Genomic DNA, 71,388 nt, shown 5'->3' with positions numbered 1-71,388 from the left:
GTCAGAGAAAAAACATGTATAATAATTGTGTAAAAATAAAGCTGACTACCTTGCGGATTTTGCCTATTGCGGGTTATTTTTAGAACGTAACCCCCGCGATAAACGAGGGACTACTGTACCAGATTTTGACCCGTGAGCGATGCTGCTGTAGTAATGAAATCTTTGAGAGACAAATCCTGATTGCAAACTTCAGCTACTGTATAGAAAAGAGTGGTTGTGTTCTGTTGATGGAGGAGGATAAAAAAACCACAAGCTTCATTTAGCTCAAGAAAAAGCATTATCTCAATTAAGATATTGTTTTACAATAAAATGTCTTTTCTGCAAAATGTCTTACTTCCTTTCTGAGCCTTGTTTCATCTACTCAGTAACCACTTTTATGATCAAAACCATGAAGAACTGCAGTTTTCCTCAAAGAGTAACTAAACTCCAAAGCTACTTTTTCTACTGAGTATAAAGCAGTGCTGTTGATTGGTTCTTGTTCATCTCGACATTTCAATTTAGCACATTTAGTTGTAAAAATGTGGGTTGAAACGCAACTACCACAATTGAATAATGCTATTGGCTGAGAATGGTGGTTTGTGACGTTTTGGTGGCTTCTTAAATCATGAACTACCACTGTTGGCCCCGCCCCTCCTATAAAAAAAAGAACCTGTAGACTGTGGATTGAGAGAATTGTCAGCCAAATCTCTGGGTTTAGTTATTCTTATATTATTATTATATATACATAATTCCTAGTTTTATAGCCAACTTCAAAATTGAGTAATCTTCTTTACTCTTTTGTTCAGTTTACCTTTGTTAGCCTAACAATGCTTTGCAATCGCTCAATTGATAGTTTTTGACCTAAAATTAAATGCAGAAGATTGTAAAATAATGGAACCATGAGACATAAGACATGAAGCCACAGGAAGAACTGGAAGTTACTTACTATTACTTACTGAACTCTAATATAAAGACATCAACAACTTTTGATCCTTCATGTTCTGATGCAAAAAGAAATTCATTATATTCAAACTTTTTACTACCAATGTTCCTGCTTTAAATCATCATCTTCTTTATCGTTGAATCATAATGGATTTAGTGTGCTCATTACTTCTGTTTTTTTTAAGCGACAATACTTTGATAGCACCAATGCTTGAATTTCAGATGCAACTGTTATTATGTTTTTCTAATACCTTGACTCAATAGAATGATTATTACAAAAGGCTTTCAGGACATGACTGATATCTGAGTGATACTAACAATGACTGCAGCAATTTCAAACGCCGCTAAATAAGGATGAATTTGATGAGGTGCAGCAGGAGAGGAAAACAATAAGTAGTTATAAAGAACGCCTTCGTCACAAATCAATGAAAATAACATTTCTTTGATAATCTTTAATTAAATACAAGAAAATTCATACAAAAACCATAAACTGTGCCCTTCCTTCTGCTTCATACGGCTTGCCATCTGTTGTTTCTACAACTGAATTGTCGTTTAATGTTGCACTTCTATCTTGTAGTGGCCAAGAATGTCTCGCTTAACCTGGCTGAGATTTCAACTTTCATCCTGAGAAGAAGATTAAAAAAAATGAAGTTACTGCACGGACAAAAAAAAAAAAAAATGAACAAAAGGCTTGTTTCTACACAGGCATCTGTCGCCTAAGTCCAGAATTGAAAAAATCTATCTGAGGCAATAACAAAAAATAAAAAAATGTAATCAAACTTCAAATAAAAAGTCTAATGTTTGCCTGAGGGGATAAAAAAATAGAAATATTAAACTGCAAAACTCTTAAAAACATGAAGCTTGCCAGTCTGCAGCTAGTTTCTATCTTGCTTCTTCTGAGGCCGTTTTTATGGTTAAATACATTTTACTAGAATACAATTAAATCTAAATTACTAAACTCACTTGTGGATACTAAGCGAATCCTTGGCCTACAACTCCATGACACATTCTCTCGTGGGAAAGTCTGTGAGGAAATAGGACTTTTGATTGACTGAAGGGAGATGCTGCCAAACCAATGCACAGATGTTTGCGTGAACTGGCAGATGACGATAGAAAGAAGGGCGTGTGGCACGTGTTACGACTTTGGCACATAGAGCACAGCTGGCACCAGTTGCACCGAATGCAATGCACGTTCCATCATTGGCGCCACCAGCCCTCATCATCACTGGTGACTTTCCATTTCACCACTTCCATGTTTGGTTTATCTCACCACCCACAGTAGAGGACAGAACAATAAGACTGGAAAAGTCCAATGTCTGCGTTTTCTCTTTCCCAATGCTGCTGCCATTGCGTAGTGAATGCACATGGCTAAATGCTTTGGTGTAATCGTAAATCCCATCCCAGACCTGATGCACACAGGCCTTTAGAGGAGATTCTTGTTGCAGTTAATGAGAACCTTAAATAAGACACAGGTTGATAAAGTGTGAACTACCTGATGGTACAGCTTGGTCTTACAATAACGATGCTATAATTGTTAATACAAATGAGTTTTTCCTAGAGTATAAGTTGGGAAACGGCTCATTACAGGCTTCTGAAACAATCTGTAGGTGGAATTTGCAGGTCTCCTCTGTGCTTATGTGGGTTTCTTTTTTCTTTCTAGATGTGCTTGTTTCAAATCCTGTTTTACCAACACTGTTGTATCAAGAAATTGTTTAAGGTTGCTCAAATGTGAAGCCGAATGCATTTCAGGGGCTCCGGAAGAACCCTCTATTTGCAGTTCTTGTTAAATGACAAAAAAAAGCGATGTGTTTCAATTATTTTCACATTATTTTAAATACATTTAAAAGTAAATAAGTCAATTTGCAGCCAAAAGGCAGTGGAAAAACTTTAGAAAAGTCCATGAAAATATGGATAAAATATTGTATTGCCGTTGATACAAGAGTTTGCCGACACATTCAACCAGCATGCAACAGAAATAAAGGTGTATACAAAGACTGTGGAAGTAAACAAACCAAACGACCAAGTTAAGACATTGCTATCTGCAAAACAGAAAACAAATTATCAATCCATCCATTTTCAGTTTTAAAATGTCAATTACATGCTTATTAGCAGCTGCCAAAGAAAAACGTACAAATATACTGGTCAATATCTTTGTATTATATTTGTACATTTGTATTATATTGAGTGAATTGTGAATAGATAAATATCTCTATTTATACTGTAAAAAAGCCATTTCTGATTCTGATAACCAATGTGCATAGTGTCCCTTCACTAATGATAATGTTTTTTCTTCCCAGATATAACTTTCATATTTGCACACATTTTATTAATGATTTTAAACTAATTAAACTATTTGTGAAGAGATTTGTGCATTACCACAATCACTTGATGGAGATGTAGCTTATTCACAACCTCCAAATGCAGAACAGTAATGCATTAAAGACGCTGACAGAAGACACAATGAAACCTTATCTACCCTGGCAAGCAAACACTTGCACACAAAGCACAGGCAGAACATGACAACTGACAAATCTATTTTGCACATCACACACTTTTGCAGAGTCTTAGATTAAAACTACTGGAGGTACAACTGTGTTACACTCGACTGTTAGGGTGTTTATTAGCTCTGCAGTGATTTAAGCAGTGACCAGAGAGCATTGCACACAAAGATCTTAATTCTGAACAGTCAAACATTCAATACAGAATCCAAGTGTTGACTTTTAAATGATTCCAGTTAGAAGAAAATGTAACATTCATCATTAACAAGCGCTAAGATTCTGCCTTTTCTCTATGATGAGTTTACAATGTACGCTGATTAACAAGATGAGTGAACCCAAGCACTGTTCATATGTTTGTAATAACACAACAGATGTACATATGACATGCTTACACGTGTACACACGAGGCTGCCAGAGTCAGGATTCTACTGTTGTACATTACCGCTTTGTGATGCAATTACTTCCAGTATCGTAAAAGATAATCTTGGGTTATTCATTTTATAACCGTTTCCTCTGCATAGTATCTCGACAAAACACAGTGACCTTTCCTCACCTTGAATTTAGAAATCATCAGCCATTAGTGCTCCAAAACCGGCAGCACTCCTCTCTAGGGCAATATTCCTATTTGTCGTACAATTCCTGGAGGAAAAACAGGAAATCTGAAAAGGAAATGGGATGTTCAATGACGCGCAGCAAAGTTTTGCTGTTGTTTTCCCATTTCTCTTCTGACAATTTTTCTATTTTGCCACTTTACTCACTCATATACGAGGATTTTGTTGAGCATTTATAGATTATTTACTTTAAAACTCATGGTATTTCAAAGTAAAGGAGAGTAACAAAACTAAAGCAGGGTGCAGCTTGTTATTAGTGTAAAAAAACATAGAATCAGCCAGCATTGCAGCTAAAACCCAGCTAATAAAAACATAACAGAGGTTCTTTTCCAGTGCAATGCTTGCACTTTTTGCAATTCTTGGGAACATTAGCTTGAAACATGTCCTTGTAATGCTGAAGACATGCTGGGAACCAAAGCTGCAAAACAAACAAAGTAGCACATATACTGTAATACTTGAATCAGCAGCAGCAGTCAGTTCCAACTCTTGTTAGTGTGATGGCAAAGCGAATACACAATCTATGTCAGTTATTGTGCAAGGTAAATACAGTAGCTATGCTATGCTAACTTATCTGGTTATTTCAGATAATTTGGCTAAAAAGCTTAAATGTTGTCGCCATCCATTGTGCTTCTGGATGTTAAGCAGCTTGGTTTGTGATGGAAAATGGAATAAACCTAAACCGGCGGTTATTGGTAAATAAGGTACAGTATTTATTAGTTCATCCTTCAATCGGATATTTTTACAAAAACATGTGAGGCAGACAAGTAACGATCAGATGCATTTTTCCAAATCTAAGAAATAAGTATAACTAAAGGAGGCCTAAACTAGAGCAGGCAGAATCTCAGGTTAAATAATTGGCATAACAAACACTTAACTAAAGGGCTATAGGCCTAAAACTAAACCAATACACCAGGCAGGCAACACCGTGCCTAAAAGGCCAGAGAAGAATGTGGATACTAATGGTTATATGTAATCTGATGGCTGGCAGAGTGTAAATTCTCATTGAAATGGGTGTGATTTCTCCTCAGTGTGTTTCCCCCTTTGAGAAACTAGTGACAGATCTTCAATTTACACCCTAAGAAGGATAAAATAGGCTGTGTGAGTGAGCCACAACCCTGGGATAGACGGATAATAAGATTATCTTCTGCTTTAAACTACTTGTATATTGAGGAAAACATGTATTTGCATCACTACATAGCATTATCAACATGCCCATCTTGCATGCGTCACTCAATCTAAATCAAAGAGCCAAGGGCTTATTCACAATGTCACATTTCAGCACTGAGCTTTAGGGCTGAGGTCATCAAATACCTCATTTACAAAAAATAATCCTTGAATTCTGTCAATAACTTTTACTTTTTTCATTAAATTCATTTTTATGTATTGTTCTTTTAACCATACATGCAGCTGTTGCTTTTAGTCAATACACACAATAAATAAATGTCTTATTTTTCCTAAAATTGAGCCGTTATTAAATCAAAAATATTAGATCACGCAAATAATGAACAGAATACACAATTTAAGCCTAAGGGCTCAATTAAAGGCAGGTGAGGAGTTCAAATTCTGCAGAGCTGTTGACTTGCAAGTTTCTGACATTTCTGGTGGTCGGTTCCTTGTATGCGTGTCCAAAAAAAAACAATGTGTGTGCTTCAGTGTCAGGAAATTGTATGTGACCTTTAAAAGTGTGTACATGGATGACTGGTGTGTTTATCTAAATATATACAGGGAGGGGTGCGATTTGTACACAAAACCACGTTAGAGCTGTCACAAGCTTAGCTGAAATTGGATTAGTGTCACCCATGATAAGGCGACGGGGTAAGGGAGGGAAAGGGAGAAAATTGGAAGAAAAGAAATGGCGATTTCACCACCCCACTCTACCTCCACCTCCTCAATAATTTCATTTCAAATCCCAGGCTCTGAATGCATAACTGCACTGCCATCCCGTTATGGACCTGGCTGAAGTTAATAGAATATTTATATGCAGACTGTGGAAGCCTGAATTTCCTTTCTTTGCCTAACAGCTTCCAGATGTGTGTTTTTCACACACACACACACTCTCTCACACACACACAAACTTGTTATCAGTTGAAAAATATAACGTGGAATGCTTGTTTTTCTTTGCATTCGTTATTTCATGGGGTTTTCCACTTGGTGGTTGTTGTTAGTTTTTGATGAAGTAGAGTTTGAACAAACTGACTTTAATGTGATTAGTTGCTTTACCTCTCAGATGGAAGATATAGATTTGAATCCACATCCTGGTCTTTTGCTGTAGTACTATGGCATAATAATCTACGAGTTATTCACTCGGGGACTCAGCCGCAAAATTAGATTTCAGTTGAGCAACATTGAGTTTAACCACTGAAAGTGACAAATAGGATATAGAGCATATTGACTTGTATTTGTAAAAAAAAAATAATGCAACAATAGTCATTCTACAGTGTGTCTGCATGTGTCCCAGTACAGTACAGAACACAGTCAATTACAACTTGAACATTTGTCACCTTTTGTATCCTCTTTGTCATGTCTTGCGAGGAGGCCATTTTGTGCATTTGTTTGGATATTTAATTATTCTGTTTATTACAAAATAAACAGAACTCAGAGAGCGCAAACTTCTGCCAAGCGCCAAAAATCCTCTTTGCATCAGTGATCCCGATCATCGTACCATGATCATTCACACTTCAAAGGCTTGAAATAAATTTCTATCCCTTTTAATAACAATACAGTGGACACCTCATTTTTTATTTTTTTTACAAAAATCTAATTCAAATACGCAATTTGAATCTGACCCGGATGAGACTCGGTGGGGTAATTGAATAACCAAACTCGATATAACTTTCATAATGATCAGTCAATGACGAACCAAGATATAATTATTTTTTTTAATTTTGCCAATGATGAGAAAGTGATTTTTCAATTTTTGAAACTAATCCAGAATTTGTATATTGATCCGGATCCCCTTTAATGGAATCCTCCATGGCATACATACTTTTGACATAATTCTGCCAAGAAAAAAACAAATGCCTGTGAAAATATTATCTCCTTGGCAGAGGAAGTAAAAACTGAGTTCTTTTAAGGAACTTTGGAAAGCTGTGTGTGTGTGTGTGGCTTTCTCCATATGATGAGCCAAGGAAAGGCATTTTTGCATTTTTATTTTTTGAGAACTTAGGACTGGAAGAAGTCAGCATTAAACAAGACTGGGAGGAAGTCTGCAGCATGAAAAAGTGACGAAGAAAAGCTGTGGGTGAGGAGATGGAGACTGAGGGATGATAGAGATGCTGACAGGTAAAACTAGAAAGAAAATAAAAGGGGGCGAGGAAAGCAGTGTGGGGAAAGAAACTCACAGAGGAGCTATAAATACGACAATGGAAGGGCCTCGATTGCAGCACACAGCCACATAATGAAGCTTTGACATTGTTAGCAGTCAGCTATCGTAGCATTATGGCCGAGCTCCTGCAGGGTCTACAATAAAACCAATAAGAAGAGGGTATCATGGGATTTAGCAAGAAAAATATGCCACAATCTTCCACGGTTATAAGGGTGGGTGGGGGTGTGGGGATGGGGGGGGAGGGTTGGTGGGTGCTAAAATAGCTAGTGGGAGAGAGGATGGCAGGGATTACAGAGAGACTCCCATTAGGTATTTAACCGCAGGGTCAGGGCTGTTACAGCTCTTCCGCAGAGACTGAGATTTCCATTTCCCCACATCCAGGGATTCATACATACATTTATGCTTTAGTGGATTTAGTGCAGTTAAAAAGTTGCTGTGGTGGACAAATGTACCAGCAGCATATCTTCAGATTGTAAACAACATATAAAGATGCTGAATCTCTCTCAAAAACATTTTTTAATTAACTTGTTTGAGACACTCAACCAATACTTTACCAAATGCAACTTATAACTGACCAGGCAGTGAGGATGATCCAAAAGCTCACAATCAGCAGTTTCATTCATTTCTGTTTTGTCCTTGGGCAAGGCACTTTGTTTGTGTAAAGACCATTTCTGTTTCTTTTAAACTTTTAATTTATTTATATAAATGCCGTCTGGTGTGCATATTATTTCTAGTTTTGACATAGTGGCAGAGGTGAAAGTAACAGATTACAAGTACTCATGTTACTGTAATTCAGCTGCTTTTATGGGTACCTGTACTTTTTTGAGTATATTTTTAAATCAGTCATTTTACTTGTACTTAAAGCTGATATCCAGAGTTTCTGAGAAACGTTTTGATGTCCCGCCCTCAACAGCTCCACTTCCTCCCACTGCCTCTGCAATCTACCAGAAGCCACACCTCTACTTTTCGGCACGCGCGTCGCAGAACATAACAAGGTCACATTGTTATAGGTCTATGGGTCAGGTAAGAGCCGAAATCATATTTACCTGTGTGCTGTTGTGACGTGTAGCCTTGTTTCCGTGCACAGTTCCACATTCACTTTGATTGACAGTCTCGAAAACACAAAGTCAAAGCCTATTGGCTGGGTGCAGGCGGCAATTGTTTCCATTTGTATAGGGGTCTATATGACGAAGGCGGGACTTATATACTGTAAATTAATGTCTATGAATGATCACTGGCAGTAGACCATAGTAAAAGACTAGTTAAGTATTTTTTTCGCATTTCAAAAGAATTATACAAAAACAGATTTTTCAGAAACTCCTGTTTTCAGCTTTAAGTACATTTTAAATAAAGCAAAGTAAAGTTGTAACATTCCTACACCCAACCATTACTGAGTGAATTATTATTATTTGTTTTAAAATGATCAATGGACATTGTGAAACTACATGAAAAATTAAATAACCAAACAACAATCAAATGCATCACATCATAGCCAACCAATCAGATTAAACGTAATGCACGGCACCAAAACAACATTGGATGCTGGTTATTTTCTCAGCTTTAGAGTTCATAGATTGAATTAATTGTTGTTATTTTATTTAAAAAATAATTTTGCATTCTGACAAACCTTTTATTTTACATTGATTCTTTTGTGGAAAATCATTTAGTTCCAATTGTGCAAGATTTGGTCTCTTACTTTTTGAAGTTTATACTTGAGATGTTTACTGTATGCAAGGGAACCATGGCAAGATTTATTACCAACAATAAACATGAGGGGTGTAAGTAACTAGTAACTTTTACTTCACGTACTATTTATTTGAGCTACCTTTTACTTGTACTTGAGTATCTTATGTATGACTTACTTGTACTTGAGCACAGTTTCAATCAAGTAACAATACTTCTACTGCAGTAAGGCAAGGCAAGGCAAATTTATTTGTAAAGCGCATTTCATACTCAAGGCAACTCAATGTGCTTTACATGATAAAACATTCAATTGTTTAAAATCAATAAGAACATTTAAAAACATCAGTAAAATCAATTAAAATCATCAGTAAAATCATCATGACATCAACAACATGACTATAAATCTCCCTCTCAATCATATGCAGTAGAGAAAAAAAGTGCCTTTAACTTTGATTTAAAAATGTTCACATTGGATGCTGACTTCAGCTCTGCTGGCAGTTTGTTCCACTTCTTTGCAGCATAACAACTAAAAGCAGTATCACTATGTTTACTGTGAGCTCTGGGCTCAACTATCTGACCTGTGTCCATGGATCTGAGAGACCTGCTGGGTTCATACCAGACTAACATGTCACTGATGTATTCTGGACCAAACCCATTCACAGATTTATACACCAGCAGCAGAACTTTAAAGTCTATTCTGAGGCTGACTGGGAGCCAGTGTAAAGACTTTAAAACTGGAGTAATGTGCTCTGACCTCTTTGTTCTGGTTAAGACCCGAGCTGCAGCGTTCTGAACCAGCTGTAGCTGTTTGATGCTCTTTTGGGGGATTCCTGTCAGAAAACCATTACAATAGTCCAGTCTGCTAGATATAAAAGCATGGACCAGTTTCTCCTGATCTTTCTGAGCCATTAAACCTTTCACTCTGGAGATGTTCTTTAGGTGGTGGAAGGCTGTTTTTGTGATAGATTTGATCTGACTGCTGAATGTAAGATCTGAGTCAATCAAGAACACCAAGGTTTTTGACTTGGTCTTTAGCTTTTTACAGCAGTCCTCTTTTCCTTGTTACCAAAGACAATCACTTCCATCTTGTCATGATTTAGTTGAAGGAAGTTTTCACTCATCCAGCAGTTTACTTTTTCTAAACAGTCACACAACACCTCAATGGGACCATAGTCATCTGGGTTCAGTGATAGATATAGTTGTGTGTCATCTGCGTAGCTCTGATAATCAACCTTACAGTTCTGTAAAATTTGTCCTAAAGGAAGCATATAAAGGCTAAACAGAAGAGGTCCAAGAACAGAGCCCTGAGGAACCACACAGGACATTAGTAATCTGTCAGATTCAAAGTTTCCAATGCTTACAAAATAGCTTCGCTCCTCCAAGTAGGACTTAAACCATTGCATTACTTTTCCATTTAGTCCAACCCATGTTTGCAATCTGTGCAACAAAATTGTATGATCTACAGTGTCAAATGCAGCACTTAGATCCAATAGAATGAGAACAGATACTTTTCCTGAATCAGTGTTCAACCTTATGTCATTGATCACTTTGATAAGAGCAGTTTCTGTGCTGTGATGAGAACGAAAACCTGACTGAAATTTATCAAATATTTTGATGAATGTTAGGAATTGACTCAGTTGGTTGAAGACCACCTTCTCAATGATCTTGGCCATGAATGGAAGGTTGCTGATTGGTCTATAGTTTTGATGGTTTGTTCTGATGTTTGACCTTATTGATTGTATTTTTTCATTGAAATATACAGCAAATTCATTGCATTTTCCAGCTGACAGTAATTCAGGGGCTATCTGATCTGGGGGGGTTGTGAGCTTTTCAATTACAGAAAACAACGTGCGAGAGTTGTTGACATTTTTGGCAATAATTTCAGAAAAGTATTGCTGCCTTGCTTTGAACAAGCCATCATTGAATTTTCGCAGACTTATTTTGTACAGTTCTAGATGAATTTGGAGTTTTATTGATCTCCATTTACGCTCAGCTCTTCTACAGTCAGATTTCAAATTCTGCATTATCTCAGTCCTCCTCCAAGGTGTTTTCTGTGTGTTTGGTTTTCTCTTAGTTTTGATTGGAGCCACCACATCTATGACATTACAGACTTTTCTATTATACTCATCCAGAAGATCATCAACTGTCTCAGCACTCAATGTTGGTGTCATTGCTATGGCTTCCATAAACTGTGCACTTGTGTTCTCATTTATGTACCTTTTCTTTAAACACACATAACTAGGGGGAACAGATTTTACAGTCTCTAGGTCAAAAAAGACACAGAAATGATCAGATAGAGCTAAGTCTCTTACATCAACAGCAGAGATATCAACACCTTTAGAGATAACCAGATCCAAAGTGTGACCTTGAGTGTGTGTCGGACCAGTCACATGTTGTGTAAGACCAAAAGTATCCATTAAAGCATACAGTTCTTTGGCAGTATTGTCCATGTTATTGTCTACATGAATATTTAAGTCACCTGTTATTATTAAAAAGTTGTATTCAGTGCATACAACTGACAGCAGTTCAGCAAACTCATCCATGAATTCTCCAGAATATTTTGGGGGTTTATAAACGACTAAAAACAGAACTCTTGAATCACCCTTCAGTAAGAATGACATATATTCAAAGGAGATAAAATCCCCAAATATTATTTCTTTGCACTGAAATATTGATTTAAAAATGGCAGCAACTCCACCACCTTTCCTGCAAGTACGACACTTATTTAAATAAATAAAGTCTTGTGGTGCACTTTCATTGAGAATAGTATTACTGATACCATCATTCAACCACGTTTCATTAAGAAATAAAAAGTCCAAGTGATGTGTCAAAATAATATCATTAATTAGTAGTGACTTGTTAACAAGAGATCTAACATTAAGAAGAGCTAATTTTAAAGACTTTACTGGAGATACTGGTGGACTTTTTGAATGACATGTTATAGGAGTCAAATTTTTATCTCTATAAAGCTTTTTGCTTTTCTTTAATTTCACAATTTTACCTGTCTTACCTGTCACCACAGGAATTAAAGAAGCTGAATTAACTCCATAGGGCCCTGACTTTTTCTGGTTGTTCCTAAAAATAGAGCTATTGCAGTCTGGACCCAGCACACATCAGACCTGTGTCGCTCTAAGATGAACACAGCTGGCCTGAGGAGAAGAGTGACCCTGGGCCTGGTATCGTCGAGGAGGGATGGGTGGTGCAGATTGGTTCTTTAGAGGAGATAAGATGGGACCATGGTGGGGTAAAGGGTGGGGTGTCAGTCTTGTGCAGCCAGAACCAGCTTGTTCATCTGGGCAGTTAAATCCAAGAAGGCAGGGGTAGGAGAGAAGCTGGGTGAGGTGGAAGTAGGTGAATTTTGGGGTGAAGCAGGTGGGTCCTGAGATGTGGGGGTTGGGTTGACCTCTTCATTTTGGCGATTTTTATTTCTTGCTGGAAGCTCATCGACTCCATGTTCTTTCCTTGTTGTTTTGTTCTCCGATGGTACATGTTGTCCTCTGTCTTTATCAGAACTGATAGCAGTGGGATATATCAGTACTCTTTACACCTCTGCATGTTGGTTAAATAGGTTGTTTACAGCAGCTGAGATGAGGCTACGTAGCAGATATTGCAATGTACGTCACTTATCCGGTTTAACAAATAACTGGGTTTTTAACTAGCAACCCTTGATGCTTTCCTCTTACATCCATGATTCTCCCCAAGAGATTGGATCATTGATCGTCCTTGCATTAGGCTGGCTCAGCCCAATAACTCATCTGACAAATAACAAGCTAGGACAGAGAGAAAACAGTAACAGATACTCTCTGTATGTGTTGAGAAGAAATAAGGGTTTAAAAGGAAGCCGTGTCTAGATTTGTGAAAGTGGGTTCCATATTGTTTGTATTGCTCATGTCAGCCAATGGGAAGGAGATGTTCCTTGGCTTCATGTTGGAGAAAAGACAAGAGGGAGCTCCTTTTCAAGCAAGCAGCACCTCTCCTCGTTGGAAAGGAAGGAAAGCAGGGTGTAACATTGGCAAAGCTGAAGAAGATGGGTCATGTCACCTTTAATGAAAGGAGCATCCGTGCTGTTGGAGTAGACGCCATCAGCACATTGTTATCTCCCACTTTTGCCTGGCTGAGAAACAGCAGCAGACCTCACAAGCCACAGGATGGCAAAGTCACACCAGAGACCATTACAAGCAGACAGCAGCACCTGGGAAATAGGAGCATGCTTTGAGGGCTGATGAAAAAAAAGTAGGAATAAAGAAAGCACTGAAACCAAAAGTGTCTCATTGTTTTGTGCAGGTTAGCTCTTATTATCTCTTTGTTTCCTGAGTGGAGAGCAGCAAAGGAAGAAAAGCCAGGGGCAGTGAAGTTGTGGGAATGTTTTTAACTGAATGTTCACATCACAAGAGTGATCAAAACTGATCAACAACATCTAAAATGTCATATTACTTCACTGTCGAATTATGTAAAACTCACATTTTTTATTCTAATCCAGTTCATATTCCCACAAAAGCCATTCAGGCTCACCAATAGGGCAAGAACCATCTTCTTTGTTCTGTTCCTCTTGTTTTTCTCATTGGAAAAGCTGGATTAACCAATAGTGTTGGAACATTGCCCCCTAGTGGATATAGGCTGGAATATTGTTGGTGCAACTAGTGACAATATCTTCCTTATTATCTACCATCTGTTCTTCTGTGTTGTTTTTATGTTTAATTTGAAACAAAAAGATTGAAAAATACAATCAAAGTTAAATAAATGTCATTAATCGCTGTCTTGGACTTAACAGTAGAGACTTTTTGGGGTGGAACTGTTTGTTTTGAATAATCTCCCTCAGTCTTCCTATTACAGACACTTAATGTTTCCCAATAGTTTTACCATAAAGAATGTTAGTTTAAAAAGCACCTGATTATCCGTGCAAATAAGAGATAAGAAGCCTTAAGAGTTATTTTTGATAAATGCAAATTTTGGATAAATAGCCCAAGCAATTTAACTCATTTTAGGAGATCTCCTTGGACTGTCAGAAGCCACCAGATTACTAAAAGAAAGCCACCGCACCGAGGTTGAGAACATTCAAACTCTGAGTCAGGTCTGAGTGAAATCAAACCAGTCTTAGCTAAATGACCTTACAATTTTCTGACAAATTGGAACAACATTATGTGCGTCAGCCCACGCAACAAAGACTCTGACACATTATTTATTTCCCCCCCTACCTGCCACAAACATGCCCTGCTGCTGCTATTTTGGCCATGGTCACCTGTTAACGTGACAAGTAAGTACCGAGGGGGAGCATACATGTCAGCTGCAGGTGGAAACTCTCAACAGGGAACAATACTGTGATCCCGGCTGGCACAGTCGGGACCTACAATAACACAGCGCAGTGCGACTGCAGGTAAGGAGGCCTCTCTTTTCAGCTTTACGTGATTTTGGAGAATTTCAGGCTTTGTTGTTGATATATTTCCTGGAGGGAACTGGGAGTTTGAGGACATCCTGTTTTGAAAGATTTCAAAGCATTTCGCTTTTTTTAAAAATTTTATTTTATTTTCCATTTACCACAGTTAAAATCGTCAGAGAAGAAGAAAACAGTAGAAGTAGAAGACACAAGATTGCCGTTATTTTCACTGCTTTTCGTGATAGTCTTGCTTTCTTTGTAGATGTAGCTGGTGCCTGAAGAGGTTACCTCGGGTTTCATGAAGTTGTGTGTGACGCAGGTAATCAAATGCCTTTTCAGAGTGAATGAAAAAGCTGTGCAACTTCAGTTTATAAACTCTTAAAAATAATGAAAGGACACCTACTCTCCTAAAGGACAGGTTGTTGCTGGGTTTTTTTTCATTTTTTGTCAATTATTGTGATGTTTGACGCTCTTTATAAAGAAGACTTAGTTTCCTTTCAGCTGAGCCGTTTATCAGGGCAGCAGTCTGGAGGTGTCCTAACCCTCTCAAGATGTACGGCCTCTATTTGGAAGCAGTGAACGACTACATCAATGAATCCTACGGAGAGGATGTGTGGAGACTGATTGAGAACCGGGCGGAGATACCCCACTTAAAATTTGTTAGACATCAGATGTACAAGTAAGTTGGCTGCAGAAAACTCAAATTGTCTGTGTTTGAATTGCTTCAACATCAAATGGACACAATATTTAGAAGATTCTCCCATAAAAAGAGAAAGAACACAAACATGAACTTCCTCAGGGCTTTAAAGAATAAATGATAACAGTTTGCCTAAAATACAACACATGGGAACAAATATCTGAAATTTCAATTATTTGAATGTTTTTAAAGCAGTTGGAGAAATATTGGTCTTGTGTCATCCCTTGTATTTCAGTTTTTTTTACATTATATCCAGATTTTTCTGCTGAAGATTTAAAACAGTAGAACGTTGTGCACTACGAGACATATTTCAGTAATGTTCATCCATTTCATATTTGTTATTTACCTTAGCCGTTGATTTCACTTCATCATCAAGTTATATTTTTAAGGCAAATTTATTTGTATAGTGCATTTCATACACAAGGCAATTCAATGTGTTTTACATGATTAAAAAGTGCAACAGAAAACATTTAGCAGTTTAAAAATCAATAAGAACATTAAAAGCAGCAATAAAAACATGAAATCAACAATAATAGGATTAAAAATATCCCTCTCATTCATACACAGTAAGAATAAAGTCACATTGCTCAATGGCTTAGAATAGATGGGCTTCTTAATTTAACTGTAGATATTTTTCTTTAATAAAGCAAATGCAGAGATTTTCTCCTCCATTGCAGTGACAACCTGATCTTGCGGTTGGCCAAGGCAGCAGGCGAGGTTTTAGGGAAGACCCATGATGAGCTCATGTATGCTTTTGGGGTTTATATGGTCAAAAGGATTGGAAACTATGGATATGAACGTATTCTTAAGGTGAGCATTCTCTACTTGGATTTTTTTTTTATTTTCAAACATACTGAATACAAAACTAAAGTCAATTAGAAGAATTATTTGAATACAACCTCAATTAGATAAGTTCTGAACTTACCAGTTAAAACATAGTTCATAATAGAGTTTGGTTGGTATTAATTATTGTCTACAGTTTATCAGTGGCAAAGTATTAATTGATAAATCATGGATCTGTCTCTTCTACATTCTCATCAGGTGTTGGGTCGAAACGTACGCGACTTTATTAATGAGTTGGACAACCTGCACGAGTACTTTCGTTTCTCCTTCCCCAAAGTTCAGCCACCCAGTTTCTGCGTTGAAGAGGAGTGCGAGACGAGCCTTACGCTGCACTACCGCAGCACGCGCAAAGGCTTCACACAGTTTGTCAAAGGTAATAGAGTTCATGGCAGCTTTTAAAAAAAAAAAAAGAGTGAACAGTGTAACCTAAGGACAAACTGATTCAGAGAGGACTGAGTATAGCCTTTGAAATAGTAAGGTTAAAGAGGCATGTGCTTCTACGGTCTTTTGAATCATTCACATTAAATAGAACTATGATTTATCTCTTAAATACTTTCAAAAACAAAAAAACATTGGAGAAAACTAAAGATAAAGAAGGATGACTTAATGTGCATTACCATGATTCTATGAAAGTGGCTTATTAGTGTATATAAAGAGCAGTTGTGATAGTAATAGTGGAGCAGAATCCTTTTAGACGCAGTCTCACAGTGTAACCATTTATCAGCAACCTTACAATAACAACTCCATCATAACCAAAATTGACCTCTATTAAGAGCAACTGTAATTGACTCGCACAGGGCAGCTCTCTCAAGTGGGCCGGCAATTCTACAACACAGACATCGAAGTGGAAATTCTGTCCAAAGAGGAAACGGAGAAAATGACATACGTGGTATGTACTAATCAAACATTTGTCAACTCACTGAAAAGTTCATCTTGACCCTTGGTTTGATTCGTAGTACTGAATAGAAGCAAATCCATCCACATCTGTAAGAAGCCAGGCAAGAATCTTGTTTGCACTCGAACTGCAAGTGTTTATTGAATTTGGATAAGTGCTATTGGTCTGGAACTTTGAGTGAGTTTGTTTGAGAACAAATATGAAACATACAGCTTGAAGTGGCAGAACTCAGACAGTCAAACATCTGCAAACATCTTTGTCACCTGAGCTGCTCCTGAGATGTGCATTGAGAAAAATATTGACAGTTTATTTATGCCTGGAACTGTTGTAACTTACTATCTATTAAAAAAAAACATGTCATTATTGATATTGTAAGTACAATATCAAGGAAATAGAGTACAGAGTAATTTCATATGTCTGCATGCACTCAAACAAAGACAAAGACAAAGCCAGGGAACTTGAATAAATCTTAGAAACAATACATTTGAATAAAAAATGTATGATCCTCACTATCGATTTTACTATAAAAAGTTGACTATGTTCAGAAAACTTTTATGAATATGCCTTAAAAGGCATATTTATTGATGTAAAAAGCTCCAGCACTTCATTCATCACTGATCAGGTTAAGTGGGGTGCTGGAGCCAATCCCAGCTCACTCACGATATGGAACAGGGCACAATCCCCTGGCAAGGCCGCTGTTATATGACAAGGCTAACAGGCTGATACAAAAGTAGGAGTACACATTCATTGCCACGGTCAAGACTCTTATCAAACACGCATGTTTTGAAAAGAAAACATAAGTTACCAGATGAAATGGAAGCATTTTAAGCAACAGTCTCCAAATGAAACCCCTCAACTTCTGGCTGAGATACAGCATTCCTAACAGCATTAGCACTTGATGGCCAAACCTCCATGTTACCTAGTAAAGCAAAAAGATATGTTTGGTCACCAAGTGCTAAAAGCATAATAATTTGGATAAGTATGAAACCTTAAATCTCACAACAATCTCTGCATAAAAAAGATATACTGTATAACCCACTTGCCATAAGAATTTGACAGCAACTTAAAAATGTATTTAATTACTGTGCATCATTGACTTTAAAAACATCTAATTTCTTTCTCTGTTCCTGTTCAGGTTTATAAGATGAACTTTGACAATGCTGCCTTCAAACACCGCATGCCCCAGCAGAAAACAGCACCAAGCTACGAAAAGCTCCCAATGAAGCGAGGCATCTTCTTCGATATGTTCCCTTTCAGCGTCATCTTCCGCCGTGACATGACGATGTACCGCATCGGTGACGGCCTCAAAGAGGTCTTCTCTGACCTCCAGGGAAAGAAAGTGGATGAAGAGTTTGCCCTAGTTAGACCCATGCTGGAGTTCAGCTGGGATAATGTAGGTTTGAATTTGAAATGTCCATAATGATTGGGTTAATGTTGCACATGAATTAAATAATATTGTCCTCACTTTCAACTTAAAGATCTACACCCACTTGAACAATGTGTTTGAGTTGATGTCTAAAGCTGTGGTGGAAAGCAAACAGAAGGTCAATATTCCCAAACTGAATAAAGAAGAGCCAGATGAAAAAGAGGAAAGTGAGAAAGCAAAAAGAGAAGAAGAAAGAGGTAAGATAGAGTTGTTTTTTGCTATTTAAAATCCTCAATAGAGTGGAATAGCTTATTTCACAGATTGAGAGAATCAAATCACTCCTGAGCAGAGAAGCATCTAACTAATCTTATTTCTCAGGGTGGTGCCATAAAAATAATCCAGCAGGTAATTACGATGTGATAGCAAAAGTTGTTGTGTAATGGTTGCTAACCAGCAGCAAATGAGCAATGGTGGCTGTTCCTGCAACAATAGCTTTCTTCATGATAATGCTTAGAAATTACTAATAATCTATTGTAATTCCATTACTAGCTGCTAGCAGTTTTTGACAAGAATATCAATTTGATCAATTATCCATGATCATAAGAAAGTAATAGAATAAAAGCTATATTCATATAAAGGACCAAAATATTCAAAATGAAAGAAAGACATTTTACAGTGCTATATATATATATATATATATATATATATATATATATATATATATATATATATATATATATATTATATATTATATATTTTATTTAACGAGGGACATTTGACAATTTGTATGAATCACCTTAAAAAATTTTTATAAAACTGCAAACTTCTTTGTCCTGCCCTCCCTAAACTCTTCTATTGTACTTAATTCCTGCCCTCTTTTACTTTAATCAAGTTTAACCAACCCTTACCTGCAGTAAATTAAATGTATTATTTATTTATAATACAAACATATAGCATATCTATTGTGAAAAAAATTGCACTACAGGTAGTGTCAATCTAAAATGGCAAATACAGACATAAAAACTAATAAAATTGCCAAATATGGATGACCCTAGAATCAAAGACTTACTTTGAGCCCATTGTGTAAATGTAATTGTTTCAACAGGATTCCAAAATCCTCTTAAACCTCAACGTGCATTTGTGATTCTCCTAAACTTCGCCCAACTTTAGTGACTTTTTCTTTTTTAACTTGTATCCTCTGTGTTACGAATGCTTCATCTTTGACAGAGCAAAAACCTGTGGAGGAAATGAAGGGCACGGACCAGGAATACAGCAGCGCTCTTACACAGTACAACAGCTCTGCCAATGCTGGAGGCGAAGATATTGAGCTACTGGCTTTTCAGACAGTCACTGGTTAGGACTTTTCATTTAACCTTGTTCAAAAGCAATAATTGAAAGTGCTTTTTTTACATTTTAAATTTGAAGTCATTTGAAATAATGTTACCTTTCTGACTCATTTCAAGATTAGAGGCTGAGTGGGTCAATTGGTATATAACGTTCACAGTCTTTCTGGACTTGCTCACATTTTCTGACTAAATCTAATATCACCTGTTAAACATACTGTTTTTAATTAATCTAAAGCTTCAGTAACCTTTCTTCCATGGCCCTCAGGAAAGTGCAGTGAAACCATTTTCGAGGATATGCGCGAACCTCCAAAGAAACCTCTTCATCTAAAGGGCCAGATGAAGTATGTCCCCCCGTGGGACTCCCTCATCTTCCTGGGGACACCAATGTAAGACTTTAACCAACAGTAATGGTGCTTGAATAGTTTATACGACAAACATATATTGAATGATAATTGCCATAAGAACTAAAGGTGATTAATCACTTTTACTCAAACTAGAGCTTACCAATGAAATCCAATGTCATGCTCTACAGCAGCTCCATTTCTAAGTCTAATGACTCATGACTAGACATGTACAATCAAAGCTTTCAAAAAGTGTTTAATCCTCAGCAAAGTGAAGCATGATCTGCATCATTAAAACTCCATATACTCTTATTCTCTGGTTTTACCGTTCTATACACCGTGCAACTAAACTACAGAAAAAGAGAACTAAGAATATTCCATAATGATAAATATCTTAAATCATCTAATTATCTCTTTCTGCAATAAAAATGATTCAAATTTACCAAGCAAACAGCCAAATTAAAAATTCTCAGAAATACCAAACATGTATTACATCATTTCAGGGAATAATTACATTTCTTTTACAAAAAACACAAATTACTTATTTGTTTTTTGGTTCGGTAAAGTTGCCTTGCAGATACACATGCTAATTGAGTTGTTTCTTGAAGCTTCAATTCATGTGTGTCAGTTATGCAGGCCTGCTGTGATTTCATCTGCGATGTGCCTGAATTCTAAGCATGTTTTATATGTGTCTGTATTATCGCCTATAGGACAAGTGATTCATGTTTGTGTGTCTTCAGAGAGTCTGCTCACCTTTATTGGTCCTATAAAGTCAATAGTGTTCTAGTGGAGGTTGTTTAATACTTCTGTGTATTTTGTTGTTTATTTAATAACTGTCAGTGCAGTAATTGTGATCCAAAGTACTCCCTCCGTCCATGGATGAATCATTTAATGGTATCCCTGGTGGTATTAGTTTCCAATGTCACCAAGGGGCAGGAGCCATGTAAAGCTAAACAACAATGTGAAACTGAAATTAAAACAATAAATATATTTCAGTGACAGTTTAGTTATTCTAATGTGGGTTGTTGAATGGTCAGATACTTAAAGTAAAGGTCAGAAAGTGACTTGTTTTTATGAATTTGTGGATCATATACTGCTGCGACAGTTGTGCTAAATATGAAAAAAAGTGAGTTTATACAATAAATGGCTGACTTGAGTGTACAAATTCCTTTTTTAATTTTGCAGTATAGAGACTGTGGAGGACATGATAAAGATGGGTGTGTACGTGAATGATCTGAACCTGCATGACTCCAGCAGAGAGCTGATCTTGGCTGGGACACAACAGTCAGCTGAGCTGCAACTGGCCCTTGATCAGGTGAAAAAAAAAACAAATTCTCATTCAAGATTCTGAGCATTATGAGAAAAGTTTGCCACTCATTTTTGAATTACTTTAGCAATGATGACCCAATCCCAACATATGGGCAAGGGTAAAAAGTCATACTACGTTGCTTCCACCCATTAAATCTGCGTCAGTCTTGCAGGAAAGTTGTGGATTAGGAGGTTTAGAAAAGGCAAAGAGATTTCAAACATCACAGGAGGTGAGACTAACTGTAAATGTTTCTGTCCAATTTCTAATCCTTTAGGAGCAACAAAAATATGCTCAGCTGCAGGAAATCATAAAAAAGCTGGATGAAGAGAAGAAAAGAGGAGATTCTTTGCTGTATGCCATGATCCCCAAAGCTGTTGCTGACCGACTCAGGAAGGGTATCACTGCTCTGGAAACGTGCCAGGTACGAAAGAAGACAAGTACAAGACATGAAAGCGTCACGTTGTAAAATAGGAAGAAAAAAAAAGGACCTCAAATAGGTCACACACGTTTTATGTCCTATAGACTGTTAATAATATGATGTGTTGCATCTAAGGTGATGTCTGTTTCATCAATTCATTCCACACAAGGTCAGGGGTCAGTAATAAAACATAGCGCACTTGTCTTTGCTCACCAGGTGTTTCCCGATGTGACCATTTTGTTCAGCGACGTGGTGAAATTTAATGAGATCTGCATCCACATTACACCCATGCAGGTGGTGGATATGCTGAACGAGATTTACATCGTCTTTGACACACTAAGTGAGAAGCACAATGTTTACAAAGTAAGTCCAAGAAAGACACACATGCCACTATTTGCTGGATCAAATTGTTGCCTTTAACTCCTTTTATTCATCAAATTTATTTGGAAAATTTGACAAAAATTGGTCTTGAGGATAAACTTGTCCATATAAGCAATTTGTTTTCAACTTGCCACTCGATGCCACTTTCATATGTACTTTGCAAGTTGTGTGGTAATGAACACAATATTAAATACATTATAGGTCTGTATTCATATCCTCAACAAATACAATGTTAGTTTTTTTTCCATCACTGTGTGCTGTTGTATATTTTTGTAGACTCTCCTGTTTTAGTAGAGATCAGCTTTGATGTGACCCAGCCCTTTTGCACACAAAAAACCCCAAGTAAAGAGTTTAAGCTAGCACTTCTTCATCGCTTGGATTTCTTTCATTTAAGGAGTTGCTTTTTTGGTTTGAATCTACTTGTAAACTGACCTGAATATAAAATGTACTTCATAGACAAGTCTAAATAAAAATGACAGTTCAAAAGTTGAAAGCTAGATTCCTGAATGTCTGAGATACAGTACATATTGTTCATTGTTCTGCTTCTGTCCAGGTGGAAACCATCCGTGACGCCTACATGGTTGTTGCAGGCGTGCCAAACAAGACCACTTTCCATGCACACCATATCTGTGACATGGCCCTGGACATGCTGAGCTCCATTGACCACCTTAAAGACCCTTCAACTGGAGATAACATTCAGATCAGAGTTGGTAAGAACGTTGAACTAAATGTTTTATATGAATGACAACTTGCTGAAATTTGAACCTGTTCAACTGTTGCATCAACCTGTCAGGGATTCATTCTGGAATGGTGGTGGCTGGTGTTGTGGGTCTAAAAATGCCTCGCTACTGTCTGTTCGGTGACACAGTGAACACAGCTTCAAGGATGGAGAGCAATGGAGTGGTGACTACATTAACATTGTTAATAATGAACCCACTAGTATAATGTGCCAAATAACTGGGAGCGATGGAATAAATATTAATATTCATGATTTTCCTCACAAAGATTAGAGGGAAACATTTTATTTTTAATGATGACAGTCTAGGCTGCCTTATAGCTGATACAAGACGCTAACGACTTCATTTGCCTTCCATTATTTACAGTAATGAGTATCCTGTAGTGTAAGAAATGTGAAATAAGCTTCATTACAAATAACCCTATTCATTAGCCCTAATCTTCTCTCTTTATATCTTGAAAAGCAATAAAGTTATATAAAACAAACTACCATTAGAAAGGTTCAGTAAAGTTAATGCTCACAGTTGCCCTTAGATATATTTTAATAAATTCAAGCAGAATAAATTTATGTTTCTATAAATATGAATAACTATGTGTATGCGTGTTTCAACAGGGCATGCAAATCCACATCAGTCAGACGACCAAAGACCATTTGGAACATGAGCCATACATTATTGAAGAAAGGGGCAAAATCTTTGTGAAGGTGAGTTGTAACCAAAGAGGTTATCCATTTTATACTCTGTGGTCATATTGAGCATAAGGTGAGGTAGACCCAGGGCTACACCAGTCTATCACTGGACCACATGTAGGTGAACCACTATTCACATACTCATTCACCCCTAAAGGCAATTTAGAGACTCCAACTAATCTAACAAGCTGGGGTATCTGGACAATTATCCAAATGACAAAAAAATATCTACAGGCCATGACACATAAGGAAGCTGACTGACATACAGTGTATCAAAAAATTGCTTTTGTTAGCCATTGGATGGCCCAATGCAGGATAGCTTTCGGGAGGGGACATTTTTTGTAATACTCAAAAGGATTTTAGGTAAGTTTGACATGGCTTTTGAGACTGTTAAATAACTGGTCATGAGTCACAGGTGATCAAGGCTTATCAATGCATATAGAAGCCAAGTTTGAAAGGTCTTACCAATCAGAGGATTGGTAAAACACTAGAAAAAAAAATAATTATCTTCAAATAAAACAATTAGAATATGCCTGGTATCACGAATGGTTGCATACCAGGAAAACGATGGCAGTACTTTACCCTGTCCTGTAATATTTCTGTGATGGTAATGGAAATAAAAACCTCATCAAATGCAACCTGTTGGTCAGTAAGGGAAGGTCTACGATCAATTCTACTTAAAGCTTCTGTTTTAAAGCCATTCTGAGTAAAATACTTACCGGCTCACCATATCCCAGGGCAAAGGCTACATGAAAACCTATTGGTTGAAAGGAAAGAGAGATCTATCATTCAAGACTTCAGCTGAGCTGCGCTACAGCAATGAACTAAAGGATGAAGACAAGAGCTCTAATGGGTAAGTAGAGGAAAGGGTATTCATCCCAAAACAATCTCTCTTCACCTTTGCAGTGTGGGAACTAGATATAGCCTTGATTGATTTTGCACGCAAGATAGGTTCATTGCCCTCTATGGCACAAGTAGACTAGAAGGATAGTTTAGATTCACTGACTTATTTGAAATGAATTGTGCTAACCAAGAGTAGCTCAAAGAAAGAGGGCAAAAAGTAAATTGAACATGGCACAAGACTATAACCCTTTCATGGTAAGATCATTTGGTCTAAATCAAGTATTGGGAATTCTTGTACTTGTTGTTCAATGTTGCAATAAAAAATGAACGTTAAATTACGATTGAACGAAACATTTCTGATCATTTTAAGAAATCTAGGTTTCTCACAGATATGACTAATCAATGTTAGATATTTTAATTTTCAGGTAGTCTTTTGTTTTCTGACTCCCTGTAAAATCAATCAATGTGTACTTATACTAGTTCCACAAGCACCAACGCCAAACGAATGGCCTCTAACCTAAACATCACCAGCGGGGACGAACAAGCAGAAGGAAAACCGAGCCCAAGCGACATGCCCCTGGACAACCAGCCGACGCCAGAAGCAGCAAATGAGCTCCCGACGATTACCATTGATTCCCACGAGAAGGAGAAAGCCAAAAAGACTAAGAACAACAAAGGGAACCAGTTGGAAGTGCCCCAGGGAAATTCAAATCCAGAGTCTGTCACTCCATTTGAAGGGTTGGAGAACCCAGCTCCTTTCCTCACCAGTAAGCGAAACAGCTTCAGACAGCAGTATGCTAAACTGCCAACACCAAACCTGCCTATGCGCAGTGCTTCCTGCTCCATTCTGTGAGTGAGTTCCTTTGGGATCAATGCCAATGTATGGTACTGAAAAATGTTTGAGGTTTCATCAGCAACATCAGAGGTTTATTTCATGGGTAATGACCTGCATTTCAATCCATCTGATGTCAAAATTAATTGAGGTACATAGCCCTAAATGACCATCAGGCTGAATAAAAACACTAAAGATAAAAATACTTGTAATAAGGTCAAGCTTGTTTAATAAACATTTCTGCTTATAATTCAGTAGAAATAAAGTCAAGTCTGATACAAGTATGAATATATGATACATCATTGTCCAAAACAGTGGAATCATCGTTAATCTCATGCTTTTCGTAACTAATAAAACTTTCAATAAGTCTTTGTTTCATGTGTGACATAAGTTTTGTTTGAATGCATCATGGCACGTTTTTACCAGGGGTTTTAAACTGTATTTATATGAAGAGATATCCTCCAGAGACATTAAAGCAGAAGGAAGTCAAGGGATAGATAGTCACACCTCGTATTGTATTTATTCAAACCTAGTTACACTTATAAACCACAGTTTCAGAATGATCTTGTGTATTTCTTGTTCCCCTCTCTGTATGTAACAGTATTTGTCTCACTGTATGATGATCATTGAATAAAACCGCATGTACAGCTAACAAATGGTTCAATTTTGCTTGTTTCCACTTCCTCTGAAATTCTATGAGCCAGATAATAACCATCTTCAGAATTATATACAGTGTAATAGTTTATTATTGACAGAATGAAAAATACAAATCTATGCTAATTAAAGAAAATCTGAGAAGCGTAAAGCAAAAAGTGGATGAAAGTGTGCTGATTAGCTGTTTCAATGTATAGGTAAGCAGAATTATTATTTAAAAATATTTATTTATTCAAAAGGGAGACATTAGGATGCAAACTGCAACTTGTTTGGTGAGCTTTTCTCACCCTAGGTTATAAAGATGATGAGTTAAGCGAGACAAACATATGCAAGTAGGTGTGCAGACAGTACCAAAAACACATACTTCACATACGCTCTTCATCTTGGATTAGATCTTCTTTATTAAATGTGCATTGTTGGTCAAATAAAACATATGAAGTAACAGAAGGAGTAACATTTTTTATTATTATTAATATTCTACTGAACACATTTGAGTGTCATACTATCAAACATGCATTATGTGGCAAAAGCACATGTTTTGTTAACAATACATGTAAAGCTTTGTGAACTATTATTACTAGTGGAATATTAATCACAACTTACTAATCAATACCATTGCATGGAGACACTGAAATTGGAGGCAGCACATTACTGATTGAAATCTCTACCTGGCTGATCATAACACAATTCTGGTTTTCTCTTTCTTAACAGCAATTGTTAATTGTATTCTCCACTTTCCATCTATTGTAACTTAAAGACGGTGTGAGTGGACACTGTAGAGAGCACAACACATCCTTAATCCTATTCAGCCTCGAATTCTGCATGCGCCATTCTCTGACCTCAGTGGTTTTAAAGTCCGTTATCCCTGCCTTAGTCATCCAGTAATAACACACTGCCATTATGTGGGTAATAATGTGTATGTTTGTGTGGGCGGTTTTTTTTTTTTGCCTTGAAGCTGAGCATCCATGTGATCTTTTAATGAAAGATAGCTGACATCATGTAAGATTTTCCCATTATCTCATAACCAAAAGAGGCATGTGCAAAGGATGTGAATGGTTTTTGAGGTGACAATGGTAAGTGTTCAATTAAAGGTGTGTGCGATTCACAAGTTCACACAGAGTGTGCAGTGCTTACACTCAGAAATACAGCAGAGTAGTCTCTGCTGATGTTTCCGAGTGAGATGATCAGGGGAAGCCATCAGGAAACCGCCTAAACATTATTTCCTGTCTGTTGCTATGGTTACTGACCCCAATCTGCATTTGCAAATGTAAGCTTGATTTAACCAGATGTGATTTTTTCAGAAGGATCACAAAAAAAAAAAAAAAAGTAGATGTGCTTTGGCTTGTGTCACGTTCTGGTGGGCTGCATCCTCTCCCTGTGCACGTCTCTGTCCAGCTGGGCCTTGAAGTAAACTGTAACCCTGACACATGAAAGCAATTAACATTTGCAAGTGCTCAGAGGACATGTTTTAAGAATGACCAGAGCACTGAACAAAAGCTCCAACATAGTTTGTTACTATTGAGATAAACATATAAAGAGACTTCTCAAAACGCAAAAACCATTTCCTTATTCTACTGAAACAAGCTTTTACAGACTCTGCCACAGCTGCCAAGACTGATTATCTGTCTCTAAATTACAAGTAGACACCATTAATATATAACTTTTATCCTTTATAATCTCCATTACTGTTCACAGACAATTTTACTAATTTAGATAAGATGGTACAAGGTTAAGTGGGAATCACCACTAACCACAATCCTCTATGAGAGAAGAATTTGATAAAAGCTAAATTTAAAGTACGCAGGGAACCTTCAAGAAATATTGTACTTTTCATGACAGATACTTGTCCATATATTAAGTAACTGCTGTTTATTTCCATCTCCACATACAGTTTGGAACATAACTTAACAGACTCGCACAAGTGGCTACCAAGAAATATTTAACCTATAGGGAGTGAGGTGTCTTATTAATATCCTCTTTGTCAAATATTGGCAGTTATCCTGATACAACGATCATTCACACTTTAAAGGCTTGGAAGAAATTTCCATCCCCGTTAATACCAATAAAGGAGGTCCAAATGGGCACACCCATTGTTTTTTGGTTTTTTTTAAATTGCGCTGAAATTAGCAAATTCACAATCCGAATCCGATGACGTTGAAACTCGGTGGAGAAACCAACTCAACATAACTGAGTCAAATTCAATAAAGATGGGTCCATTACGAACAGAGACATGAAATTTAATATGTTACTAATGACAAGATATAGGGATTTTTTTTTAATTTTTAAACTGTACATTGACCCAGATACCCTCCAAAATTAAATGGGATAAGGTCTATCTTAATTCTGCTAAGCACCCAGTTTTAGGATACAGTGATAGACTTTTGTTTTTTACTTTTTTACACTTCGTCTTATCAACTTTTTACCACAATTACCAAGGATGACTACAAACTTTCAGACAGCTCCTGGGTTTGGTTTAGAATACTAAACTAAATAAAGTTTATGGGCAGGAGAATCAAGTCAATATGAGTCATTTTTATTTTCATGGTGCGACAGGTTTAGGCTCCTATGGAATGTTCTTTGGTGCAATTACACCTTTTACTGTCTTTCTAATACACAGTTCAAGTTATTTTTCATTGCGATTAAAAGTTAGATCATTATCTTATTTGGATACATGTACAAAAAAAATGCACAGAACTTAAAGACCAATTCTGTTTCAAATTGTAAATTCAGATCTAAAGCAATGAAACTTGTACCAAGGGGTCAAGCTCTCCTAGTAACTCATTGTTTTGATTCTACTATGAGCTCGAGCATGCGGTGCTCAGCAACAATGACACAAACTGCATTCCTGCAAAGGTGAGCACAAAACAGGGGGGTTAAGCCGCTCCCCTTTTAACTGGTTGCATCACTGGGCAATGGTTAGATTCATTCTGGGGTTTTCCCTTGTTAGGACAAGCAGACACAATGTCAGCTTTATAGAGACGAGCAAAAGAGTGTAATGAGCAGGTTCAATAGAGGAATACAGGGTTCTGTAAAAAAAAGTTACATTTTGACTGTTACAACAGAGCAGCAAGAAGGATACAGAAACTAGAGAGAGAGAGAGAGAGAGAGGGGGTGGGAGAGAGATTACACACGTAAAGGGGTGTGTCATAGCACTTTAGTTCCTCAAGGAAGTACAACTCAACATTATCTTGAGACAAGGTAGCAAACACTGAGAGAGGAGCTCTGAAAGTTCTTTCTTTTATTATTTTTTTTAAAGGAAGAGTTTGGGTTTTGGATTGAAAATGAGGAGGTTTTGTTAAAACAATCAACCTGGGCTGGGAACCTGCTTATCAGTGCATAAGGAGAGAGTGACACAGTCAAGGCAGTAGAGGGAATCAGCTCACAAAACAGGTAAGACACTTCTCTCGTATTAATGCAGACGCAACAACATTTACAGAACATAGACGAGCAGTAGCTTGGTTTTTAGTGTGAATATTAAAAAAATTCTATAAAATAACAGTTATACCTGAGGAGTGACTGGAAACTATGTGACTTCTCGGCACTTCCCCATCCTCAAAATAAGTTGGAAGACATGCGAGTACACTTGCAGTCTTGCTGGAGCAAGTTCAGTGACAGATGTAGAGCGCACTTTCTGTTTGTACAGGCTGGGAGTTGCTGAACTTCAAAGAGTGAACTGTCCTTTGCTCAGCAACTCACCTGGGTTTGGAAATTGTCAGATTAAAGATGGGGTGTGTAAAGTTGCAATACAAATAGTGAAACAATGTTACAAAAGGTAAACACGAGCTGATTATTTTGAACCGCTAAACCAACTGCTTTTTCACTTCCCCTTTAGCCATTACAGGCGGGTGACAAACAACTCTCAAAGTTAAGCAATTCTGAGGCAGAAATAACATTTTGTGCCTCAAAAATGTTTTACACTTTCCTGTGTCTGCTATATTTCATGGAGATTAAATCTATCAAACAGAGCATGGTGTGTGGGATTTCTCCCAATTTCACAAGTTGCTACACAACCATAAGCCTTCAGTGGAAGCACAACAAGCATTTCTTACTAAACAAGGCCCATCAGATAAAAACACATGCAACTGATTTAGTCAAAAGGCCTTTTACTTAAAGTGGCCATATCATAATAATCACCAGTGCACTTAAAAAACACACGTACACAAGTCCTTTTAAGTACCTTAATGTGAAAACAACCGGACACCACTTTTACTCTGAATCTCACATCTACACACAGACAAGTTCATACAAGCTCACAAACAGTTGTGCTCAATGTTGGAGTCATCTAAGGAATGCTAAATATTTACCTCTACGGCCTCTCTAAACAGTTCTGCCAATCAGCACTCTCCTTTTGACTCGCCATTGAGCAGCATTTAAAGTCTTAAACCCACCTGCCTGTTGAGGTGATGTTGAAACCAGCTCTGCTTTCTGCTGTTTATGGTCTCGTTCTAAACTGAATATTATTACTTATCAATGCCCAAATCCATTAGGAAAGACAGAAAACACTTGAACTTTTAATGCAGCAACAACAGCTTTCAGGCCCACTTCAATTCATCCATATCAGAAACTTTCTGCAAAACCGTGATTAGACATAACTCACTTAATATTATCTATTACTAAAAGGATTCATTGGTGCTATTGCAACACAGAAACACTTCAACGTTCTCCAAAAGGTCTCTACCCTACCGTGGAGCCTGAGTGAAAATAAATACACAACAAGTAAAGCCGGGAGTCTGAAGTCTCCTGCTTAGGTGCTTTCTCCATCTGGAAAATCAGCTGACTATGCATGCTGTGCACGTTCCTCAAATCCCAACAGTCTCTTTAGATAATGAATGAGATTGAAACATGAATCTGAAATAGCTAACACAATGCTGCACTTCTATTATCACTGTTAAGGAAAATTACTTTCATGAGTGTTCTTTAATTCCCACCAGGTGAGCTTATGCTTTGGCAACAAAGCAAGCTTCAATAAATGTGACATTTTTTTTTATGTATGCTACAGCAGACTTAAATACCCACAAATTCACATTCTCTTATTATGAATATGATACTGGGGGGTAAGAAAAGCCACATGTAATAGTTGTGTAATGTCACCGTAATTGTAACTCAATCACTTTTTCATTTATTAGGAAATTATACACATTCACATTGCTGACAGCCAAAATGGTCCTCGACAAACTAGAACATTATCGTTTCAATAATATAGTGAAATTATTAGAGACAAATGTAAAATAAATGCATTGACGCAGCCATGAGGAACTCAATCTACTGACAGAATACAAGCAACGTGTCTCTGCTCATGTAAAGGATTTTCTCTGGATGCTATTTTACCAGAGTTAGACTGAGGGCTGGGAATGAATGCAGATAGTAGACTCAGGGTTCTGACATTCTGTTCTTGTATTTACACAGAGGAAATGTGGAAAAAGCAAGCAGAAACCTGCCTTAACTATGCAGCCTAAATGCTCTCTACATGTACATGTCCAAACAGGCCAGAATTAGGATACAGCCCAAAATATTCACAACAAAATGTTCAGCTTTTGGAACTGCGGGCCAAATGAAACACTCACACCTTAACATGCAAGAAAATCATAATCAAAAACATGTCATGCTTATAAACAGTAGTGTATGACAGCAGGCATTTCTTGCTGGTGTTTTTTTTTTTTTTTTTAAATCAAAAAGTACTAAAACAAACCAAATGTCTGACCCTCTCCTTTTTTATCCTGTTGGTGCAGGTGTTAACATCTGCATATTCTTGCTTAGTCATTGTGCTTTTAAAATCAGAATATTTTGAGTAACAGGCCAACACTTCATCCAAAATACTTTACTGTCAGATATTTGAGCGGGAATGAATCAAAATAATGATCCATAAGAAACTGCAGATTATTTAACACCGTTGCTCCAAACTGTCCCAAAGCGGATGTTCTCGGTAGAGGTTTCCTTTGATAGATGTGCAAATGAAATCTCAATGGAACAAATCAAAGACTCTTTAGAGTCTTTTCCATGGCACTTTTCCCAATGGGCTTTGTATGTAAATGGGAGACAAAAACAAACACTCCAATTATAAGGACAACAAGTCTGCCTTTAATTTTGACTGGATACAGTGTGTGTTCAATAAGGTGGGACAAATACATATGCATATTTTTTGCGGCTGGTATCTTGGAATATTAATAAGATTATAATAAATATATCATTCTGTCCAGTGTTTTACCCCATTGTAAGTCAATGTATTGCAGCCAACCTCTATATTGGCAGATGATTTCAACACAATTGGTTTAATTTAAACATAGCACTTAAATTCCAATTATATACAAATGTCTGCTGTTCTGGAAATTGTTAGTTCACTACAACCAGGTGTGGCAAAAGGCTTTTCTTCTGACAAGGATTTACTTAATCACAAAAACTTAATAACACTTAATTTAAAGTCTTCTCACTTATGGTAATTTTCAAAATTCAGTCAGGTGTTCCTAATTTTCTCACTACCTTTTAAATTAAATTGTTGATATGCCAATCCTATAGCAGCAACTTAATGTATATACTGTAGATGTATAGGCGTGGTGAAGCTAACCTCATGGGTTCAATCAGAGAATTAGAGTGGAGTGAAATGCTCATCATATGCCCTCTAAGGTAGAAGGCAGCCTAGTGCCAAATTATTGTAATTTGATTTCCATCACCAAAATGCTTCACAATTTTATATTTTTGAAAATGTTTTGAACAAAGCAAAAAAACTCAGCCAAGATTTAAGTGTTTGTCTGAATAAAATATATACCTATATTTTGGAGACATCATTGTATTTTTCCAGTTACGAAGGATCCGTAGGGTTTAGTACCTGGAATAAGGTTAAAGGGATCCTCCACTGTTTTTACAAATGTGCCCTAAAGCCTTTGAAATGTCCTTATTAGAAGATTTATGCCATATTCATTATATAAACTTTTAAAAATGGGACTACTTTACCATTTGAGAGCCTGTGCACCGCCATGTTGAAATGACGTCATTGATGAAGCGAATCGCCCCTTTTAGTCCATTGAGTTAAATAAGAGTGAAGCGTTCAAGATTATTTAGCAGCTTTTTCAGTCAAAATGACAACTTGTGCTGCTTTGGGTTGCTCTAAAAATCAGTAAAAGTTTAAAAAGTCAATGTAAACCTCTTTTGTTTACCGATATTTGGTAATTTGGCATGAAGAAGAAAAGAAGAGCTCTGTGTGCATGTAAATGCAGGCATCCAGTAAAGTAGTCCCATTTTAAAAGTTAATGAAATGAATACGGTACAAAATAATGTGTTTTGTTAGGCAAAGATCTTCTCCTGACATTTCAAAAGTTTAAGGCCACATTTGTAAAAACAGTGGAGGATCCCTTTAAGAACCACTGCTCTAGATAATGAGCAGAGTTACAAAAGTAAAATAAGCTTAAGTTGTTTTGAAATGAAACTGAGTCATTATACTACAGGCTCAACAGTTGCCAGATCTTAGAGCACTTCAGGATGTGCTGGAACAGGAAGTTTGCACCATAGATGTGCAATGACTGTGTGATCCTATCAGACGGTTGTTGCAAAACAAGAACCAAAATAACCCAGATTTCCAATCATTAAGAAAAAAAACGACATTTTACCATATAGAGGTTGTTGGCTTCCTCAACAAAGGGCCAGTAAGTGCATGTTAGAATTATTCGTGCAGGACAAAGTTTTAGGTGATTTGGATAAAGTTGCTTTTTGGACTTTTGACCTAGTTTTAATAGCTTTTAACATCCATGTCATGTGTTGGTAAATCACACTCATATGCATTAATGGTTGGATATATGCATGACTGAAATGTCTTTAACTGAAACCAACTTTGTTTGCAATTACTTACAAATCACTTTCTAAATGTGAACTGAAATTACTTTAATTATTTCTACAGTTACATATTAATGCCACAACAACAAAGAAGTGCTGTTTTTCTTTACTGAACTTCTGAAGTTTCTAAATGTAAGTTTTTTTCTGATCATTCAGGAAACCATGGATGTATTCAACACCAGGGATCTGGCCGTGCAGGCTCAGAAGAAGATCCTTAGCTCCATGGCCACCAAAGGTTCGGTGCAAATGTTCATTGACGACACTACCAGTGAGATATTAGATGAACTGTACCGCGTGTCTAAAGAGTACACCGGAAGTAAATCAGAGGCTCAGAAAGTCATCAAAGATCTTATCAAAATCACGGTGAAGATTGGCGTCCTGTTCAGAAACAACCGCTTCACCACAGAGGAGCTACGACTGGCCCAGGACTTTAAGAAGAAATTACACACGGGGGCCATGACAGCAATAAGCTTCTACGAGGTACACTTTCATGTGCAAGTGCTGCACAAGCTTTATGATGTTAGATTTCAAGCACAACTTCGCTTTGTTTCAGCGAGTGAAAAAAAGACTTCAGTCTACGAGGGCAATGCTTTGTGCTGAGCTATATTAGAGACTACAGGATCTGCAGTTAAAAGAACTTCTATTGCATATGAAAACCTTTGACACGGATGCTGTTATTTAAGTTTCTTACATTGATTATGCAATCAATTGTGACAGCTAGGTTAAACGAAAGACTGATTCATTAAATAATTTGCAACCTCACAAAAAAAAGTTTCCGTCCAGAGAAAGTGATTTGCTCAACCAGTGAGTTTCAATTCTGCAATAAATTACATCATAACAAAAATGCTTGATAGACAGTGCTCTGATTAAGAATAACCAGTTTTTTTTTTAATTTTAAAAAGCTTTACAGCAGTGATTTTTAATTATCATCGTAGAAAGAACATTAATGTGCCTCGGGATCATTAAGTCCAATTTTAGTCAGTTGGTCCAATAAGGCGTTATTGTGATCATTATTGTGATGATGCCACAGAACATTATATTTGCCTTCATTATTCAAAGGCAGGGCCCATGATTACTCCCTCATTAATTTGAGGTATGTTGCACAATAAGGCTGATTAGAAAATCTGTGAATAGTTGCACTGAGTCTTTAAATCACAAAGGTAGACATGGCTGGAGGAAAAATGACATCATTTATTAGTGTTTTTAAAGTGTAACCAAACGCCCAGGTTTCTGCTGACCTGCGACTAGGGGAGGAAATTAAAAAAAATGTCTTGATTATGGGCGAGGCTCCTGGAGTAGTTAAAACATGCCCAGTCTACAATCCATGCTATGCTAGCTAGCTACTCAGTTCGCTATAGCTTTCACAATCATCTTAATCTCAACCTACTCACCAGATAGCAGGGCCCCCAGGTGCTAGTTTTTATAGGAGGGGCGGGGCTAAAAGAGCTTGTTTGTGTTGAAAGATCAAAATCAATTGTCATAGCCCGATTTCAACCAATAGAGGTCAGTACCTGTGAAATTTTACAACAAAATATGCCAAATTAAAATACTAAAATGTTGAGAATTGGACCAGGATCAATCAACAGCACAACTTAATACCCAAAGAAATGTTTTGAGCAGAAAAGTGGTTTTGGGGTTTAGTTCCTCTTTAACCTTCAGCAAGGATATGAGTCACTATGATGACCTAAGGTGGTTTTAGCACTTTGAGTATTCTTAATTACTGCCTCACCTGGACTATTGCACAGAAAGCTGGGGTAATACATATAAAACATACGTAGATCCATTAATCAAATTACAAAAGAGAGAATTCCTACACCCACTAAAGAACAGTTTAAAAAATCTAGCACAATAAATCTTATGGATATAGTAAGGTTAACAGTGTTGGAAATGTTATGTAGAGTACAAAATAAAATGCCTTCCTTTGGGTATTACTGTATATCACTTTTTAAACAAAGGTATGTTAATGTCAATGTTAAAGTTAAGGGCGCCCGTGGCTCAGGTGGTAGAGGGTCATCTTCTGATCGAGAGGTTGGGGGTTCGATCCCAGTACCTGACTATGTGTCGAAGTGTCCTTGGGCAAGACACTGAACCCTAGTTGCTCCCAGTGGTCGACTAGCGCCTTGCATGACAGTCCTGTCCTACTGGTGTGTGAATGTGAGAGTGATTGGATGAATGAGTTGTTATGTAAAGCGCTTTGAGACTGCTTCAGTGTGGTGATAAAGCGCTATATAAATCAAGTCCATTTACCATTTAAGAATGATCTTGAGGATCACTTTAAGTGAATGAGTTCACTGCCTACGTTTTCAAATATTCTTCAAAAAACTGAAATGTTTTGCACTTACTGAAACACAAGTTGATAAACTGATGAATACTGCTGTTATTGAGTTGTTTCTATAATGCTGTTTGGGGATGGACTACAATAAGCAGTTACTGCTTCAGCCCATTCCTTTTTTGGTTGTTAAAATTATTTTTATTCTTTGTATTGTATTACATATGCATAAAGAGAGCCAAGAACAAATGTATATCTGTGTATCAAAATAATATGTTTCTCTTGAATGCTGGCGTGCGCATAGAAATGATCTTGCTCCTCAAGAAGCCAAACGTCATCAACCAAAACCTTGATTTGATTCTTACTCCTAAACTAGTTATGAATCAAATACTGCAAAGTATTTCACAATGCCTAGATTTCTAACTCCAATGTATCTCCTTTACTGACTCAGGTGGACTTTACCTTTGACAAGGCGGTGATGGAGGAGCTCTTGTCTGGCTGCAGAGATCTACTTCTGAAGCTGGTCAACACTCACCTCACCCCTAAATCTCACGGTCGCATCAACCACGTCTTCAACCATTACTCAGACGCACAGCTCCTGACCAAGCTGTACGACCCTGAAGGCCCTCTTAGACCCCACCTCACCAAGATCTGCAAAGGACTCAACAAACTGGTAGAGGACGAGACAATATGATGTAAACACAGGATGTTTCAGCCAGACACTGGGAGACCAAATGGGAAGAGCTCATCAAAGACTAAACCGTCAGACGACTCTTTTTTTTGTTTCACCGCTGCTATAACTGTTGGCAACGAGAGACAAGTGACCTAAATCTGCTGTAGAACGTTCTCAAAGAACGTGTGCGACGTGGATTAATTTGGAGGTAGTGGATGATAGCGTACATATCAGACGTGATTTCAAATTTCAGACGATCTTTAAAAATGTGTAACTAAAAGACTTTTCATATGGTATGAGCTATGACAAGAAAATTAATCCAATGTTTAATATTTTACTTTACCAATAAATGTTTAGTCTAAAGCATTTATTCAATGGAAGTCTTAAAGCCTGTACTAGATGAGACACATTAACAGGGAATGTTGCCACTGCCACCTTGTGGTCAATATGATGCTTTGCAAGTTCTAATGCAAGCAATCAAAAAGGTATGCAACAACAATAGATACCAAAAACATGCACAAAGGGGAGAGTACTACTTTTACTACGACTATACAACAATTCAAAAGTGTCAACAGAAGACTTCAAAACTTTTGACATGTTATGTTTTTCCAAGCTCTGCATCACTGGAGTCGAGGAAAAGCTTTTATTTTCATTCTTATTTGATACAAAATAGAGGCACTAAGTATCCAGAAAGGGAAAAAATGATAATGCCAGAGACATTGAATCATGTTGCAGAGTATTTTTAGTCACAAGGAAAATGTGAAAATAGATTTGCAGAGGGATGAAACTTTTGATCTTAAAAATTAGCAGAGAATAAAGTCATCTGATCTGGAAATAAATAAAACAATAAAGACTTCTGTGTAAAATAAAATAATAAAATAAAATACACTATTCTTTGTTTTTTTGTTTTTTCTCAATAAAAAAAAAATATTGCAAGTAATTCTAGTATTTCTAGTCAACAGAAACATTTTTTTTTTACATAGCTAAAGACTGCAGTCCAACATGTGAGGCTGCCTCACTCTCTCACACAAAGCACAGGGATTGTAGCAAAAGTCATATGACAAATCCAACATGTGACCTGAAATTTCTTTCATGCTTGCATTCCTGCAAATTAAAAATTGGCTGTAGGCCACATTCATGCCATACAATCCATAACCACCAGTGTGAATAAAGAAATGTATAAGTTAGCTACAAACAAATGATACTAGATTAAAATGTGAAGCATTGTCTGCTAATAAATCTGCTATTACATAATGGCAGCCTATTAAAGGCTCTGTTGCTCTCTGTGTTTCTCTGGAGGCCAACGCCACCAACCCTTTTATAGAAAAGGTTCTTCAGTCACACACACACAAACTACAGTTCAAATATCTCATCTTCCTGGTCTCTGAGCTTCATTGTTAGTCTGGTAACAGTGAGTGGCACAGCCCTGTGTGCCGTCTGCTGCTGCTCTGTGGTGGATGGAGAAACACAACTCTGAGATCTTGTAAATGGTCGCCTTTCAGCGCTGGTTGTGCACTTGGCTTCAAGAGCTGCCACCCTAATGGGAAAAAAAAAAACATAGTTGAGAAGATAGATTAGGTTGATGTTTGACTTCATCATTTTACCATTAATAGTTTGGCTGGTTTGGTACTTTCCAAAGTATGAAACTAGCCATAACTTACTATTGCTTTGAAGATAAAAAAAAAGAAAATAGAATCAGCAAATAAAAAATAACAATGTAAATCTGAGCTGGCATCGATTCAGATTTCTAAAATCGACTTAATTCTTTTTACAAGGCCCTGATTTGATCTGATTTGCAAATAAGTTTGAGGTTTTATTCAGTTGAGGACATTTCAGTCAATGTATAAATTCTACTTGAATATGGAAGAGATTCTCAGTAAGCTAATGCTGTAAAAAGTAGAAAGTAACTCATACTTGGTGCAGTATTAACATTATTATTTACATTACACACCACAGAAAAGATGTATTAAATCAGTGGTTCTAAAACTTCTTTTGTGTCTCAAGTACTTCCTTTCTCTTATTTCTGAATCCAAGTAGTCCATCTACAACATTTTGGTCAGAATACAATGAGAAAACAACTATAGAGAGTAATAATGGAATGGATGAGTGTTAACACACAGTTTAAAGAATCTCATTTTGTAAATAAAGGGAATGAAACAGTATTTAGTGCCTCCTGAATAGATTTTCTACAGTTTTTAGCCTTTCCGGTCACCGTCAAACCCCCCCTATATGAATTGATATCGGGCCATACATGGGAAAAATCTATTTAATCTATTTGTTTTTTACCCATCCCTAATGTGAATGGGAGCAAAAAGAAGAACTAAATTACCAAAACTCAGCAGAATATCAACAACCGTTCTACCTTTTCTCTGCATCCTGACATCCTTTAACAGCAGCCTGCTTGGACTGGTTTATCACATCATCCAACCTCTTTAAAAAGTCCACTGGAGTGAGGTCTGTCGACGCCTCTTCTGTCAACTCCTCTCGACTTTTCTCAAAAAAGCTCCCAGCTTGCCCTCTGTGAAAAGAAGCACGGGCTTCATCCCCGTTCTCCTTAGCCAAATCCCCTCCATTACTGCAGCCACCCAAGTCTGACAGAGCCGGGATTAACAAAGACTTCTTCAGGAATATTGAGTCATTGGTGTACAGCCTATTGGCTCTTTTGATTTCCTCCATCTGGAAGAAAGAATTTCTAAATGAGCACTTGGAAAAAAACATGTTTTACACTCAATGATGTCGTGCTAAATGTTTAGTGTCAATCCGTTTCATTTTTTTCTCCCCCAAATGACAACTAATATTGACTAAACTATTAATAATATCATCTAGGAATGGGCAATATATCAACATTCAAAATATACTGAGGTTTTTATTTTGGTAATATAGAAAATCATAATATTGCCTATATCGATGTTTCACTTGTTCTGTTTTAAAATACTTGTTTTAGGAGTCGCTGCTTTCAGTACTTCTCAGAACAGCATCAATAGCACAGTTAAATGGATTACTGAGTGTGTTCTAACCCAGACATTACCCTAAACAAGCCAGTCAACACTAAAGAACTCACTCACACATGCTGTCCGTTATAGGAGAAAACTGTGAATAAAGTAAAATTTAATCTATCAGAAACACAATGTCCACCCGAGCAGCCAAAATGTTTATGCATTTAATGATCTTTTGGCTTATGACTTACTGCCACACCAGCTGGTCCAAGGCCAACCACACCACTTTGAAATCAATACAATCCCTATGCAAACAAACACTTAAAGTAACCACATCATTTTCATCACTGCAATATTCTGCCAAATTATACAATTTATTAAGTTGGGAAAATCTCATTAAGTTCCCAAATATCTGTCGATCATATAAAATCCTTTATGGCCTGGCTCCCCCACCTCTCAGTGAGTTTCTGAGAGTAGGGTCCAACACCAGTGCTTCACTAGAGGAACATCCAGAGGAGACTGTCATTCCACTCAGGAAAACTGCATTTAGTCACTCAGCCTTCTCTGCTTAAGCTTCAAAAGAACGGAACAACATTCCAACACCAATCAGAAAAATCAATAGTTATAATGTATTCTGTTCATCATTAAAATGTTGGCTCCTTAGCAATCACACATGCCAGCACTGAACTCTCACCGCCGCTTTCTGGCGTCGTCTTGTATGTTCTTATATAATTTTGATAATTCTGCATTTGAATGTTCACTTTCCTTGTGTTATAACTGATTAATGTTATTGACTATGTCTTTTAGGGATGTACCGATTAATTGTAAGGCAGTTAAAAATCGATTCATAGGTATGACGGTTCACATCGCCTCTCTGAAAATTGAATCGCAGTACTTTTTTTAAACAGCAGAGGGCGCTATATATTTATCCTCCCCTGGTCCAAATGCTGAGGCGGCGGGAGGAATCTGCTATTACTTTCTTTCTGGCCGCCTTCTACTTTTAAACATTTTCATAAATGATTCCTTACCCCTTTAGCACCGAAAAAATATCTGTAATATTACGTGAATATCTGTAAAAGTCACGTTTTTCTATTAGCTCTGTCTGCTAGCATAGCATCTCTTCCTCACTGCTGGAAAAGCTGCATGCCAACCGACCACTGGGTTACCAGTGCCCTCTGCTGGTCCAAAAAAATATCTGACGTAAATACAATGCAGACTGTTTTTTTTTTTTTTTTTTTTAATCTAATTGTTAAGGCACAAAATACATTTTCAGTTGCACTTTTAAAAGGAAAAAGAACTATTATGCAGTTTTGCATTGTTTACTATAGAACCAGAATTTAAATTAATAGGCTTCTTCTTCATTTGTATTATTCCTTTATTTATTTCATGATTTATTTTTAGTTAAATTGCATTGTTTTGAATAGTTTATCAAGGGATTCTTTTGACAATGAAAAATAAAAGGAAAATAGTACAGTATTTAAGTTTTTTTCCCAAAAAAAATAATGGAATATTTTTCAGTCATCATTTGTCTACAGTCCCATTTTGTAAAATAAATCGTGAGAGAATTGTATCGTGAAACCAGTATCGTGAATCGAAGCGTATCGGGAGTTGAGTGAATCGTTACATCCCTAATGTCTTTTAATAGTGATTCTAGTTGTTTCATGAACTGCTGCTTATGCCTTATGTCATGTTGCCTCCAGCTGCATTCCCACTTCAGCTCTGTCGCGCATTAACTCTTTTTTGCTTGTTTGTTTTGGTGTCTTATTCATGCTGCTACAGCAAATGTAATGTAATGTTTATTGTATTTTGCCATGTGATAATCAACTAGCTTTACTTATTTCCAGGGTGCCTATTGCACATCTGGCCTAGGGCTACAGGTGAAAAATAGCCTTTTGGCTAACTCTGGCACATTCTACAGTTGAGCTGCAATGTTAATGTGCACTGTCCTTGTAAATAAATACATTTCAAACTTCAAAAAGCCAGAAGTGTCACATATTGTGCAGCTGTTTGTTAATAAATGAGCCTGTGTCGCATTTTTACATCAGCAAATTTAACCCAGAATTTTCTTTCTGGTAAGACTGACTTAAAAAAAAAAAATATTGTGATTAATATTGAGCTAAGATTTATTGTCCATATTACCCAGCCCTAGAATCATTATCATCATCCTTTATTTCAGACTCAGGAGGCCATTTTAAAAACAAAGACACAATTAGTATTCACAAGACAAAAAGCACATATTAAACATTGCAACATGTATATGTTTAGAAATCACTTACATTCATTTAAATTAGTTTTTAACCCATAAAAAAAAAAAAAAAACATTGATTAATGTGTCATCCAGAAAGTGAAAGTCTAAATAAAGTCCACATAACTTGTGACATCACTCATAAAGTAGATTAAATTAGCCTGAGTCAGAAAAAAATGGAAATATTTGATTGCTATTATTCTTTATCGCTGACAAAAACACCCTTTTTGGTATTTAACCCTCCTCGAAACACATTAATGGAGAGCTATGTTATCACAAAGAGCAGCTATAAGATAACCAACTGTTAGAATAAGGAAAATGAGCATGCAGAGTTAAAAGCTACTTACAGACACTCCATATTTGAGAGAAAGCCCCTGCAGAGTCTCTCCAGGCTGAATCGTGTGATCAACGTATCGAGTCGGGGATTGAACCAATAAACTGCCATAGGATTTCGATCGTTCCCCGCGTAGGAAGCCCTTAAACCCGACGGGAAGAGGAGCCCTCTCCCCGGACATAGTCGATAAAAAATGTCAGGTTGTTAAGCTCCCACACAGAGGGACAATGCGCTCAGTGGCCGGTGTGGTGGTGGTGGTGGTGGTGGTTAACATGTTGGGTGTAGCAGCAGCTCAGCTTCGGTCATGGACACCTGAGTCTAACACATCACATAAGTTAAGATGTTTGTATAACACTGTTGCTGTTTGTTCTCGTTCTTTAGAAAAAAGTATCACCTAAATTTACACGATAACCATTCTTTGGACAATGTAACGGTAAATAGTGGAAATAACTTCACAAAGTTGGAGCTGCCTTACCTGCTGCTACGGAAGCCGTCACTCACCCAGCTGTCTGATAATATGGTTGCCATGGATTTTACCAGGAAGTATTTGATCACATGATGCATTACAAATGATGCGTTCACTGGAGCTTGGAATCCTTACAGATCTCAATACGCAACTCTAGTCTGACGCTGAAATCGCTCCCCATTAGCACATAATCCACCTTTTTTTTTTTTTTTTTTTAAAAACTAGTGAATAATATGGTATTTCTTTTTACTTTGGTAGCATTCATGCCTTACAATAACCTAATATATTTACAACATTTCCATAATTCCTGGAATATGTGGCAATTAATATCACAATAGGAACATATACTCACATCGATATTAAACTTTTGATATATATATATATATATATATATATATATATATATATATATATATATATATATATAATGGGTATATAATATTTAACAACAATTACAAAGTTATTACAGTACATTCGGCAACAGTTTGTGAAAATAAAAGGAAGTCACATGGTTGCTCACCCTGACCTTCCACTCAGAAGAATAAAACATAATGTGGCAAAAAATGTCCCTGATCCCTTTTTCTTGAACCACAGAGTGTCTGTTTTATGTCAGTTATAATCTGATCATATGTCTTACAAATCATAATATATGGGTTTTAGATTATTTATTTAAAGTTGTTCAATGCGTATTATTGCATTGGTAACTTACATGATCTCCGTTACATGTCGGTCATTGTAAATTTCCGTAAGCGCTCTGGTGTGCGTTTCCCTTTAAATGTGGTCACCGAAAGGAATTGTGGGTCAGCATTATTTCTTCTCCTTTGGTTACTACTCTTTTTTTTACAGTTAAAAAAGCACACATCACATCACAAACACACATATTTATGTATATATGTTGGTTACTCTTCTACGAACACCTTTCCGTAACCCCGTGACGTCATCCACGAGGTTATAGAAAAGTGGATAGGAAAGGAGATAGGAGGGACTACTCGGATGCAGCCAGTGTTTCCTAGGCTAAAGGAGGTGTAAAAAACAAAAACAAAACAAAAAAGGACTCGAACACTCTTTATCATGGCCACCACTTAAACACTTCTGGGGGTGAAAGAAAAGTGGATAGTAAAGGAGGTAGGAGGGAATATTCGGACGCAGCCAAACAAGGCTGCATAGAGGAGTATCTAATTTCCTATTTATTCCTGTGTCTGTGAACGCAGCATGTTAGAGCTGGCTTCCGGTTGCCGTAAAACGTCTTTTGTGGAAAACAGTAACACGAATAAAAATGTCTTTTAAAAGGGAAGGCGATGACAAAAGTCAGTTAAATATCCTTAAGGTAAGAGTTCTATGTTAGTGGTGACATTTCACTTCATTTCGTTCTCCTCGTGTATGTAACTAGTGTTAATTGGTGCTTGTTTATCATGTCAGAAACGACGTGTTGCTGACTTGTTGGCTAACTTTATACCAGATGATGAGGCTTCACTTTTAAGCAACGGAAGGTAAAAATAAATAAATAGTAATAAATATTTAATTGAAAAAATAACCTACAAACACAGCTCCTCTGATTTTTTATTTTTGTTTTTTTTTTCTCAAATGACACATTCTTTGTGTTTGTGTAGATACACGTGCCTGGTGTGCAGCTACCGCCCTGTGTTTGACACAGTTGATACACTGACCGTCCACAGACAAGGGAAAAAACATATTGAAGGTATGAGCAAAGACCATAATCATCTATGAAGATCTGGCAATATAATGCATTTTTGTTTCAGGAAAACGTAAGTTTTGTGTACATTATTGAAAATGCACACATGTAGTGTGTGTGTGTGTGTGTGTGTGTGTGTGTGTGTGTGTGTGTGTGTGTGTGTGTGTGTAATCTAGACGCCACTTCTATTTGATACACCTTGTTAGCCTTTGGGTTCATTTCAACATAAATGCTCATCCTTACCTCTGCCAAGGAGGGAATTTTTATTTAATTGTATGTACATAAATTCATTTCGTGTTGCTCTAGAATTTGTGCCAAGTACATTCTGCGTATATTGTAAAAAATAAAGTGTGTAATTAGAGGTGTCCCGATCCAATATCGGTCCGATATCAGCCTGAAAATGAATCAGATACAAATTTCTGATTTAATTTATTCAATTTTAGAATACTGTAGATATTATGTTGAAGGTTAAAGTGTACAGTATATTCATACTTAAACGTATCAATAGACCCCAGGCCTATTGATACGAAAACGTACGTTTTCCAGACGTTTGCTACGTTAGCGTAATGTGCTTGTGTGTTTTCACCGTGCCAGGATGGCCGGATGGTCTAAGGCGCCTGACTCAAGAATTATTCCTCCCGCTGCTGTGGGTTGGAATTCTGCTTTTGTCATATTTTCTTCATTTTAACACGGCAAATTCCACCTTTAAAAATACATATAGGAAAAAATTTTACATTTTAGGGCATTTCCTAGGTTAAGGCTAAAATAAAAGGGTTAGCGGGGTAGCTAAAAATAAATATGAGCTAAATTAAAACTGACGGTACTTTGTCATGTGGTGCACCTAATCTGGCCAATGAGGGGCGCTTCGTATGAAGAGCCATGGCCTTTTTTCCCCCTTCAATTTATTTTTTTATTTATTTTATTCAATTGTAGAATATTGTAGATATTATGTTGAAGGTTAAAATGTATATAGCTAATTAGTTAATAAATGGGTCAGTTTTTATCATACCTACAATTGCTGACTATTGTTCTTAACATTCCACACTACAAAATAAGTCATTATATTTTTTTATTAAAGAAAAAAGTAATAAAAGTATGTATGATTCATGTTGATATCGGATCAGATCAATATTGGTATCGGCCTATACGCAAGGCTGCAATATCAGTGTCATATCGGAACATGCCTATGTGTAATATCTCTATATTACTTATGTTATTGATTGTCCCACACAATGTTTCTTAATAACATTTTCATTTTATTTTGGTGATTTCCTTACAGGGTTAAAAGCTTTCTATGGTAAGAAATCCCGACTAAAGAATGAAAAAACCAAAAAGATGCAGGAAAGCTTTGTTGAGGCTGAAGACAAAGAAAAGGTTTGTTACTAAAGAGGACAGAACATGTTTGCATATTCTAATTTCTTATCAAAACTGATTTCTATCAACTTTCTTTTCTTCCAAAACTTTACTTATATTTGTGCTGACAAAGTTAATTTTAAGAGTGTAACTTTTCTAGCCCTCTTTTGTATTTTTTTTTTTTATTAGTTCTCCCTTTCATACAATAAACAACAAATGCTTTAATCCAGTGCACATGCAGCAGTGTCCTCGTCAAAGAATGGCTTTAGAGTCAAATTCACCTCTGCTTATCTGTAAATCAAGGCAAATTCATATATTATTTGAAAAGACCTAAAAAAAACAAAAACATATCTTATTATTTGCTTTTGAACATCTCATTATTCACTGTTGCAACTTGAAATCTGCTGCAGCAAAACACAAATGCATGTTGATAGAAAGAATCGCCCAGTAAACAAATACATCTCCACAATCTAAGCTTGTTTTGACTGGCTGACGTTGGTTTTCTAACTGAATTACATTCACGTTGTTGCTCCTTCGACAAACATGACTCAGGACAAATTCCACATGGTCAACATTGTCTGTTCAGGGACGCTTTTCTCACATTGTTTTTCAGGAGCAATCCAGTTCGGCTCCTTTGCTGGCACAAACTCGGAAGATTACCCACCATGCATTGCTCAAGACGGTCCCTTATAACAGCTGTCACAGAAGAACCAGGTGTGCCACTATACAAGTATCAGATGTGCAAATGTGTGGCAGCCTAAAGCAGTGAAATGTATGAATGTTAAACTTTTGCTTTCAAAGCACAAGATCTGAAAGTGGAGCAGCGAGCACCAGCACAGACGTCAGCAGAAAAGTTTGCAACACAATTCCTTTTACTTATAGGAACACTGAAGTGTCACATGATTTGTCAACATGCACCTCAAGAGACTGCACGACAGGTAAACATCTTAGAAAGGATTGTGGGTAACACTTTACTTGGAGTTTTATACATAAAGGTTGACATTATGCTGTAATCATGACATGGCACGTTTAATTAGCATGAATGAGGTATCATGAAGGGTGTTGTTTGTTATGCTAACCCTAAACCTTCATTACCCTAACCCAGAAAATGCCAACATAGCTCCAAAGGTGTCATAATTTAGCAAACGACACCTTATTCATGCTAACGACAGATAATGTATAAAACTTTAGGTAAAGTGTTAAAGGATTGTGTTTTATTTCCTATCAACACTAACATCTTCCACTCTGTTGTCCTCTGTAGCAAATACAGAGTCACATTCATCTCAACGTTTAACAGAATCTCAGGAGGAAGCATCACTACCGATGACGGACCAGAGGAAACAAGAGCTAGAGCGCTACCTTAAGCTGAAAAGGTGCTAAGCTAATTCATACTTTTTAATGTGGAATTGAACCCGCCTCCTCTCTCATTGCTCAGTCATAGGCTGTGTTCGAAATGTCATACTAACGTATTACTCATACTAAGTTTGACGTCAAATGAGTATGTAGTGCATTCACATTAGATAGTATGAAAAGATTGAGTATGCTGGAAATACTTGGATGTATACTATATCGGGATATTTTTGAAGTATGCACTTTGGGCACACTAGTCATACTCAACTGTCCCATGATGCATTACGAGTAGAATGTAAAATCATCCTGGGACTAGCTTCAAGCTAAAAGTCAAACATCCCCTTTTCAAAACAAAAGCATCTCTTCTCGTCTTCTATTAGTTTTTAACACTTTTGTAAATAGGGCTCTTGTTTTGATGTTCACTGGAAGTTTTGTCAGTAGCACAATAGAGGTTCTCTGAAAATCTCAGAAATGTCGCAATGAAACGTGTATACGTGAGTTTTACGGGTCATTGGAGACATTTAGCATCAGTGGGCTTCTGGTTTATGTCGTAGGTTTGAAATGAATCTTGGAAAATTTGTAAGTATACTAAAGTGGGAACGGTCACCATCCTAATCTTCTTAACTATACTTATAGTACATAGTGGGTAGTATATACTGAGTTTGTAGTGTATAGTCATGCACTATTTTTTGATCGAACTTGCTTTTTCCTTGTTTGTTTTTTAGTGACGGATGGCTGCAAGACCGAAGTGGCCAGTGGGTTAAAGATGAAAATGCTGAGTTTGATTCAGATGAAGATGATCCTGATTTGTCAAGCAAATCCAAAAACCAAGAGCTGGACACAAGCTGCTAAACGTGTGGCAGTAATAGATTATCATCACTTTGTCAGAGAAACTCTTGAATGTTACTGCAACTGCCAGGAAAATGTACAAATTACATATTGGACTAAAACCTGATTCTGTACTCAACCTCGATCAGTTATCAGCTATTGATTAAACTAGTATTTTTGTGCATTCTGTCAAGTTTGAATATTGAATGTTTCCAGTGTGTATTCCACTGTTAGCTGGGATAGGCTACATGGCCTTGCTATTGTAAACAGGTTAGAGACTGGATGGTTGAGGATTTTTGGGAAACATCACCAGAGCTAAACAAACTCAATGAAATACACTGTGTGTTGCTTCTCAATTTAAGAGTTCTGAAGTTGCAGAATACATGCAATCTACATTAGTTACAACATTGAAATATCTATAGTCAACCATTATAAATCAAGTAGTGACTTCCATAACCATGAAAACCAGTGCCTCTGACTCCCTATAAACTTTCAAAACACGGTTAAAAACCCACCTGTTCACATAAGCATTCAACTCATTTATCACCCCCACTCCTGCTTCTGCCTGTTTTTGAGTTTTCTTTGAAAAGTGTTTTATTAAACTGACGTATTAACCTTTTTTCGAGAAGTTTCGTTACCTACTTTTCTGTTCATAACACATTTTAAGACTAAAATAAATCATAAATCAACAGAATTTTTTGAAAGCGAGAACTTTTCTCGAGTTCAAAATGATGCAGTTAGTAGCAAAGGGTCACTAGGCCTATTGTCCTAAAAAAATCTAAAACTGTTATTTCTCAGACGTATAGATTGAAACTATGTAATGTAGTTTTATCAAACGCTTACTGACATCCCAATGTGCGCTGATAGAGATGTTAAGATTGTCATCAGTCTTGTGACACTAGGTTATGACTCTTCCCTTGTTTTGTTTGTAGAACTTAAAGCTACAAAACACTCTGATTCTAATGTATTATCAGTTTTGCATCATTTATTTAGGTTCCTGCTCTTTGCGAGGGCCAGCTTTATTATAAACCAACAGCAGCTCGTCTCAGCACAGTTGGTATCAATTGAATAAGACCATGTGGGTCAGTGCGCGGGGGCATAGGGACTTTGTACGGTTTAGCTTCTGCTGACAGAACTAATGTGTGTATAAACACAAACATCGCTCTCATTTATTGTGGATTTCACATTGAACTGTAACAATGATTAAGCTAACCTAACTGTCATGTCTTGACATCAAGAATATTCCTTTGAAACATTCATTGCAGGTCAACACCAAGACAATGTAGTGAATGCTATCAGTTTTTCAATACAAATGCAATTCAACGCAAAAAATCAAATGCTACGAAAAACTGGAATACTGTCCACTGTGCTGCCTTTAAATGACTTCAATATGTCAAATGCCAGCAAAGCCTGTTTTGTTTTAACGAGTGACTTTTGGGAGAGCCTTGGCAAGCTGGACGTTAAGTGGGAGTTTTATCAAGAAATGAACAGGTTTTAGAAAGAAGGAGCAGCAGAAGACAGGAACTCAAACAATGTTGTGAGAATCCTCAGAGGTTAGCAGCTGTTTCTGTTCATAAATGTCCATGGGTGCACCATGTGGGTGCGACCTATATTTGGAACAAGGTAACTAAAGCTGATTGAACCTGGTTAGGTTTCGTGACAGGCTTTCGGAAGGGGCGGTAGGTTAAAAATAGATCAGGTATTTTTGGGTAGAAGTCAAAGAATCAAAGGAGACTTAGGATCCTGTGCTATATGTTCATACAGTTTGAAGAGTTTATTCGCGAAGGACTGTAATATATAATTTATTTTGGGTTGTTTTTTTTCTTTTGATGTTTCACCATAGTGAGGGGGAAAAGGAACAGGGGAGAGGTAGTTAGGGTGGGACATTACTGGAAGGAGTGGGGAAAGTAAGTAGTCAACTGTTTCGGTTGTGCTGAAAGTGTAATGTGACAGTATTTTAGGCTGTTTGATACCAAATGCTGGTATTGCCATGTGTTTACTATGTTCATGGTTTAATAGTGATTCATTACTCAAAACAAAAGCCCACAAAACAAATCTATCTAGTTTCACACTTGACGTCAGTCGTGCGTCAATTTTTGCAACAAAATGTGAAAGCAATACAATTAAACTTGCAAAATATTTTCCAAAAATAACTGAACATTTGTTTTTATTAAGTATTTACAAATTTTTTTTTTTTTTTTTTTTCTTTCCCAGTAGCACCACATTGACGACGATTGTATGAATGATAGGGGTTAACTGTATGTTTAGGGATGATGTAGATGAAGCATGATCTAAAAGCCCAAAGAAAGACGCCTCACATTTTCCTTGTGACCTATACATAACTTTATGATAAATCCACGGGTCTACACAGAGCTTACTGCAGTAAATGAAATGAAATGATTGGGACATGGACGTTAGACGTGGTTTTCAACCATGCACAATGACCAATGGTTAGAGTGGGAGGGTTGAATCAGCTTTAGTGCACCACAGTGAGGTCAGCAGTCCATTCAGGTGCTGGTTTGTTCTTTCCTTCATCAGCTTTTATCTTAATCTCTGTTGGCGAACTGCAGAGAACAGAAGAAAGACCCCATTGCTCATCTATTGCCACACATTTTTTTTTTTTTTTTAAAAGAAATTAGTTATTTTTAGAGTGCTTCTTACGCATGTCGTTGTTTCTTGTAATCGCCATGGCGGCTCTGGCTCGGGGACCCTGCTGGGTGAAGTGGTAACCAAACTTGAGGATGCTGGAATTGTTCTCCAACATGGACGCAATCTCCATTTCCACAGAGTCTCCCAGTTTCTGTCTCTGAACGGAATAAGAGAGGGAAACTTTATCCACATTCAAAAACGGGCCATTCATATTTTCTAATCATGCATTTTTCTTTTCCCAGACTTTCTGCAAAATTTTCAACAGAAAAATAATATAATTTTTTCTAAACAGTCGTTGCCTGTTCTGTCCCACATTCAAAGTGAAACTAAATGTAAATTAAAAATCTTTCTTCTTCTGCTTTAAATATTTGTCAGAAATGTAGGGATTATATTTATCTCTGATTCACTGTGGCATCCAATAATATATAAGTAAAAAAAGAAGAAAAAAACATCTTTACAAAAACAAAGAAAAAAAAAATGTTAATGCAGTTTGGTACTGTATCAGTGATTTCAATAGTATTGAAATATAGTCAAACCCTTAACAATGTGTTAACCAATAATCTAACCTTGAATGCTGACCATTATAAGCAGAATTGACCCAAGTATAGATAGATAGATAGATAGATAGATACTTTATTCATCTCCAAGAGAAATTCACAGTTCCAGCAGCTTACAGGTATGGGAACACAGGGGCATGCAGGGAAAGTACAATGTAGAAATTTAAAAATTTAAAAATTAAGAAAAAAATTTAAAACAGTGCAAAGAAAGTACTAAGGTAAAATATAATGGTATAATATCGAAATACAGTATAGTGTGTGCCAGTCCAGTTGAAGTGCAGTTGTGCAGATGACAGTGTGCAAGATACAGTAGATGTGTGTGTGTGATAAAGTGCGTGTGTGACAGAGTGTGCATGGTGTGATTAGCATTAAGTCCAGTGTTCTATGGTTGATTTTATCGCCCCCCCCCAGAGTTGTTAAAGAGCCGCATGGCGTGGGGGAGGAACGATTTCCTCAGTCTGTCAGTGGAGCAGGACAATGACAGCAGTCTGTCACTGAAGCTGCTCCTCTGCCTGGAGATGGCGCTGTGCAGTGGATGGTGTGGATTGTCTATGATGGACAGTAGCCTGTTCAGAGTCCGTTTCTCTGCCACAGATGTAAGGCTGTCCAGCTCTGTGCCAACAACAGAACTTGCCTTCCTCACCAGTTTGTCCAGGCGTCCAGCGTCCTTCTTCTTGAGGCTGCCCCCCCAACACACCACTGCATACATGAGGGCGCTCGCTACTACAGACTGGTAGAAGATCTGTAGCAGCTTCTTGCAGATGTTGAAGGACGCCAGCCTTCTGAGGAAGTACAGACGGCTCTGTCCTTTCCTGCACAGGGCCTCTGTGTTGGCAGTCCAGTCCAGTTTGTCATCCAGCTGCACTCCCAGGTATTTGTAAGTGTGAACCACCTCCACACAGTCGCCTTTGATGTTGACAGGCTCAAGGTGCGGCCTGGTTCTCCTAAAGTCCACCACCATCTCCTTGGTCTTGGTGGCGTTGAGGAGCAGGTGGTTAGAGTCGCACCACGTGACGAAATCCTGGATCAGTTCCCTGTATTCCTCCTCCTGTCCACTCTTGATACAGCCAACGATGGCTGTGTCGTCCGCGAACTTCTGCACGTGGCAGAGCTCCGAGTTGTACTGGAAGTCGGACGTGTACAGGGTGAACAGGACCGGAGAGAGCACAGTTCCCTGCGGTGCTCCAGTGTTGCTGGTAACAGTGTCGGACCTGCAGTCCCCCAGTCGGACGTACTGAGGTCTGCCAGTCAGATAGTCTGTAATCCATGCCACCAGGTCTGATCCTACTCCCATCTCTGACAGTTTGTGCCTGAGGAGCAGAGGCTGGATGGTGTTAAAGGCGCTGGAGAAGTCCAAAAATGTAATCCTCACAGCACCACTGCCTCTGTCCAGGTGAGAAAGAGAACGGTGAAGCAAGAAGATGATGGCATCCTCTACTCCAACCTTCTCCCTGTAAGCAAACTGCAGAGGGTCGAGAGCGTGGTGGGTCTGTGGCCTCAGGTGATGGAGCAGCAGCCGTTCCATGGTCTTCATCACGTGGGACGTCAGGGCGACCGGCCTGAAGTCGTTCGGCTCCCCAGGATGTGGTTTCTTGGGGACTGGAATGATGCAGGATGTCTTCCACAGCTGGGGCACCCTCCCCTGTCCCAGGCTCAGGTTGAAGATACGCTGCAGGGGGTGTCCCAGTTCCTGCGCACAGGTCTTCAGTAGTCTGGGGGAGACTCCATCTGGACCTGTAGCTTTGCCAGGGCGTAGCCTCCTCAGCTCTCCACATACCTGAGCTGCTGTGATGGTGGGTGATGTGAGCGGGGGGGGGGAGGTGTCCTCTTCTGTGCTGGAGATGGCTTGTGGGGTTAGGTGGGTGGGGGTTGCTGTGCTCGTAGGTGCAGGGAGATCAAACCTATTAAAAAACTGGTTTAACTGGTTTGCCCTTTCCACATCAGCCTCAATGGGGGCTCCTTTCTTTGAGCTGCAGCCAGTGATGGTCTTCATCCCCTCCCATACCTCCCTCATGCTGTTGTTCTGCATCCTCTGTTCTATTTTCCTTCTGTATTGCTCCTTCCCCTCTCTGAGCTGGACTCTTAGTTCCTTCTGTATCCGCTTGAGCTCCTGTGTGTCACCATCTCTGAAGGCCTCCTTCTTCTGGTTCAGGAGGCCTTTGATGTCACTGGTTATCCAGGGCTTGTTGTTAGCGAAGCAGCGCACAGATCTTACTGGAACAACAACATCCATACAGAAGTTTATATAGTCCGTAGTGCAGTCAACCATCTCCTCCATGTTGTCATTGTGAGACTCCTGCAATACATCCCAGTCAGTGGTCTCAAAGCAGTCTTTCAGAGCCTGCTCAGCTTCAGGAGACCACTTCCTGAATGAGCGTGTGGTTATTTGTGACCTCCTCACTTTTGGTGTGTAGTGAGGTTTGATCAGGACGAGATTGTGGTCTGCTTTCCCCAGTGCAGGCAGGGGGATGGCACTGTATGCATCCTTAACGTTTGCATACATTAGATCTAGAGTCCTATTTCCCTATATCGCAAAGTACTGGTATTTCTCATTCTCCAAATGTCCATTTGGTTTCCCTTAGAAATAAAATCAATAATGATTTCCTCAAAAAAAAAATAATGCATTGACAAACCCAACAACTGTAACTGTTAGCCACAAAGTTCCAACTCGTGCATGTCCCAGTGTTGTTGAATGAAGATCCAGGGCCTTGTTGGTTCAGGACTGACGACACATTAAAACTGCAATTTATAACTTTTTTTTGGCATCATTTGGTCAAAAATCCATAGTCATCTTTGAGCATATTTTAATCAAAGTGTTCTGAGTGGACAGTGAAGCTATTCTCCTTCTCCTGGCTGTAAAATGACGCTGGACTTCAGCCAATCAGAGATCTTTCTACAAACACGTGTGCTCCATGAGCTGTTGTCCCAGCAAAAGTCTCTATAACAGCGTCAGACACAACAGTTACACAGTAAATCAAGAGGAAAAAGGTCGACTGAGGTGGAGAAGCAACAGTTTAAAGCTACAGACACTGAGGAGGAACGGATCGCTTTGTGTCCTCATGGATCCTCCATGACTGCGCAGGGTCCGACTCCCCCACACGCGCACGCACGTGCACGCGCACGCACACGCACACGCACACACACACAGGTGTCAGAGAGAGAGTGATAACAAACGCATGTAAACCAAGATAAGCTTATTCAAGGTGAATTCATTTTATAGTCTGGATGCAGAGTGATGGAGTCAGTCCGCTCAGAGCGGGAGTCAGTAGGGTGCTCAGCCACCTCTGTGTGAGCAGTCGTGTTGCTCCGGACAGTAACTAGAGTGATACGTGAGTCTCTGAAACACCAGAAAAATCTCCAATAACACAAGATAAAGTCCATACATTTGTCAATAGTCTACGGTATATTGAGAAAAAAGTCACTAAGTGCGTTCAGAAAATATACCAGTAAGGGAGGTTGAGTTTCGGTTTTGGTTTCAAAACGGAGCGGAGAGAGGATTCTACGAACTGCAGCTTTAAGTTAATCGTGTGATGATTTTGTCTCTAACCTGATTGTCAATCTTTAGCTCCACCAGTGTGGCGTTGTTGGCCATGGCTTTGATTATCGACATCATACCATCAGAAGTGATGAAGTTGGACTCGATATTAAGACTCTGCAAGCTTGTATTCTCCATCAACATCTCAGCGCATGCCTGTAGAGGCACAGAAACAGACAGACTACTTAAATAGAGTATCTTTTAATTCAAACAAAGCAGTTAATTATTAATTTGAAGTATTTCAATCAGATAAAAGATGGCTTACCTAAAAAGCCTTTAAATATGAGAACAAATGAACTCACGTAGGCCACAGGGTCGTTGCTCCGGGTCGCAGCGATGCTCAGAAACTCCACGTGTGAGTTTCCCTTCATTGCCTCAAAGATCTCTTTTAGTGTTGGGATGGGAATGTCCTGCAGGGACAATAAATGAGTGTCCACTTTGCTAAATGGTCAAGAACAAACTGATTAGGAATGAAATGGTTTAGATAGCCCAAGCTGTGACAATAAGAATGCTGATCAGATTCACAATGAAGTAAAGATAAATATTAATCTATTACCAGAGGTGTAAAAGTCCTAATATATCCTACTCAAGTAGAACTCCTGTTACTTGATTTAAATTTTACTCAAATATAAGTAAGTCATACATAAAATACTCAAGTACAAGTAAAAATGAGCTGAATTAAAAAGTACTCAGAGTAAAAGTTACTAGTTACTTTCACTCCCTATGTTTATTTTTGGTAATAAATCTCGCCACGGTTCCCTTGCATACATTAAACATCTCATGTATAAACTAAAAAAGAAAGAGACCAAATCTTCAAAACTTCATTTATTTTCCACAAAGGCATCTATATAAAATAAAAGGTTTGTCAAAATGTACAATTATTTTTTTTTAAATAAAATAACACCAATAAATTCAATTCAAATCAAAGTATAGCTACATTTATAAACTCTAAAACAGTGCCATGCCATGTGGGTAACAATATAATACAATAGGTAGAAACCCCAACCTGAACGCAAGAAAGTGGCTGGGTGTTGATCAGAAATGGCACGACTAAGAACAGATAGATTATATTCATGAAGCCAAAATAAAAAAAAAAAAATAATAATAATCTCACACCAATGATAACCAAAATTCTCAGGCTCTAAGTATAGCTAAATTTATGAACTCTAAAACTGAGAAGGTGTATTTGATTGTTGTCTGGTTATTTCAGTTTTTTTGTTAGTTTCACAATGTCTGTTGATCATTTTAAAATAAAAATAAAATAATTTACTCAGTAACAGTTGGGTGTAGAAATGTAATGAATTACTTTACTTTTAAAACATACTTAAGTACAAGTAAAATGACTGATTTAGGAATATACTATATATATATATAAATACTTTCACCTGTGGCTATTAGAGAAAGGTGGAACTCTAAGGAAAACCTTCTGACCTTGATGTTGTTGAGGTTGACTTCAGTCAGACCACTGTCGTTGTTATGGATTCTCTCCAGGGTTTCCTCTACATTGGTGGGATTTGGAGGCTCTTCGGGAAAAATCTTGAATGGATCAGCTTTTACAACACCTGCAAACGACACATTACTGCTCAAGCAAATCTGTGGCCAAAAGAATAATAAAGTGGAATACAAACAGAAGAACTGTTACGGAATAAAGAGAATCTGATGGTTCAACACATACTGTTGATGCCCTCTGTGTTGGCGATCTTGCCATGGCAGCCCAAAGCATCGTAGTACTGCTTGTTGCTCATCAGCGTGTACATTCCAAGGATAGCTGCAAATACAAGAAATATTAAAGACGTTCAAGTCATACCATGTTGGTAATCAATAGCTGCAGTTGGATGAGTTGGTTTGTTCAGGAGAAATACAGCAACAAACCAATACTTGGTCTAAAGAATCTTTATGAGCAATTAATGATGAATGGACAATCATATGTTGAAGAAACACCGGGTTTAGGATCAAAAGCAGATTTCAGCTGACATCTCTATTAAAAGCATTATGGGATTTCTTAAAAGGATACATTCTAGTTGGAAAATCTGATCCCTCAAATAGTTTAGTTTAGAGTATTTGAATTTACTTACAGAAATCCCATCATTACACAGTAATGGAAGCTCAAAAGGGGTAGGCGGAAGCAAGGAAGTTTATGTGCGCCTACCCCAATATTCAATATTCTCAGTACTCGTACATTCTCACAATTTTAAGTTACCATAAAAGTTCAAGTATACCATTTTTCATACCCAGGCAGGCACATAGAACCTCGAGCTTAAACCACCTGTTTATGAGTTACATTTTCCTATTACAACTGCATTTTCAACCATAAATAACATAGATCTTACAATTTGCAGCATTTGACATGGTAAGAGCTTATAGCTACATTCCACATCAAACGTATATTGTCACAAGCTTATAAAGATTACTAGGAATAGGAAGAAACTCCACCCGACTGCTGAATTTGCATCTTTTGATGTTTGTTGTTATAGTCCCTGTATCTGTGCTTGATAAAAAACAATGTTTATGAATTTTAATCTGAGGAATAAAGGAGGCTGGTTTAAGATGTGACGTCTTTGACCTCCTGTGAGATAAGCCATCTATCCTGTGACTTCAGTGAGGTTGTAATCTGTGTTAAACACCCTGACTGCACAGCACAACGTGCGTAAGTTATGGGGTCAAACTGTTGTCACACTTACTGCTGCAAATATATAAGTCAAGATATCTGTTTTTAAACATATCTGCATGACTTAACCAGACCTTATTATTTACAATGAAGCTATTAGTCATACACATTTTGCTTTTTAACAGAAATGATGTGTGTATAACAAAGTTTAACACTCTTCACATTTCTAGTCATGGAGATTTAACCTTTGATCTTTAAATTGGGAGGCAGCAGTTACTCACTGCTCTCACAATTCATTTATTTATTTTGTGTATTAAAAAACTTTGTATATGTGTCTTAATCATTAATGTGATCAATCAAAAAAAAAAACAGTCTATGAATGGAAATATACAATATCACTGTTATTGTTTTTCCCACAATTAACACGTTTGAAAGCCTATTACAAATGTTAACAGCGTAAAACTTTAACGTAAACAAAAATCATCCACCAAGCATAGAAATCTCCTCTTTACCAGATATTGGCATTTAACTGGATCAGTGATCCTGATCATGATCTCATTAATAATGTTACAGTAGGTCCAAATGTGTTTTTTTAAACAACAAAAAAAGCTGAAAAATGACTTATTGGGGTGATTAGCAGAGGTGAAAGTCACGGATTACAAGTACTCACATACTTTTTAGAGTATATTTTGAAATCAGTCATTTTACTTGTACTTAAGTACGTTTTAAAATGGAGAAAATAATTCATTACATTTCTACACTCAAGTGTTGGAGTAAATTATTATTTTTTTATTTTAAAATGATCAACGAACATTGTGAAACAACAAAAAATTAAATGACCAGACAATCAAATGCATCACATCATAGCCGACCAATCAGATTAAACGTAATGCACGGTGCCAAAACAGCATTGAATGCTAGTTATTTTCTCAGTTTTAGAGATTGTAAATTTAGCTACACTTAAAGTCTGATCATTTGAATTCATTGGTGTTATTTCATATTTAAAAGACTTGTACATTTTGGCAAACCTTTTATTTTATACAAATGCTTTTGTAAAAAATAGATTAAGTTCCAATTGTGCCAGATTTGGTCTCTTCCTTTTTAAGTTCATACATGAGATGTTTACTGTATGCAAGGGAATCGTGGCAAGATTTATTACCAACAATAAACACGGGCGGTGAAAGTAACTAGTAACTTTTACTTTGAGTACTATTTAATTGAGCTTCTTGTACTTGAGTATTTTATGTATGACTTATTTGTACTTGAGTACAATTTCAATCAAGTAACAGTACTTCTACTTGAGCAGGATATATCAATAAGTCACAACATATTGAACACTGTAATTACTGCTTATAATAAAACATTAACAGTTTTTACATCACTGCTTGTTGACTAAATAAAAATGTGAGACCAGACTTTATTTACCTTTTCTAACTGCCTGCTGTTCCTGTGCGTTGCCACTGGAGGGCAGAGCTGCCAGATAACTTCTCTTAATTTGCCAACACCAAACAGTGTCACATGCCAACTGCTGTGACAGCAACTACCTTGTTACACCCCCTCTCTAACCTTTCCTCCAACCCAACGATGGGAAAGGCCTTGTGAGGAAGAGGGAGGCGGACAGAGGGACAGCTGCCTTTTCTGTGGGGGTCGAGGGTGTTACCACCACCACCACCAGCCATAAACACTCACACGTCATTTCTTTTTGTCCCCAGAATAACCCACAGTAGCATTACAGCACAAACTAAATTGCAGATTAGTCAAGGGCTGGATATAGCAACGTGTTAATAAGCTAAATAATCAGGAATGATGAAATTGTGACTTGTGGGCTTTGAGTTTGTGCTGGACTGGATATCCAGCCTGTTGTAGTTTGAGTGATGGGCGATAAATGAGGTTTGATCCTGATCTGGACTCAGTCCAAGGTTTTACGAAGCTGGACAAACAGGCTCCCTGTGCCTTGCCTGCTCAGGGCAGTAAATCAACATATTCAGAGAGGAATACAATAAAACCTGCCTTACCATTAAACCGACTTTTTTTTTTCAGTGTCTTCTTTCAAGCTGTTCTTTAGGGGGATTCCAAATTATTTCAAAAGAGCTCATCACCGTGGTTCACATGCTTTGATCGTTTTCACAACACACACACACACACACACAATAGGTTTTTGTGAGAGAAACTGGAAATTCTTTGGCACAAAAACAAACAGAACGAGAGTTAATTTTTATTTTGTATTAAATTTCAACTTCATATTGAACTAGATCTCAACGTTTGAGATCACAATGACGGTGGAAAAACCCCAAGAACCTTTGACAACAACCTCCAAAGCATCACTTCTTTAAAGAGTGATGGGAAATATCTTGCATGTTGGAATAGGATGCATGCCAAAAAGTTTTTAAATAAATCACTTTTTTGGAAAAAAGTACAACTAATGTAAAAAGAAAAAGGTTTCCATTGAGTTACAATCACACAAAGGATTTCCAAGCTTTTACCTGCCACGAACAGTTCTGGGGCATTTGTACTATCATTCACTATAAATTTAAAGCTGCTGGTGACAATATTTTTTTTAATAATTCATAGATCAATTTATGAAACATAATTTACTCAGAAAAAAAGTACAAAATTTGAAATGGCCGCCAGAAAGTTTGTTTTTATCTCCACTGTAAACAATGTGTTTGTTGACAAACGGAAACAGATGAATTTGGACGAATGTGATGTCATATCATGGGTAATACCTTGTAAGAAAAACCTTTACAAAAATGGAATCAAGCACTTTATTGTCTTCCCTTTCTGGCAAAGAAACTTAAAAATTTATGATGAGAATAAAGTAAAATCACTTCGTAAAGAAACTTTTTTTTTATTATTCTATGGGGTTCTCAATCCCACAATGCAAAAAATAAATAAATGACTTTTACGAAGTTCAAGTTACGAGATCATTGAGTGACAAAAGTGTTTTGGGTTTAGACTGTGTTTATTTCATATATGTTTTGTTTTTTTTGCTTGTACTCTTTTTATTGATTACAATCATTCATTTATTTTACTTCACAATCATTGTTAACTATCAAAACACATAAATGTCTGATCTTAGGAGTAAAACATATTTAGAAAGTACCATATATATTCAAGACTAACTATTCTCAACTGGTGGGTCGGGACCCAAAAGTGGGTCGCGAACCTATACTGGGTGGGTCGTGTACAGCTGGTTAAAAATAAATAAATACTTAATGTCTCTCATGTAGGACTTGTCTTTTATTTTGAAAGAAACTTTTCTTTTGACAGGCATGCTGTGAAATGCATGTTGCACAGGAAAATACATAGATTTATGTTTTAAAAATTTAGTTGAATTCAAAAAAAAAATAAAAAAAGTGGGTCACGATTTAATGACCGTGGCAAAATGTGGGTCCCAGGGTGACACCAGTTGAGAATTCCTGTTCAAGACTACTCACTCTACCATTGACACAACAGAAAATACATAAATAGTGTTTTTTCTTTATCTTTAGCAGCGGTTGCCTTTCTTTGCCTGTATTCATGCGATACTGTATCTACCATCCCTTCCACTCCACCCTTCCTCTGCTGGGCCACAGCCAGGCTTATTTTTGTGTTGCTGAGCAGGAGGAATTAGACCCCGTTGTATGTCAGACCATGTCTCTCCTACTATAGTGGACACCACTGCTGTAGTGTTGAGGGGAATGATACAAAGTTTGGTTTGGTTTAAACAGTGTCTGTGAATATGTGGGTCAGAGGCACAACCAGGTCACGCTATTGTCTGAATGTCAGTATGAGTTCATCAGTTGGTGAGAAACAAGGACACATGAAAAACATTAAGCTGTGTTTAACAGAATGAACAGAATGGTTCTAAAATGAAGGATGCAGAGCTCTGGGAGTACTTAACATTACACATTCGGCAGTAGTTTTGTTCTTTTCAGAAAAAAAAAAAATACTAGGGTTCTTTTACTGTTTAGTTTCTGTTATGGTTGGTTTAAATTTCATTAATTTTTTTAATTCATATCTGACGTTATTTTATTTACTCTTATTTTTCCCTCAGGGTTGCTGCTTTCTCCTTATTGCCTCCCGTCACTTTTTAAGCATTTAAACAGAGTTCTTGTTAGATTGTTGTTGTGTAAGGTATTATTCAGTCCCTGCTCCTGGAATCAGTCAGTTTTTCCATTAAGTGCCTTTGTTTGAGCATTTTTCTGCTACTTTGCAGATTAGATTTTTTGTTCTTGTATATAATCTTGTATATATATTCTTGTATAATATAATTGCATTATCGATAGACTAGTACAGAGCCCGTCAGAGGTATGTATTCATATTGACATTAACAGGAATTCCACAGTGTGGATGGGAAAATGAATGTAATATATATATACACAATATATATAGTAGCCAGAACATCACCAAAATTTAATCAGCAGTTCCTTGACCCATTATCAACAGTTCCCTAAATTTTCATCAAAATCCATTCAACACTTTTCAAGTTATCGTGTACAGAGACAGCGTCTCACTGCATTAGCTTAACATTAGCCATAGAATAGAACACTGATGACAAAGTCACTGATGATATCATCAAACATTCTTGGAACACCAATGACATGACTGTTGATGACATCATCAGTTAGAACATTCTAATTGGAACTCTGATGACATCAATGTTGATGACAGTATTCTAAAACAATGTTTGACAGGAATTCCACAGTTTGTTCTGAATTGGTTTCGGAATGACTAAATTACTCCAAAATAACAGATGCAAACACTCGGGGTAAGCGCAAACCTTTGACAAAGTTTCAGGTCGATCAGACACTGCGTCGGGGAGATATTCGCTCCACGGACACACACAGAACTTTCTTGCATTATAGATGACATCACTGCTAATGACATCAGTTAGAACATTCTGATTGGAACACTGATGACATCACTATTGATGACATCATCAGTTAGAACATTCTGATTGAAACTCTGATGACATCATCAGTAAACATTCTGATTGAAACTGATGACATCGTTGCTGATGACATCATCAGTATTCTAAAACAATGTTTGACAGGAGTTCCACAGTGTGGATCAGTCATTTCAAATTGGTTTTAAATTGGTTTTGGAATGACCAAATTACTCCAAAATAACAGATGCACACACTCGGGGTATGCGCAAGCCGTTGACAAAGTTTCAGGTCAATCAGACACTGTCAGGGAGATATTTGCTCCACAAACACACACACACACGCACTCAGACGTTCCTTGCTTTTATAGATAGATGGTTCTCAACCTGGGTTAGGTCAAACCTCATGGGTTCATGAGTCAGTCTCGAGGGTTCAGCAACGATCAAGACACACATGATAAACTAGTTCAATAAAAATGTTAATTATGATTAAAAAAAAAATTAAATATTAATTTCTCAAATTAAAGCAAAACAACATAATCTACTAACTGTCAATCTATAGGCTGCTATTTGTTTAAATACTTTAGAATTTAATTCAGCAAAAGTTTCTTCCCATAGGAAGGAATGTAGGTCATATTGGTAAAGCTTTAAAAATTGCCCCAACAAATAAAAATAAAAAAAAAACAGACTAAACAGAATATTTCATATGTTGTGATAAACATAGTAGGATTTTTCTCTAACCTGCGATATCACACATTTCTGCATCTGTGGCGTTTTTCAGAGCCTCCTCCAGCTCAGGCTCCAGGGTGATCTGCTCATGTGCAGGAATCTCTCTGGGCGTTTTCGGAACATATGTCGTTCCTTGGAAAAATACAAAAATACATACATATGAGACAATGGCTTTTCCAAATGATGGCAAAAACAAGACATTGAACAGGAGGAGAGCAACAGAACATGTCAAATGTCCAGCTCAGCCGTTAGTTTGCTATATTTAATACTTTTCTCTGAGAAATCCTTTTCCTTGTGCGTCTATGTGCAGGTGCAGTACAGTCTGTCTGTTATGCATTTGAAAAACCTCTTTTTAAATGTTTCCAAAACACCAGATTAACCCAGATTTGCCCAGTTTTCCACTGGACCCACACCGTGCTTTTCTGTGGTCGTTTTGCTCATTCCTGTGCACAATTTTGCCAAACAACATCCTAAAAATAACTTCTCCAAGTCCAATGTCAGACTGAAACTGATCAATTTCCTAATTTTGATAAAATGATTGGATTTGCTCCGGACAAGCGGCAATACAGGAATCGCGGCCAAGTAATTTCCTGAGTTCTAGGAAACATGTTGGCCTGGGGATATAATGGAAACCAGTCCCAGAAGTCAGTGAGCTGCAAAAGGCCCCACACAAACCTGGAACTGAAAGCCTGAACTGATGTGCAGTGTGCAGTGATGCATCACAGTACAAAAATACAACTATATGAGGAAGCAGGAAAAGGTTATTGGAGATTCAAGAGATATATGTAAGAGTTGCAGTACACACTGTATGCACACAGGTATCACTAACCATATAATTAAAGGATTCAGGTAATAATTGAATCCTCGAAGCCATGTGTGTCAAACTCAAGGCCTGGGGGCCAAATCCGGCCCTTTAGACCATCCAATTTGACCCGCAGAAGAAAGTGAAAGAAGACAGAAAAAAATGAATTATTGTGTAAATTATCAAATAATTCAGTTTTGCATCTCTCAGCCCTTCTAAATACACAAATTAAATGAAACTCCACAATATCTGGAGTATGGCAATTTTCCCAAGAATTGCCGTCATTTTAAATCTCAAATTGTCCAAGAACTAAATTTTCCTCAAATTATTTCACATAATTACCACGAAATAAAATTAAAAATTGGTCACAAAATGAATACAATCAATTTAAAAGAGTCTTATTGACTTATTGCCTGGATATTGTGGGCGCCTTACACACTTGAAGTCGAAGTGCCAACTTGGGGACATTAATGTTGAAATTGCTTGTTTTTCGGCCTAAAATCTGTGGCCCACTTAAGATCAAACTACTTTAAATATGGCCCCTGACCTAAAATTAGTTTGACACCCCTGTCCTAAGCATGATAAGATAATTGTAAAATATGAAAAGCTTGAGAGCTTTTATGATGTGCAAGTCACATTTTGAAGATGCCCTAATCAATTGTAACTCCACAATTATGAGTAAAATTAAAATAAAGGACAACAAAGCACAAACCTTTCTGTTCCCCAGTAAATGGAACCAGGTCTTCCCTGTCTGGGATTTCCAGAGCTGTTTTCTCCAGATGCTGCATCAGGGCGTCTCTGTCATATGGCCCAGTCGGGCTCTTCTTTGTCTGGTCTCGCTGTCTCATACCTGCTGGCAGCATGGCATTCTGGGAAAAATCACCACAGTCAGGACTTTAAATGGATTTCAGTTTTCCCATTATCAGCATAATGTTTCTTAACTGCTATTATTTCCTAAAGTATTTGACAAATATCCCTCAATTAGAGGAGAAGAAGAACATGAAGTGTCTGTAGTCACCAGACCATTATCAACCGTCTGCATGCAGTGGTCTGATGTTGCACCAAGGTTTGCTAAAAGTACCTCTGGGTCCATTTCCTGCAGCTCATACTCCAGCTGATCCAGCTCCTCGGGCGACAGGCCCTTGAGGATCGCATCCTCATCAATGTTCCTGGGATCCGACATGGCTCCTGAGCCTCTGGCACACACACACGCGCACACACTCACTCAGTCATGCACTCCACTGCACACCACTGTGAAAGTAGGTATAGATACAAAAACAGAGGGGAAATAATCATGGTGAATCAATGACAGAGTACAAATAAAGATTGCATGAAAAAATTAACAACAAAATCGCATGATTGTTTTGTGATTAATCCAATAATCCAATAATCAATTTGCTAAATATTTTAACTATCTTGAGTAATTCTAATAATTAGAGATGTCCCTATATATTGTTTTGCATTTGGCCGATGACGATACCAATATGGTACATAATGAGATCAGCACATATCATGCATACTTTACTTGTGTTTTAGTTACATACTTAAAAATATTCTACAATTTAATAAAATAAATAGAAAATAAATTAGAAAATCCTGAAAAATTACCTCAATAAATCCAATAAAAACTAAAAATGATGGACAGAGCTGTTGGAGCCAAGTCTTGAATGGACTGCTTGTATCGCAGTGCGTATATCAAAGATTTTAGATGAAGGCCAATATACTATTTGTTGCTGATATCGGAACGATATCTTACATCAATATTGGATCAAACACCGTTACTAATAATAGCCACAGTAGAGGTGAAGTTATAGTAGATTTGAAGCGCTCTGTGCTCTTAAATCATTCGGGAGCTCAGGGGTTCCCATCACTTCATGATCTCCATTAAGCTCATCAGCTGCCCTATCCACAGGGCTTTAATGATGCAAGAATTGTATTAATAGATGCATTTCCAATAACAAATCAACTGTACTTCTGAGGGTAGAGTCTGTATAAAGATGCACGGATTATACTTTAAATTTCAATGTCATCCTCAAAGAAAGGTGAACAACCTCCCAGTCAATGCACTGCAACAGGTAATGGGAAGACATAAAAGAGAAACAGTGGAGGGTTAAACCACATAAAGACTAAAAATAGCAGATAGAAGAGAAGAGATAAGTTGACGATGCAAATCCTTGAATATAGTTGATGAATGCTTGCTTGTACAATAGTGGAAGAACCCAGAAAAAATATGTCTGTGCCCTCTGTTGAGAAACCAAAGACACTGCTAATGGCCAGAACCAACAGGACTGGTAAAATGTTTTTAGAAGATGACAGACCCTCATAAGATAAACACCACCAAAGAGAACCAGTGACTTTAGCTTGGTACATGTTTGCTAGACTTGGGCGGCAGAACAGTGTGGTCAGAAACTCTGTATCGACAACAAGAGGAAGGAAAAACAAGCCTGACACAAGTGTGTTGACTACTTTTCCTAATTTTAGTCAAACTTTCTTTGATTGGCTTGTTGTTGTTTTTCTTTTTTCTAGGTTTCCTTCCAAAGACTATGATACATTTATTCTAGTTCACTAGCTACTAGTGAACCTACTCATATGCCTTTAGTCATAGGAGGCACTCAGATTGAACTTCCTTTCTAAAACACAAGAAAATTGTTAATCTTTGGAATCAACAATTCCTCAAAAATCACATGAAAAGGTTATAATTTGAGTAGGCCAACGTATTTTCAAACTTAACAAAAAATATCGGTGATGAGCAGAGAAATTAATATGAGCTGATGACAAACAGAACTTGGCAGAGATGCTAAAAAAGACCGTGACACTCAGCCAAACATCTTGAAGTGAATAAATCCACCTGCTAATGTGTGTTATTAGGGGTCTCCACCTCTAATGTGTAAAGCCAGCAACACGTCAGATCCTACAGCTGAGAGGAAAAGAAGATGGAGGAGATTTATTCAATTGACAAAACTGTGGCTGCAGCTTGACAAAACAAGAGGTCGATCAGAAGGCCCACGCTTGATTTTTATATGAAAAAACATTTGTTTTATCAGTTTTCTCACCCGACATTAATGGGAAAAGAACACTATACCATTTATCAGCTAGTTTACTTCTGTAACGCTTATTTTTATGTGCTGTATTTCTACAGAGCATCTCTGTCTGTGCGTAAACTCGACACAACGCTATCGACTGGCATCTAGTGCAAGGTGTACATGTTTATATATAACACATTTATAGCCATCTGTGAATGACAAATAAGATGCAAGCTGGTGCTCTGTCACAAGTGACTCAAAGGATTTCACTGCAGTCAAGCCATTGAGCCTTGGTTATTGTTGAGCTAAATGTATGGCCGTTTCATGACACTTAAGCTAATGGTGAGCTCAGACACATGTGCATACCAGCATATCTACCAGTCAAAGGAAAACAAAGTACTGGAGTACTTTACTTCACTCAAAGCTTTTGGTTTAATTTGAAAATTGTATCAAGATTGTGTCAGACAAATAAATTGTAGACACAAGGTTAAAGAATTGATAATTATTGACAATAAAAGGTGAAATGCGTTAGCAGTCAATTTAGTTTGTTTTGACTGGTGGATATCAGAATAATCCAGAATGGAAACAGACAAAGTGTTTATGTCCATATCTTCCCAGCAGGGTGACTTTATGAGTCGTTGGCTGTCACCTGCCGCCGCCAACTGGAGCAGCACGTCTTATGTTTTCTGTCCAATCCTCAACCTTCACCTGCAGCTGCTCGTGCGTCCCTTGACACACGGCTCCCAATTTATGAGCGATCCTTTGTTCAGCGCACATGGCAAATTAATCATCTGATGACTTTCATTAAAAAAGCACAAAAATGTCCTGTGAAAGAAGCAAGGACGCATTTATCCAGCTTACGATGTATTGATGGATGGATTTACTTATTGCCTAAATAATTAAAAAGGTCTCTGCAAAAAGCTTTCATAAGAACATTGTTATTTTTTGTGCAAACGCAGTGAGAGTTAACCCAATAACATGGACCTCCAGTGACATGTGCACACTTTACAGCCTTCATCCCCAGCCATCTAATGAGTCCCAGGGGACATTATCCAACACACTGCAGTCCAAGTATTCTGAGATTTCTAGGCCTCCAACTAGGCCTCCACTTTGGTCTAAATCTGTAAAGGCTCGTGGACCAAGTTAGCCAAAGAACTAAGGGGAGCTTCTGGATCTTTCTGCGAATACGTTTTAAAATTTTACCAAAAAGAATATGGAACTAACTGTTGTGCACCTTCAAATTATAATCATTAGTTAATTTTATCTAAATTAAAAGACTATCACAGGGAATTAGAGTTCACGGTGACACTATCTGTAAAATGCTTTACAACAAGATTCTGTTTAGAGCTATTGTCCCTATTAGAGTGGTAATAAAATGAAATGGCCTTTCGCTTGTTGTCCTGTTCTTTGTGTCTAATTTTCTGTAACGTGGCCAGATTAGCTGAGTTTAATTACTTGTTTGTATTCTTAAAGGGGCAGAGCAAGCCAGCAGCTCCAAAGGCTTGTCACCATCCCCAGGTCATCTTCTCCATGTCTTACTGCCAATGTGTAACATTCCAAATCAGCCCTGAGCTTAATTTTAGCTTCTCAAGTCAGCTTCTCTCAGCTGTGTGAATCCTTCCCGACTTGGGTTGCTCCTTAACATTGTATCAAAGTACCACATGAAGGCCCTTGAAGAACTTATCTGCTGAATGTTTCTTTAAATGTTACAAAACTTGAAAAAAAAATAAAAAATGGCATTGACAAATGTTTCTGTAAAATCAACTAAATTAGATTCAGTGTCAAATGTACAATAATCAAGAAGAAACCGTAAAAAGGATGAGCCGGCAACGGGCAACCTTTACTCCCTACTGGTTTCCAAACTCAGCAACTGTCTGAGACAACATCTCCAAATCCCCCGTGACAAATTAACCACCCAGCAATGAGCTGCTATTGGATGGCTTAACTCCTTCACATACCACAGTGATAGATTTGCATGAGTGACAGGATTCTGCTGATCGAGGTTCCTATTGGGAAAGCACTTTGCCACACAGTGAAGAACACAACTTTGCCCAAACGGAATAGAAGCAGTGCTGGACTTTGATCCCATTTTACTGATCCAGAACCAGAAAGACTGGGTATCAGAGACTTTGTTTTATTAAAAAGTGCAAATATCAGGTATAAGAGAAGATAAATAGAGCTAAATCTCTCCACAGAGACACAACAACACCTACCTTCACTGGAGAGCAGTGCTGGAACCCCTAGGCAAGGCACTGACTGCAGTTACAAAGTAGTCTCTTCTTTCCCCCCACCTCTTCTTGCCCCCCTCTCACTCTCTCTCCCTTTCTGCCTTATTCTCTATTCCCATCTCTGAACCTTCAGGCAGCTTTGCTAAGACACACTCTGTTGGCACTTTGAGAAGTCAGCATTTTATTATTTGGGCTTTGTGACAAAGTCAGGCAGCAGTTCAGAGAGTTGTGGAAAAGAAGAGAGTAAGAGAAGAGGGGCATAAATTATTTTCCAATGACATTCAATTAAACCCTGGAAAAGGGAGGCAGAAAGAGATACTGGGACCTCTAGTGGTTTAACTTTAGAAGTGCAATGTTGGCTTGAAAAGTGGCTTGTATTTTCTATGCCAATCCTGGAGGAGCTAGACAACACCCTCTGTTGGCAAACGAGACAAGAGTTACAAATGTACAAATGCATTTTTTTTTTAGTTCTATTTGCATATTCTTCCTTTGCATGATTTAAATGATGGTTAGCGTTAGCATGAGTCTACAAGTCAAAGCTGCTGGCAATGATCCCTTATATTTTTAAACTGAGCCTCCAAACACAAACTGCCAAAGACACACTTCTGGTGTTTTCAAAGTTTGAAAGACGTGTCAATAACATGGTGGATGTAGATTTTTTGACTATCCATGAAAACACCCGAATACGGCCAAATTGTTATGTCTTGCGCAATGACATCTTATTATCGGAAAGACCATAAACTAAACAATATAAATAAAACTAAACCAAATACTTATAAATTGGGTATGATAATGTGAGGGTTTTCATATAAGTTGAAGTAAAATAACAAAAAAAAAAATAGATTGTAGACTATCCTTGCTCAATCTGTCATGAAACATTTCTGCTTTGGCGCCATATTTGCATTCTTCTCCAGTAGTCCCAATTCCACAGTGCAAGGCTAAACTTTTCCGAAGTTGAACACACAACCATTCGACAACAAACTGATTGTTTGTGATGGAATTAAAAACAATCGCACGGCAATTTCAACCTTTGATAATTGTATATGAGTAAATTCTCCCATTTTGCAAAGGAAATACTTTTAATTTATTGATCCATGCGGCCAGGCCTACACTAGGTCCTACTTCTTTGCTAAATCGTTTCATTTTTTCAACAAATCCTCTTAATTTATTCAATTTATATAAACTCCCAGATTATCTTACTTGAGGAAACCAGTGGGTGCGCATTGTAGCTATTCCCACTCACTGTTCTTGAAGCCAAAATACGGCGCTGAAGGGTGCAGAAGGGTCCAGCAGGAGGAGCCCGGGAAACACGCCCCATCCATTTAGCGTACTGTCCTGATGACTTACGCAGCCCAGCTACGCCAAGAACATAAGTATCTTTCCAGCTGGTAATTCTACAGTTTACTGAAGAACAACTCATTTTGGCAAATCAAAAAAACGAAAAAAAAACTGAACGGAAAAGCTAAATGGCATCTCGGCTTTCCTTCACAACGTAACTGCTATTCACAAAGAGAGCTACGCAAGATCAATCATCGTCATATATGACTTATTTAAAACAAACTTCACAGAAAAATGATCACTTGAACACAATGTAGGGTGATAATAACTAATGATCACAGCAGAGTTTAGGTTTGAAAAAAAATTATGTGATGAGCATTTTAACTTTGATGTTTGACACACATCCCATTTGTTATGATTGAGGAGGCGGGGTTTATGACCTATACTGCAGCCAGTCAGCAAGGGGAGCTCTAAAAATAAAAGCTTCACTCCGCCGGGGAGGTTGTACCGTCCATTCTTTTTACAGAAGAAGTCTATGGAGGAAACTGTAATAACTGTCTGTAAATGTAAAGGTGGGTAGGGGTCTTGAAGGACAGACATTGGGGCAGGTGCCAGTTGAGTCAAAAAAAAAATCATATTAATGTAAATACATAAATAAAGTAGACAAACTTGTAGCCACGACAGAATTACATACAGTATCTCAAAATAACCAAAGAAAAGACAGAATTAAATTAAACATGCAGACAGGTCTGGGTGAGGAAGACATGACAATGCAGTAAACCTTAAATAGTGCAGGGTGGAGAGGAACCGACTCATACACCAAACACACAAACTGGGAGTGTAGACACATACAGTAATCCTGACTCACAGAGCATGACGCAGTGAAAACAAACCTAACACAGGTTACCAAGGAAAACTTAAAACAAAGCCAAGTTTAAAAACCAAACTGATTGCAGGGTTTGAACTAACAACCTTTGGTTTGGATAAAGTGAACAACTGTAACAGTTGAGCCATGAAGCAGTCAACTCTTCCATAATGAACAAAAACTGATATTAAAAAAATACACTCAAGCAGAACTAACTGAACCCAAAATGAGTAGAATGATGAAAGGATCAGTACACAGATCAAACAAAAAAAGGCAGATTCACTAACTAGACCAACCCCCACAAACCACGCAGGGCTGAGGGTTTCAGAAACTGCTGATTTGCAGGGATTTCCACCCACAACCATATCTAGGGTTTATAGAGCATTGTCTGAAAATCCAGTGAGCAACAGTTCTGTGGGTCAGAATGTTTGCTTCATATCAGCAATTCCTCTTGCTGCTGGTGTTGTAATTGTGTGGACATTTTAACCTTTAGCCTCACAGTGTCAACATAACATCA

General features: G+C 37.6%; 5 protein-coding genes across 9 annotated transcripts; 3 read left to right on the top strand and 2 right to left on the bottom strand.

Annotated features, from left to right (window-relative positions):
• The first annotated feature begins 14,266 nt into the window (after nt 1-14,266).
• On the top strand, nt 14,267-25,410 carry LOC114477794 (soluble guanylate cyclase 88E-like). 4 transcript variants are annotated; one of them, XM_028470404.1, is made up of 17 exons: nt 14,267-14,412; nt 14,903-15,091; nt 15,787-15,919; nt 16,151-16,325; nt 16,750-16,841; nt 17,983-18,240; nt 18,326-18,470; nt 19,441-19,566; nt 19,825-19,945; nt 21,086-21,215; nt 21,484-21,630; nt 21,844-21,990; nt 22,562-22,718; nt 22,802-22,911; nt 23,357-23,446; nt 24,169-24,284; nt 24,755-25,410. In XM_028470404.1, exons 2-17 carry the CDS (start codon nt 14,964-14,966, stop codon nt 25,125-25,127), a joined length of 2,448 nt encoding a protein of 815 aa, XP_028326205.1. In that variant the 5' UTR covers nt 14,267-14,412; nt 14,903-14,963; the 3' UTR covers nt 25,128-25,410. The 4 variants fall into 4 exon arrangements, with proteins under 4 accessions (XP_028326205.1, XP_028326204.1, XP_028326207.1 ...); XM_028470403.1 differs by having other exon boundaries at nt 14,284-14,412; nt 14,914-15,091; XM_028470406.1 differs by lacking the exon at nt 14,267-14,412 and adding an exon at nt 14,421-14,731 and having other exon boundaries at nt 14,914-15,091.
• Nucleotides 25,411-28,751: 3,341 nt separating this feature from the next.
• Nucleotides 28,752-37,796, top strand: tnfaip8l2b (tumor necrosis factor, alpha-induced protein 8-like 2b). Its single transcript, XM_028470410.1, has 3 exons — nt 28,752-29,150; nt 33,741-34,064; nt 36,305-37,796. Exons 2-3 carry the CDS (start codon nt 33,747-33,749, stop codon nt 36,545-36,547), a joined length of 561 nt encoding a protein of 186 aa, XP_028326211.1. The 5' UTR covers nt 28,752-29,150; nt 33,741-33,746; the 3' UTR covers nt 36,548-37,796.
• lysmd1 (LysM, putative peptidoglycan-binding, domain containing 1) lies at nt 37,201-43,298 on the bottom strand. Of its 2 annotated transcripts, none has more exons than XM_028470408.1 (4): nt 43,217-43,298; nt 42,055-42,359; nt 38,889-39,202; nt 37,201-38,063 (listed from the first exon to the last, which is right to left on the bottom strand). In XM_028470408.1, exons 2-4 carry the CDS (start codon nt 42,220-42,222, stop codon nt 37,880-37,882), a joined length of 666 nt encoding a protein of 221 aa, XP_028326209.1. In that variant the 5' UTR covers nt 42,223-42,359; nt 43,217-43,298; the 3' UTR covers nt 37,201-37,879. The 2 variants fall into 2 exon arrangements, with proteins under 2 accessions (XP_028326209.1, XP_028326208.1); XM_028470407.1 differs by lacking the exon at nt 43,217-43,298 and adding an exon at nt 42,517-42,659.
• Nucleotides 43,299-43,707: 409 nt separating this feature from the next.
• scnm1 (sodium channel modifier 1) lies at nt 43,708-48,345 on the top strand. The gene is made up of 8 exons (XM_028470103.1): nt 43,708-43,834; nt 43,927-43,997; nt 44,118-44,206; nt 45,480-45,574; nt 46,167-46,267; nt 46,355-46,491; nt 46,815-46,926; nt 47,629-48,345. Exons 1-8 carry the CDS (start codon nt 43,784-43,786, stop codon nt 47,753-47,755), a joined length of 783 nt encoding a protein of 260 aa, XP_028325904.1. The 5' UTR covers nt 43,708-43,783; the 3' UTR covers nt 47,756-48,345.
• Nucleotides 48,346-49,913: 1,568 nt separating this feature from the next.
• Nucleotides 49,914-68,865, bottom strand: tmod4 (tropomodulin 4 (muscle)). The gene is made up of 10 exons (XM_028470102.1): nt 68,714-68,865; nt 64,559-64,728; nt 64,190-64,346; nt 62,688-62,807; nt 56,148-56,240; nt 55,904-56,034; nt 54,775-54,882; nt 54,485-54,628; nt 50,393-50,537; nt 49,914-50,295 (listed from the first exon to the last, which is right to left on the bottom strand). Exons 2-10 carry the CDS (start codon nt 64,658-64,660, stop codon nt 50,273-50,275), a joined length of 1,023 nt encoding a protein of 340 aa, XP_028325903.1. The 5' UTR covers nt 64,661-64,728; nt 68,714-68,865; the 3' UTR covers nt 49,914-50,272.
• Nucleotides 68,866-71,388: the final 2,523 nt, after the last annotated feature.

Source organism: Gouania willdenowi, chromosome 16 (assembly GCF_900634775.1).
Source record: "Gouania willdenowi chromosome 16, fGouWil2.1, whole genome shotgun sequence".
In the NCBI taxonomy this organism is placed as follows: Eukaryota; Metazoa; Chordata; class Actinopteri; order Blenniiformes; family Gobiesocidae; genus Gouania; species Gouania willdenowi.
This window is presented reverse-complemented; position numbering and strand designations above follow the sequence as displayed.

Coding starts and splice junctions, on each gene's coding strand:
- LOC114477794 (XM_028470404.1), top strand. CDS start 14,964: ATGTACGGCCTCTATTTGGAAGCAGTGAACGACTACATCAATGAATCC. Junction 16,842..17,982: donor CGGAGAAAATGACATACGTG/GTATGTACTAAT, acceptor GTTCCTGTTCAG/GTTTATAAGATGAACTTTGA. Junction 22,719..22,801: donor TAACATTCAGATCAGAGTTG/GTAAGAACGTTG, acceptor TCAACCTGTCAG/GGATTCATTCTGGAATGGTG.
- tnfaip8l2b (XM_028470410.1), top strand. CDS start 33,747: ATGGATGTATTCAACACCAGGGATCTGGCCGTGCAGGCTCAGAAGAAG. Junction 34,065..36,304: donor CAGCAATAAGCTTCTACGAG/GTACACTTTCAT, acceptor TTACTGACTCAG/GTGGACTTTACCTTTGACAA.
- lysmd1 (XM_028470408.1), bottom strand. CDS start 42,222: ATGTCCGGGGAGAGGGCTCCTCTTCCCGTCGGGTTTAAGGGCTTCCTA. Junction 39,203..42,054: donor CTCTCAAATATGGAGTGTCT/GTAAGTAGCTTT, acceptor TCTTTCTTCCAG/ATGGAGGAAATCAAAAGAGC. Junction 38,064..38,888: donor TGTCAGGATGCAGAGAAAAG/GTAGAACGGTTG, acceptor TTTTCCCATTAG/GGTGGCAGCTCTTGAAGCCA.
- scnm1 (XM_028470103.1), top strand. CDS start 43,784: ATGTCTTTTAAAAGGGAAGGCGATGACAAAAGTCAGTTAAATATCCTT. Junction 43,998..44,117: donor TCACTTTTAAGCAACGGAAG/GTAAAAATAAAT, acceptor GTGTTTGTGTAG/ATACACGTGCCTGGTGTGCA. Junction 44,207..45,479: donor AGGGAAAAAACATATTGAAG/GTATGAGCAAAG, acceptor ATTTCCTTACAG/GGTTAAAAGCTTTCTATGGT.
- tmod4 (XM_028470102.1), bottom strand. CDS start 64,660: ATGTCGGATCCCAGGAACATTGATGAGGATGCGATCCTCAAGGGCCTG. Junction 50,538..54,484: donor AGCTAAAGATTGACAATCAG/GTTAGAGACAAA, acceptor TATTCCGTTCAG/AGACAGAAACTGGGAGACTC. Junction 50,296..50,392: donor TACAAGAAACAACGACATGC/GTAAGAAGCACT, acceptor TGTTCTCTGCAG/TTCGCCAACAGAGATTAAGA.